Below are 72,089 nucleotides of genomic sequence, written 5' to 3' on the forward strand. Positions count from 1 at the left end.
TTCATGATACAGAGACTGAAATGTTTAAAGGGATTGTTCAGTTACCAGAAAACATTAACTCTATGGGTCCAGCTGTTCTAAAATAACATAAAGTGCAGTACTTACCTGATCCAGCACTGCAACCATAGCTGGACCGATAGAGCAAATGTTATCTCTAACCAACAACCCCTTAAATGAATGTCTTCCATGCTATAGGATTGTACAACAGGCTACAATATGTAGTTGAGTAGCTCAAACTCTTCACATGCACTTGTGGGCTTATTCACACATCCGTATATCGGCCGGGTTTTCACGCCAGCTGATATACTGTGTCCCTTTCTGCAAGAGGGAGCAGGCGGGCCAGGCCGGAAGCAGTGCACTGAGCTCCCACCCCCTCTCTGCCCCTTCTCCACTATTTGCAATGGGAGGGTGAGGCGGGGCTAAGTTTTGCCCTGTCCCGCCCCCACCTATTGCAAATAGTGGTGAGGGGCGGAGAGAGGGCAGAGAGGGGGCGGGAGCTCAGTGCACTGCTCCTGGCCCGCCTCCTCCCCTACAGAAAGGGACACCGTATATCGGCCAAGCGTGAAAACCAGGCCGATATACGGACGTGTGAATAAGCCCTGTAATTGGGGGCAAAGTGTGATGAAAGTGAAGTCTGAAAATGACACATTTAAATATTAGCGCTGCATTGTGCTGGAAATGTTGAATAGTGAAGATTATAGGGCTGCTATTCCTTAAAACCAAATTCCATATATTATCAGATATACAATGATGAGCCATAGCAGTAAAATAACTGAAAGGGGCAGTGATTAACATTATCTTGTTTATAATAGTACCTGTCAGCATGTGGGATATATTAGGTAGCAAACGAACAGTCAGCAATTTAAGGCCCTTTTACATGGACCGACAGTCTTTTGGACAACTTAGGTCTTTAGTGCTCATGCAGAGCATTTAGGGCTCCTGCACACTGGCAAGAGCGATATCAGGAGGTGAATGATTCCCGATATCGCTCTCGCAATCCTTCTTGAAGCCCTGGATGCGAGGCGTTTCCACAGGGAAACAGCCTCCCATCCCAGCAGGGCTGATGGAATCTCCTTCCGTCAAAGCCACGGCAGGAGATAGTGATCTTCTCCCATTGATCTCAATAGGGCCAGCGACAGCAGCACCGGTCCCATTGAAATCAATGGGTGATGTTCGCGATCCTCTGCCAGGGCACTCTCTGTGACAAGGATTTTCGGGGGGAAGGGTGCTTGAAATATAAGCCCCCCCTGAAAATAATCAATAACTGTAGAAAAAAAAAAATTACAAAGAAGACTACATCATCTTAGTAGCACTGTCATCTCGTGCCCGTCTTCTTGCAGGTCTCAGCACTCTTCTTCTGTTGCTCTTCTGGCTGGGGATTGAAAAATCTCCGCCTCCTGAAGCACTGCTTCTGATTGGCTGAGCGCTGTCATTCAATGCTGGGTGCTGCCTCTAATTGGTCACAGCGCTCAGCAAATCAGAGGCAGTGCTTTTAGGAGGCGGGGATTTTCAATCCCTGGCCAGAAGAGCAGCAGAAGAAGAGTGTTGGGACCTGCAAGAAGATGCGCCGGATATGACTGCGTTACTAAGGTGATGTATTCTTCTTTTTTAGATATTTTTTTCTACAGTTATTGATTATTTTTGGAGAGGAATTATATTTCAAATATTGAAAGTACCCTTTCCTGGTTATTTCCTTTTTCACATTTTATTATGTTTTTGTTTTGGTTTTTTGCCTAATTTGAAACAAATAGATTTATACGAAGATAATGGAAGGAATGAAAGTAACGGGTAAACCATAATAAGAAAATAGTACAAGAGATCAATATGTTTAATATTATATTTTACTTCCCAAAGGGACAATGCAAGTTATGTCTGCAAATGAGAAGCTCTTGAAGAATATCATTGTAGCTTTCCAAGATGTAGTTTATTTCTATATTATTTTATTATTTTTTTTGAATTGTAATGAAAATATTTGCAAAAGTTTAAAATAAAAAAGATGTTTGAAAAAAAAAAAGGCCCATTACCAATTGCGTTAAAAAAATGCAGCGATATCGCAGCATTAAAAAAACGCAAGTGGGTAAGAGCCCTTAAACAGAAAAACTTGCCGCCGGCTCATGGGCTTCTGATTTGCTTCTCACTCAATGCTTCATCTCCTAAGGGCTCCTACCCGCTTGCGTTTTTTTAACGGGAATGTCAATGGGACATTCTAATGTTAAAAATGCGTCGCAAGTTTGTGCTTTGTGATTTTTGTGTGATGCATTTTTAACATTAGAAAGTCCCATTGACAGTTGCGTAAAAAAAAGCAGCGATATTGCAGCATTAAAAAGTTACGCCTCTGACTGGGACACAACACAGTAAGAACTTCTATCTGTGATTAGATTCAGATCAGCAGGCCATGTAGTGAAGGAAGCAGCACTCACAGACTTATAATGCCTGGGTATGTAATAGATATGCCAACATCAGGGATTTATCTGGTGACATATGCCTTTAACCCCTTAATACCACAGAACGTACGTTTACATCTTAGCAGGGTGGTAGCTAACGCAACAGGATGAAAAAAGGCTCTCAGAGTCTACTTGTATGCAGTGGACCTCTTTTTCCGCTTGTGCAGAGCTTGTTGATCGCTGACATGCTTCTACGTTGCAATTGAAGAGATTTTGCTCAGTTAACCGAGTTGGAGAGGGGCGCATTATTGTAATGTGAGAAGCTGGTGAATTACCCGCCACCTGGGCTGTTCTCACTAGACTGTTAGGAGGTGTTGGAACTAGTGGATGTGAGAGGGCGCACACAAGGTGACTGGGCTCAGGATGCCCTCGACTGACCACCAGTAGAGAGGATCGTATGATCGTCCAACAAGACAAGTACAAGCAGCTCCAACTGCTTCGTTGTCCGCCATCCAGAGACAGGTGGCACCAATGTTACAAGCCCATTTGTCTGTTGGAACCATTTCCAGGTGCTTGGGTGAAGGACATTTGGTCTCATGATGCCAATTACATGTATTGTCTTTGACACCCACCCACCATCGCCTGTGTTTGCAGTGGTGTCATGAATGATGAAACTGGACTGCTGCAGGGTGGAACTGGGTTGTCTTCAGGAATGAATCCACATTTAGTTTGGGAACTGACGACGACTATGTTCATGTCTGGAGACCTGGGGGTGAGCGTCTCAATCCTGCCTTTGCTGTGGAGCCTAAGGCTCCATTTACACAGCATTTCTGTGTACACTGAGTTTTTATTTCAGGGTTCCAACTGAATTCCCAAAACACAGATTTGGACAGAACCCTGAACAGAGCCTTAGACTTTTATTTGTCAAACAGAAACCAATTAGATGTGGATGTTTACTCACTTTTTTCAATAAAAGAGGTACACGTCTTCCATCTAGCTTCCAATTCTCAAAAAACGTACACATTTCAGGGTAAATTTATAGCTATTTTTTGTGCCGACTTCTACTGCTCAGTTTGAAATCTGTATTTTCACTCAGTTATTTTCAGTTGGGTCAGTATAAAACAAGGACAACGATGCTTTACAAAAAATATTGAAAACATACCACTTTGCAATGATATTATCCTTGCAGCAATTAGTGCAATGCCATTATGTTTGAACAATTTCAGATATAAAAGCAGACAAGTATTCTTGAAACAAATTAATTTTAAGTATCACACATAATGGAATAATTTTCAGTCTTAAAAGAGCATGGGGTCAATGCCTAATTAAAGCTCACTCTGGCTAATAGACCTATATATCAATTTTCAAGTGAGTAATTGAATGGGACCATATCTATCTGCATTTGCAACATTAAAGTGAAACATTTCTTTCCACTAATTTTAATTTGAAGGAAACTTTTATTACTACTGATTGCAGGGTCTTATTTCTAACACTAAAAAAAAGTTTTTTTGTTTTTTTTTTAAACTAAATTATTCTATTATAAATTTACATGAAACTTACTCATTTTGGCATATACCCGGGCCACTGCACAATGTATGGAGCTGTCTTCTTCCTGCATCAAAATAGCTAGATGTGGGACCTTTCCTTTGGAACAGAATATTCCGCAACATCATGGCAGAATATGCACTCCTGTGGAATATTCAGCATAAAAATCCAGTTAGTGGTGTGGATCCTAGTGCGAATTCAGGGACGGAATATTCCGCAACTCTGTTGCAGCATATTCCGTCCCATGTGAAGGGTCTCTAACAGGGCCCAATAAGCCCATTTCGATAGGCCAAGGCAAAAGAAAAAAATAGTTTTTTGGCTGACTAGATCTTTCATGTGAGCATAACATTCTCTCTCAGTGGCAGCACATCTTCATGTGTAAACAGTGGGATGTGCTGTTGACGAATGTTATCTGCATAAGGCTTCTTTCACACGAGTGTTTTATCGCGACTATTTTGCTGCGATAAAATGCAGGCCGTCAATCGCGACCATCTGAAGCATTGGATTCCGCTTTTACGTAACGCCAGAAAAGATAGGACTTGTTCTATCTTTTGCAGTAATACACCGGCTGTTCCCATAGCCTATGAGAGTCGACAGAAAAAGGGAAGGTAGAGGGAGTTTAACATGACAAGCGCTGCTAAAGTCCCTCCCCCTCCCTTTACCAGCAGCTCCCATAGGCTTCTACGGGAGAATTTATTGTGGCTATCAGCCAGTAAGGGGAGGGGGAGAGACCTTAGCAGTGCTAAGGTTTCTCCCCCAAGCCCAAGAAATTCCAGGCTACAGTGTATATACGTCGCAGCTGGCTGTATGAATGGGCAAGAAAACGGGAGATTTAGCCGTGACTTGGTTGCGGTTTTCTCCCATTCATGCGATTTTTGCCTGCGATGCAGGCGGCCCGAAAATCGCAATGCCTATGTTAAAGAGGCCTAAGGATGAACAATCATATTAATGACTAGCTGATATACCCAGCTTCGCCCAAGTTAATTTGGTACAGGTGTTTACCTGTTGGTCGCACAGAAAATTTAATGAAGTCAAGGTTATTTTAGGGGAACTGAGGAATAAAATATGTATACCTATAGAGGAGCATTAGATTCTCCTCAGATTGCATGCACCGATGTCCCTCTGCAGAATGTGCCACCCCTCCTATTCTTACTTTTTACCTTTAAAGGTAACGCCCCTTTTATTCAAATTAAACCTCAGACTGGAGGTTGCAGCCATTTCTTAGCCTTAAAGGCATGGCCGCTTCCTTAATGTACTTTATATCCTTTCAGTATATGCATACAGAGGTCAGTCAGATTATTGTGCCAATATTTACGCATGTACTACACCGGGAAGTTACATTACATAGTGGTGCACTTACTTTTGCACTTAGCATTGAATAATCATGTAGTGACCCCTTTATTTATCCTATTTAGGACCTAAAGAATGCTCCTGCCAAATTTCAAGTTTGTACAGCAATAGGAAGTTAGTGAATTAGATTAGATACATTACATAGGGGTGCCAATACTTTTGCACTTAGCATTGAATAATCAAGTTGTGACCCTTTTACTTTTCCTATTTAGGACCTAAAGAATGGTCTTGCCAAATTTCACATTTGTACGACACTGGGAAGTTAGAGAATTAGATTTGGTACATTACACAGGGGTGCCAGTACTTTTGCACTTAGCATTAAATAATCAAGTTGTGACCCCTTTACTTTTCCCACTTAGGACCTAAAGAATTGTTGAGCCAAATTTCACAGTAAGAAAATTAGTGCCGAGTCAGTCAGTCAGTGAGTGAGGGCTTTCCCCTTTATATATATAGATTGTTTGTCACTCTACCAGCAATTAACAATTTAAATGAGCGCTGATCAATATGCAATTTATAGATTGACACATAATGAAATGGGCAAAAAATCAACCCGCTCAAAAGTGTTCTTATTCATGCTATCACTAGCATGTGTAGTATCTGCATCGAGTGCTGCAAAAATCAAGACCCCCATATCCCTGTATTAATGCAAAAATTGTAAAAAAGTTATTTCTAAAGTGTAAAAACAGCTTGCTCTGGGTATGTCATTTTTTTCTGTTGCTTTTCTCTACAGGATTCTTTATAGAACTTCTAAAACATCTAACAAATGCTTGTACAAAATGGCACAAATAAAAAAAAACACTTACATAGCCATAAAAAAGAAACATTTAAACTGTAGCCATATTTTACATGTGTTTATAAATGCTACAAAAAACACAATGGGAAGAAGGCCTAAGGCCTCCTTCCCACGAACGGATTTACGCCGCGTAAATTCGCGGCAAAAATCCGCTGCGTTGCCCCCTACTATTAGGTTCTATTGAACCTAATAGCACAATGCTCACGATGCGGAATTCCACCGCTGAATTTCGCACCGTGAAATCTCCCGTCCTCACCCGCAGCATGCTCTATTTGCCGCGGGTGTACGCGCTGACGGCTTCCATTGCAGTCAATGGAAGCCGTCCGTTCATGCTATCTCCCGCTGTAACACAGCGGAAGATAGCGTGAAAACGCTTCCCCGCCTACCGCCGCGTCATATGACGCGTCCGGCACGTCACGTGACACGGCCGGCCGCGTCATGTGACGCGGTGGGCGTGTCAAATGACGCGACGGCGGTGGGCGGGGAAGCGTCTTCACGCTATCTTCCGCTGGTAAGTATGGGGTCTCTGGGGGGCGCCGTGACGGGCTTCACTGCGGAATATTCCGCAGCGGAGCCCGTCACGCTCGTGTGAAGCCGGCCTAAGGCTGGGCTCAAATGGACAGAGTCCAATTGCAGAATCCACGATCAGCGTCCACGGCAAAATGCGGGTATTGAAAAGCATGTACTTAAAGGGGTTGTCCCGCGGCAGCAAGTGGGTCTATACACTTCTGTATGGCCATAATAATGCACTTTGTAATATACATTGTGCATTAATTATGAGCCATACAGAAGTTATAAAAAGTTTTATACTTACCTGCTCCGTTGCTGGCGTCCTCGTCTCCATGGTGCCGACTAATTTTCGCCCTCCGATGGCCAAATTAGCCGCGCTTGCGCAGTCCGGGTCTTCTCCTGTTCTCTATGGGGCTCCGTGTAGCTCCGCCCCGTCACGTGCCGATTCCAGCCAATCAGGAGGCTGGAATCGGCAATGGACCGCACAGAAGAGCTGCGGTCCACGGAGGAACAGGATCCCGGCGGCCATCTTCACCGGTAAGTATAGAAGTCACCGGAGCACGGGGATTAAGGTAAGCGCTCCGGTAAGCTTTCTTTAGGTCCCTGCATCGGGGTTGTCTCGCGCCGAACGGGGGGGGGGGGTTGAAAAAAAAAAACCCGTTTCGGCGCGGGACAACCCCTTTAAGCTTTTTTGCTCACACTTGAGGATATGAACTGCATATTTTGTGAGAGGAAGAAAAATCGCAGCATGCTCTATTTTGCCGCAGATTCCACAGAGGCCATCTGACCGGCAGCCCATGCGTACTTAACATTGTGTATGGGCCATGGGTACCCATGTCATCGCTAAGCAACAGCATGGGAAATACAAACATTTTTAAAAAACTGTACTGCGTATGACCGATGGTGAGCCACCGCGGTCATCTGCAATACAGCAAAATAAGGTATGCAGGGTTGCCGGTTGGGCTCACAGCCAGAATGCGCTACGGGCCACCCGCATGTGGAATCTGGTCTGCCCATGTGAGCCCAGCCTAATTACTGCACTAGACTGACTTAAATTTGACATACTTGGCAACTTTCGAAAATCAGCTTCAGAGGGCTTTAATAACACTGCACTTGCAGCGCAGTTCTTGGATTTTTTTTAGAAAAACACACCCCTGTGCACACATGTTAAAATGAAGAAAATATATGTTTATCAAATGGAAAGAGGGGGGAATATCTAAAGAAGAATATAATGCGGTCTGCAAAAACTGAGAGGGAAAGTGTCAGAAAAGCTAAAGCTAATAATGAATTCAGGCTTGCAACAGGGGACAAAAGCAATAAAAAAAGGATTTCGGGGGTATGTCAAAAGCAAAAGAAAAGTCAAAGATGCTATTGGATGCTTACAAGATGAAAATGGTGAATTGGTTAAGAATGATGTTGAGAAGGCCAAACTTTTAAATTCCTATTTTGTAGCTGTTTTCTCTCAGAAAGTAGATGGAACATCAACTGATCTTCCCTGTGTTATTGGGGGAATAAAAGAATGCAGGCTATTTATAAGCAGAGAGATGGTAAGCGAAGGGTTAGCTAACTTAAATGAATTCAAGTCTCAAGGTCCAGATGAATTACATCCTATGATACTAAAGGAAGCAGTGGAGGTAATTGCTGAACCACTCACTATAATCTTTGAAAATTCCTGGAGGACAGGAGAAGTCCCAGAATATTGGAAAAGGGCAAATGTTGTCCCTATCTTCAAAAAAGGGAAGAAGGTGGATCCAGGAAACTACAGGCCTGTGAGCCTGACTTCTATATTGGAAAAGATCTTTGAACAAATTATTAAACAGCATGTATGCAAGCACTTGGATAAAAATGGAGCAATTACCCAGAGCCAGCATAGGTTTGTAACAAACAAGTCATGCCAGACGAATCTAATTTCCTTCTATGACAGAATCAACAACTTGGTTGATCAGGGAAATCCAGTGAATATAGTATATCTTGACTTTAGTAAAGCACTTGTCATGCCATACTTATTGAAAAAATGACCAAATATGGAATTGACAAGGCAACTGTTAGGTGGATTCATAACTGGCTGAGTAATCGTACTCAAAGAGTGATCATAAATGGCTGCACATCCAATGGAAGAATGTATCAAGATGGGTACCACAAGGCTCTGTTCTGGGCCCAGTGTTGTTCAACATTTTTATAAATGATCTGGAGGAGGGAATTGATGGAAAACTGATCAAATTTGCTGTCAACACAAAGCTAGGAGGATTAGCTAACACTAGGGAAGAGAGAGAGAGTATTCAAAAAGATCTAGAAAAGCTTGCACAGCGGGCAGCAACTAACAGAATGGTATTTAACAAGGAGAAATGCAAAGTTCTACATCTGGGCAAGAAAAATGAAAAAAGCACATACAGAATGGGAGGAATTGAGCTAAGCAGCAACACATGTGAAAAAGACTTGGGTATACTAATAGATCACAGAATGAACATGAGTCAACAATTTGATGCAGCAGCCAAAAAGGCAAAATCAACTCTGGGATGTATTAAAAGAAGCATAGAGTCTAGATCACGTGAGGTCATTATTCCCCTCTACTCTTCCTTAGTTAGACCTCATCTGGATTACTGTGTCCAATTCTGGGTACCCCACTTTAAAAAAGACATAGACAAACTGGAGCAAGTTCAGAGAAGAGTTACCAAGATGGTAAGCGGTCTGCAAATCATGTCCTATGGTTAAAGGATCTGGGAATGTTTAGCTTGCAAAAAAGAAGGCTGAGAAGAGACTTAATAGCTGCCTACAAATATCTGAAGCGTTGTCACACAGCAGAGGGATCAGCCCTATTCTCATTTGCACAAGGAAAGACTAGAAGCAATGGGATGAAACTGAAAGGGAGGAGACACAGATTAGATATTAGAAAAAACTTTCTGACTGTGAGGGTGGTCAATGAGTAAAACAGGTTACCAGGGGAGTTTGTGAGTTCTCCTTCAATGGAAGTGTTACGATTAGAGATGAGCGAACGTACTCGCAATGAGTACTTACGCACCCGAGTACCGCCATTTTCGAGTACTTCAGTACTCGCGCGTAAAGATTTGGGGGCGCCGGGGGGCGGGGAGAGGCGCGGCGGTGCGGGGGGTAGCAGCAGGGAACAGGGGGGAGCCCTCTCTCTCTCCCTCTCCCCCCCCCCACTCCCCGCTGCAACCCCCCGCGCCGCCACGGCGCCCCCCGAATTTTTTCGCCCGAGTACGGAAGTACTCGAAAATCGCGGTACTCGGGCGAAAAAGGGGCGGGGCCGAGCACGTTCGCTCATCTCTAGTTACGATCATGTGGGCAAACTACTAGGAGCCGCCCACCAGAACAGGACGCATTCACATGCCACATGACAGGGACTGAACCACAGGACACACAGAGCCAGAATACACAGCATACAGCAGCCACAATGCAAACACTAGTAACAGATGATAAGCTGAATATAAATACCAGGTATTAGTTGACATTTTGTACAAAACATGGAAGCTAGCGGGCCAACTTCATGGCTCCTGGTTATACCGCTAGTCCCTACACTAACCAGGAGTCCAGCAGAACCGGACACAGTTCACACAGCATGCTGCGACAGGACAGGGCACAGATCACACAGCCAGCTGCAACAGGAACAGGACAGAGCACAGGATACCTGCTTACAGGCACAGGCTAACAGCAGACTACAACATATAATGCAACCACACAGACTCCACCCAGAACTCACATGCACACAGATAAAAATTTACAGCAACTCCATGTGTCCTCATACAGGGGGATAGACAATCAGCCACACAAGCTGACATAGGGAACTGTGTCAGGGATCCACCAACTGACACACAGAGTAAGACATTAGACGTTTGGAGGCTGCACCTGTAAAGGGTGAAGGAAAGGGGAGCTGCATGTGCTACAGACCAGGACTACAGGTGTCCAAACCATCTAGAGGAAGCAGAGAAACAAAACCAGACCTACTTGCAAACACAGATCTGAGTGAAAACATAACAGATACGTCCAAACAGTACAAGATGAACTTCAGACTGACAAGAGCTGGGTTTATATGTGAGCACAGACCCAGGAGATTGGCTAGCAGGAAGTACCACACCCAGCCAGCTCAATCAATTAACCCTGTGAGGGCTGTGCTGCTAGGAAGCTTAGAACTACAGATCCCAGCAGCACACGTAACAGGAAGTGTTCAAACAAAGGCTGGACAAATATCTGTCTAGGATGATTTAGTAAATCCTGCACTGAGCAGGGGGTTTGACCAGATGACCCTGGAGGTCCCTTCCAACTCTACCATTTTATGATTCTATGAAACACATTATGGATTCTCATTGAACTAGGAATCTCTAAACGAAAAGACACAAAACCAATTTTTTCCATGATTTAGAATTGACCGACGAATCGTAGACCCAACCTGAATGACCGCTGTTTGATTTTTATGTTCCTGGTAGGCAACCAAACCAAGTCCCCCACCAAGAAACCTCTCTGAACGTCTGTTATTCGTCACCAGCTTAAAATTTTTAGCTGATGTCCCCGTAAAATCCAGCGGTCTATTGTTTATCGCAAATTCAGGCAAAGGCCTCAATCTTGCAGCAGGAGAATTCCAAGGTGACTTGGCACAAACCTCACAGGAAGTGACAAAACTGAAAACATTATATCGCAAAGATGGCCACCAAAACCTTCTTGTAAGTAGCTCCTGGGTATTATTGATTCCCAGGTGCCAAGCCAACCCAGGATTGTGCACTTCAGACAGTACCTGCAGCCTCAAATGGACAGGAACAAACAGCTATTCCGCTGGCAACCCTGCCGGTGACAAGTCCTGCTCATTACGTACCTGCTTCTCCAACCCCTCCGAAAGAATGGGCGTATGATCTTCATCTGAAATTACAGGAACGAAATTCCCTGAAACAGCATCAGCCTTAATGTTTTTCCTGCCTGGTCGACATGTAACAAGAAAGTCAAAAAGCGAAAGAAACAATAACAACCGCGCCCGTCTCGGGTTAAGTTTCTTGGCTGACTAAATTTTTGTGATCGATAAAAACTGTCACCTTATGCTGAGCTCTTTCAAACCAGTGTTGCCACTCCTCCAACACCCACATAATCGCCAACAGTTCTCTGTCACCAACGTCATAATTGTGCTCGGTCAGTGAAAACTTGCGTGAAAAAAAAGCACAAAGCCAAAGATCTTGTAATGTATTAGTACTCTGGGATAGCACCACACCTACCCCCACCTCTGAGGCATCCACTTCCACTACAAAAGGTCTGGATGAGTCCGGTTGTACTAAAATCGGAGCCACGGCCAAACATCCCTTCAATGCCTGAAAGGATTGTAATGCCTCTTCTTGTGAAAACACTTCAACCAAGACAGACCAATCACCAAGTAACTCGGCTTGCACAAGAGACACTTCGACCAAAATACAACAATCCTTACAGTAGGGGCTCCACTTAACAATGTCTCCCTTTTCCCAGTCTACCACGGGATTATGCAACCGCAACCAGGGCAAACCCAAGACGATTTGCGCTGGAAGAGATTCCATTACATACAAACTGATGACTTCGGTGTAAAATAATCCAATTTTTAAACAAAGGTTTGGTTCACAAATCCTCAGACACTTCTGGGACAATGGAGAGGCATCAATAGCAGAGACGGGGATGGGGGAATCCAGAGGTTTTACCTCTAACCCACACTGCTCGATTGTCTCTTTATGGATAAGATGGACACCTGATCCACAATCTAAGAAGATCGTGATTGGATCAATATCACCCTCTGCGAGCATCTCAGTGGGAAGCACCAGCCTAAAGGACGACATCCAAGCAATCATTGGACCTAGAGAGGTCTCCCCTCTAACCTTCAGACTACCTAGTCTTCCTAGCTGAGAGTTATGGCAAGGATAATTTTGCCGGAACTGTCCTGTCTGGTTGCAGTGGAAACACCCCTCTTTGTTTTGACCCCTCTCCCACCTACGGGCATTGCTAACCAATAAACCAAGTTGCATGGGTTCCTCCCCATCCATAGGCAGGGAAGCAGGAATTTGAAAAAGCTCTTCATGTCTTCCCCTAATCCGTCTTGCTACCTTAATGGCTAAAGATATGGCTGCATCAAGGCTTTGAGGCGAGGTATACCCCACCAAAAGGTCCTTAATCTTATCCACTATGCCGCAATAAAAGTGACTCCGCAATGCAGGGTTGTTCCAATTAGTCTCAGTCGAACAGCGCCGAAATTCAGCGCAGAACTCCACAGATGTGAGCACATTGCGTCACACCTACTAAGCTAGAAGGTGCAGAAGCGTGTCTAAAACCCACACCGGACTCTGCCAACCTGACAGCGATCCCAGCACTGCTGCAACAGGTATACTAATAGATCATAGACTGAACATGAGTCAACAATGTGATGCAGCAGCCAAAAAGGCAAATACAATTTCTGGGATGTATTAAGAGAAGTATAGAGTCTAGATCACGTGAGGTAATTATTCCCCTCTACTCTTCCTTAGTCAGACCTTATCTGGAATACTGTGTCCAGTTCTGGGCACTCCAATTTAAAAAAGACATAGACAAACTGGAGCAAGTTCAGGAGAAGAGTTACCAAGATAGTGAGCATCTGCAAATCATGTCCTATGAGGAACGGTTAAGGGATCTGGGAATGTTTAGCTTGCAAAAAAGAAGGCTGAGAGGAGACTTAATAGCTGTCTACAAATATCTGAAGAGCTGTCACAGTGCAGAGGGATCAGCCCTATTCTCATTTGCACAAGGAAAGACTAGAAGCAATGGGATGAAACTGAAATGGAGGAGACACAGATTAGATATTAGAAAAAGCCTTCTGACAGTGAGGGCGATCAATGAGTGAAACAGGTTACTATAGGAGGTGGTGAGTTCTCCTTCAATAAAAGTGTTCAAACAAAGGCTTGACAAATATCTGTCTGGGATGATTTAGTGAATCCTGCACTGAGCAGGGGGTTGGACCCGATGACCCTGGAGATCCCTTCCAACTCTACTATTCTATGATTGCATTTTGCATACGACACTCCCTTATTTAATAACATTTTGAAACTGTTTTCTGTGGAGCTAGGAACCAGGGTTTTCAGTAAGAAGCAGTTCTGTGAACACACACTGCACTAGCACATGTCACTTGTAGACATCGCCAATAATACAGAACCCAGCTCAACCCTTCATACAGATCACAGACCAGTCCTCCTTGTACACAAACACCAGACCAATGCCACAGAATTAGCCCCACTCCCTTTATATGCACCCCAAAACTGCAGTATATCCATGACATAGATATCACATGTTTATGTATGTGCTTTATTCCTTTGTAAAACAATAGCAGATATAGTGCTTATTCGCAGTGCATTCAGGAAGATTGAAGAGTCTCTGTGAGTGAGAGAATTGCTGGGTTTAGCTGCTCGGAGGACATCGCCAAACCAGAGATCAGAGCTCCAGGAAGATAATTTTCTTATTTCCAATGCATTCTGGGAACAGGGAAGAGTCGCTGTGAGTGGGATGAGTTCTGGGCTTAGCCGGGTCTAGCTGCTCAGAGGACATCATCAGACTTCGCGTCTAACGGCTTCGCCAACTTGCTTGGACGGCAGTTAGGGCAAGAAGCGCAGAAAGGCAATTTGCCCTGCCTCTGACTAGACATCCAGCTACAGTACTAGTGCAGGAACGGGAAGGGGAGTTAGGCAACCGGGGGACTTAATGGCTTTTCTAGACGTCTGAGAGATTTCCCCCACTTTGTCAGGGATTATGCAATAGGTATAGAATAGAATGGATGGGACAGGTTGGTTGGTAAGATGGATGAAAGAAGAGAAAATAATGATTGGATACATATCTAAAAATGTAACTAAAATACGCAGATGCAGAATAACAATTCAGCAGACCCTGCAAAAGCCATAAAATGAGCAATAAAGATGCAATAATAGGAAGTGCTATTTATATTGTTATAATGGTGTCATCATCCTTGTTGGATTTGAAGCTGAAAGGGTGCAGGTGACCAATTATATTTTAGTGTGACAATGACTTAAGTGCCGTTTCCTGATAACATTATCACATTAACTTCATCCTTAACACATTTATATAAAATCTGTGTACAAGAGCAGGAGATAGCACCGAGCAGCAGTTGCTAGGAGACATTGCTTTTCGACAAGAACACATGCTCTGGCTCTCTTATATAATGTTAATGTCAGACATGACAATGTAATTATGACACCAGCATTGAAACAGATGTTGTGGGAATCTGTTTGCTGTTCACACTTTCTACTTCATGGGTATCACACAAAAAGAAGTGATGGCCGGAGGCCCCAGACATTATAAGACAGTGATCTACTGAATCCCGGCTATTCATGGCATTGAGTGGTGTAAACAGCTGCCATCAAAAACTACATTTTTAGTTTTGATACCAGGCAGTTTATTGCTGCTTGAGATGCTCCGCAATGCATCTGATCCTCAATAAGTAAAAGCTGGAATGTTATTTTCATTCTTTAATTCATTTTTTGTTTTCTAAAAATTAGTAATATATGACAGTTTTTTTTTATAAAACATGAACGTTTCTATAGTTCAGTGTTATGATTATTTCTTTATTGAATTTCAATGGTAACTTTTCCATCCATTTAAATGTGATATAATTATAATTGTTTCAGTCTTATGCTACATTGAAAGTTGCTGGTGAAAGAGCCACTCTGGTGTAAACAAATTTTTCCATTCCTGCCCCCATCACCCGATTGTCACATTCTGGAGGTCTTCTCTGTATATTCCAGTCCCTTCCATGAAGTGTAGCAGCTCCTGTCTGATGCTTATCAGGCATCATCTTGATACTATGATTTTTTATTTCACATCCATTCCAGCATTACATGAGCAGCTAGAGACTGTACTATCTTTGCTGCATGGAAAACACTGCCATTACATTCTATATTAACCTAAATAAGCTACAGACCATAAATATACTGTCAGGTGGATGCGCTGTGATTTCCACCATTATACCTGTATGACAGGAACCTCTAATCAGCAGCCATAATTGTGAAACTCTAAAGAGCTTCTGTGGTAGTGTCCATGTAATATCAACACATAGGAATTTTACTGCAAAACTGACTAATTTGAGAACACATAAACACAACTTAATCTTGGATAGTCAGAATTGAGATGACATGACCGACCTAAGGAAAGGACACCAGGAGTTTCAGACAGAAAGGTACTAAGGAAAACTGCAAAGAAACTCCATCATACCCTACGCAAGGATGACTGTCTGAAAATTATATTTTTGGACCCTCCATTCCATGTTACAGGCAACCTCCAAATTTGAGGAACCGTATAATCAGGAGTGCATTGCCCTCTAACACACAAAAAGGAACTTATCCCTGCAATGTAAGGAGCTGCAAGACCTGCTCACGTGTACTGACAAGGGACAGGATACGGATCCCCAACACACAGCAGGACTATAAGATCCCGGGGACATTCACATGTTACACGTCCAATGTTGTGTACCTGATCCTTTGCAGTAAATGTCCTGTTGGGGGCCTTTAGGTTGGGGAAACAGGACAAAAACTGAAAGTGGGGATAAGATCGCATCGCCACATGATGAAAGAGAGAAAAACAGAATTACTGAAATTTTTGCCAGTTCTTACAATCCCAGTGTTAGAGCTTGTCTGTAGTTAGACAACCAAAGCATCTTCTGAGCAGCAGATGCCTATGCACAGTTTAGATTAGAATGTGACAGCCTTGCCTAACCCCTGCCATAGTAACCTCCATAAAAAGGAGTGCATTGGTGGTCACTTAGGGATCACATTTTCAAATCTCAAATTTCATTGGTGTTTCATTTCCTAAACAAAGATCCATACAAGAAAATGAAGAAGGACTATACTGTCTAAAAGAGGAGAACAGACTGCCTTCCCTGCAAACATGTTACTAGCATTACTAGCATATTTGTTGTATATTGGCTATTATGCCAGCACCCTGGCTGGTAACTAAGTGTTGGGTCTACTCTATAAATCGTGTGGTCACTGAATGGACTTGGTTTAAAATGCTATAAAGGGGTTTTCTGAGTTATGGAACATTGGTGGCAGTGGGGAAAGAAAAACAGCAATGCTCTCCTCTTTGCTGCCATACTGTTCCCCCGATGCCGCTTCTGTTCTTGGTGCCTAGTTTACTTGGTCCGCAGTGGTCACATGGGTTGTTTACCCACGTGACTGCTGCAATCAATAGGAGGTCTGACAGGGACATAATCAGTGATGTCCCGTAAGTCTGACGGGAGCTTCTACATTAGAAGACCACATGATAGGTTTATAGGATATCACTAGACCAAAAATACCTGCTGATGTCACCTCTCAGATGTCGTAGCACTGAAGCAGCACCACGGCACCACGGTGAGTATTTTGATATTATATAGTTTTGGGCATGACGGGCCCAAACCTATATAAAAATTAACTCAAATACCCTCTTTGATAGACAGTAAACTAGTCAGAAAACAAATGAAAACTATATGATGGGCAGAGCTGAGATTTTGAAAGATGTTATAACTGAAACAAACAAGGACAAGAAGTTTTTGAGAGAAAATGGTGATAACAGAATTGATTTTAACAAAGCAAAACTTGTCTATAAATCCTACACCAAGTAATCACACCGTCAGAATTTCTAAATACAAAACTCTAGCCTTTTTGCCATGTGCTTTCCATGGTATGCTGTTAAATACAAGCACTAAAGATAAAAAAAGAAAAAGTAATGTTCCCCTTTAAAGACATGGCACAGTAAGATTAATTTACTTTTATCACAGCAGCTCGGTGTAAGGCAAATGTGTCAAAAAATAATTAGCATTAACCATGGGACAAATTTCCTAACACCCCATAAAAGTCTTGTCAAGTATACACTTGTTTGCGGCCGCTTGTGTTCCAAGCACATAATAACTCTATCCTGAAAGGGCTAATGGGCCGCATTACACTCAGAACACATGGCAGAGCTCATGACTGCATTGATTTAATTTGGCTTAATGACTAAAGTCCCTGTTAAATTTAGATTATCAAAACAAAAGTTAGAACTTCAATCGGGAACAGACATGCCCTGGAGTGCAGAAGGATTTTTTTCTTCAAAGCAATTTATGGACCTGAAACCTGCTTGTAATTAAGTAAAACATGCTACCAGGGACTGTTTAATTGAATCTGCCATTGTCCATTAACCATGTGTTTTCAAGTGAACAAAAAAACCTACAAACCAAAATGTGGCAGTGGTTCTTTCATGATATATTTAAATAAGAACCTTCCAATATGGGTTCATGTGTTTTGGCCCATCCCAATGACTTAACTTAGAATTATCTATCCATCCATAAATACTACCATGTTAAACACTAAATTAAAAATATGTGAAAAAGTAAAGAGATGAAAGTAGGAGCCATAGTCATTCTGTGAATGGAGGTGCAGTGGGCCGGAGATCGTTCTGGCATGCCTACCTCCATTCACAATGAACAGAAAGTCGTTCATAGTTGAACCAATACCTGTGTACACAAGCCGATAGGTGCTTGGTTTTGAGTCCTGCAACTCCAAATCATCGATTTCTCGCTCAGTGCTCTGTGGGTGGCTGCATGTATACAGGTAGACAATTGCCCAAATTCGCTATTTCCAGCGATAATTTGGGCAATAATCGCCCCATGTAAAGAAACCTTAATACATATTCTGTGTAAATGTCACATCTTTCCAATACCAAAACAGCCTTTTATCATAGATTAAATATTCTTTCAGCATCCTTCATTTACGCTGCACTTTAGACTAGTTCACATTAACATTGTGTTTTCCATTCTTCTGCTCGTAGAAACAAAAACAATCAGGAAGCCAGATCCCTCGTATGATGGAACTGAATCGTGCTAAATGGATCCCATCGACTATAATGTGTTCCATCCAACTTCTGTTTTCCTCCATGTTTTCCTAATTCTTCAATCTTAAAGGTAATATATCACCAACATATTTTTGTATCAATTAAAACCAGATAGAGTAACATTTTTTAAATCGTTTTTTTATTTTCTGATTGTAGAATTTTTTATTCTGTTTTCTGTACATGACTATGGGGGTGGCCATCTTTCCTAAGCTGCATTTAACAACATTTACAGATGTGCTTTACGACTGATCATGGGCCATTCACACAATGAACAGCAGTTGACCCATTGACTTGTATGGGGGACTGTTCTAGACATGTTCTGTGACCGATGCAGAGGTCAGTTTGTAGGAAGCGAGAGTAGATAGATAGTCACAGCTTATCACCTTTTGTGAATGGTGAATCCTGTGTTATCTATATATAGGTGTTAGCTTTCAGTGTAATCCTGTCTGTGATGTCAGTGAGATGACTGCTGCAAAGCTCTATCTATAGAAAAAAAGGGACAACCTACATTAGGCTCTGTGGTCAGTGACTGAAACTTGAAAAAAAATCACCAAAAATTCGTAAAAAATATGATAAAACAAAAAAGTATGATTTATATAACTTATTTTCTGATGACACATTCACTTTAATGCTCATGCGCATGGCCTTCTTAAAAGTCAATATAACTTGCTATTGGTGAAAACAATAGAGTGAGATCACATGTAGCAATTTTATGGCTCCGTGATGAAAATAAATTTTTACAAAAAAATGACTTCTGAATAATGGATATCTGTTGAAGCACTTACTTGGACATAAAAGAGTCAGTCAGAGCCACCAAAGATGTAGATGTAGTAAAAAGGGAAGTGGGCACCAACAATGACAAAACAGTGCAAACAAAAGAGAAGAAAATCAAGGACAACAAGAAACAGAAAGGAGAAGGGAAAAAACAGCTGGAAGGGACTTATTGAGACTGTTGAAAAGAATTGAAACAATAAAAAAGTGTAAGAGAGGAAAAGTTTGTAAAAAGTGACAATGTTTGACATTTAAATGGATCTAGTGATAGTAATAAAATGGGATGGGGAGATGTGTGCTGATGAAATGGAAACCCTAGTGGGTCTCATAAATATTACATAAACATTGTGTACGCTGTCATAATCAAGCAGATACCCCCCGCCCCCCCCCCCCCCCCCCGCGCGATAATTATTAATAATAATAATATTTATTTATATAGCGTCAACATATTCCACAGCTATTACAAAACAGGGAGAACAGTATGGCGAGGCGGAGAGTTAGGGATGCTATTCACATAGACAATGGTCAGGCCATATAGTGGCTGAATCGGTGTGACTGCAGGGGGTGGTTGATGGCGGCTAGCAAGGATTGTAAACAGTAGGACAGGGAGCTTGTTATCAGGGGCAGTACAGAGGGGTTTGGTTTAGGGGATATGGTATGCCTCCCTGAAGAGGTGCGTTTTTAGAGCACGACTGAAGTTTTGCATGTTAGGGATTGCTCAGATAGTTTTGAATAGCGAATCCCAGAGGGCTGGTGTTACTCTGGAGAAATCTTGGAGGATGGAATAAAAGGTTCGAGTTAGAGTGGGTCCTAATCTCATTTTGTTATTAGAAGGGTACGGGCTGGGTGGAGGATTGAGATGAGGGGAGCAATGTAGGGTCATGCAGTGCTGTGGATAGCTTTGTGGATGAGGGTGGTGAGTTTAAATTGAGTTCTGTATTTGACAACCAGCATGTGCAGCGGCTGGCACAGGGCAAAGGCATCCGTGTAGCGGCTGGAATTCATCTTATATCACAGGATTAATGTTTTTTTAAGCAGAAGAATATATGATTCTTATCTTTTATAATTCTGACAATTTGTATTTCTTACAATAAACTAGCAAAACATTGAGAACACCATTGATTGTCCTCTTGTTACAATCCATATACTCTGACATCTTTTAGTTCAATGGGTTTCACTAGTGAACTAAATTTACAATGTAGGTCATGTTTTAAAGTTACATGAGGTTGAGTGTCAGAATGTGTTACATCAGATGGTGTTTGCTATTATATAATTGCAAATCACTACTTGTAGCAAATACAACTTTTCTTCTTTCTTCTTCAGTCCAATGTTCAAACACAATCAATAGTTCCAACTATATATATATATATATATATATATGTATATATATATATATATATATATATATACTAGCTTACCCGTCGCGCGTTGCTGCGAAGACAGACAGACATACATTCGTTTTTATATATCTAGATAACAACCAATCACAGCGCAGTTTTTTTAGGTTACCTCAGTGGTATAATATATAACAACCAATCACAGTGCAGCTTTCATGTTACGTCAGCAGTAAGAGAAATAACAACCAATCACAGCGCAACTTTTATTCTGCCTCAGCAATATAAAAAATAGCAACCAATCACAGCGCAGCATTCATTTTACCTCAGCGGCATAATATATAGCAACCAATCACAGCACAGCTTTCATTTTACCTCAGCATTCTCAATATCCAGGAATTGTCTTGCGAAACGTTCGGCGGATGCATCATTTTGTAGTTGAACACCCATCCCGTTGCTCGTAATGCCTTTTGCTTTTGTGCTTGAGATGGAAATCAAACGATCTTTGTCTGGGGGGCATAACTGTCGACGATGCTCGCATGCGCGCAACCTATCATAGGATAGATGTACTATGCCAGTAATCTTCCCAGGAGTGTACTCAACAACTTCCTATTAACTTTTCCTATTTATGACATAATCAATGCTCGTGCCAAATTTCAAGTTTCTATCACATTGGGAAGCGAGAAAATTAGATTCCGTACGTAAAATTTGGATGCTAATTCTTTTGCGCATAGAATTGAATAATTGAGTTGGGACCCATTAGCTTTTCCTATTTATGACATATTCAATGCCCGTGCCAAATTTCAAGTTTCTATGTGAGAAAATTACATTCCGTACGCAAAATTTGGACGCTAATTGTTTTGCGCATAGAATTGAATAATCGAGTTGGGACCCATTAGCTTTTCCTATTTATGACATAATCAATGCTCGTGCCAAATTTCACGTTTCTATGACATTGGGAAGCGAGAAAATTAGATTCCGTACGTAAAATTTGGACGCTAATTCTTTTGCGCATAGAATTGAATAATCGAGTTGGGACCCATTAACTTTTCCTATTTATGACATAATCAATGCTCCTGCCAAATTTCACATTTCTATTACATTGGGTAGCGAGAGAATTCGATTCCGTACGTAAAATTTGGACGCTAATTCTTTGGCGCATAGAATTGAATAATCGAGTTGGGACCGATTAGCGTTTCCTATTTATGACAAATTCAATGCCCGTGCCAAATTTCACGTTTCTATGACATTGGGAAGCGAGAAAATTAGATTTCGTACGTAAAATTTGGACGCTAATTCTTTGGCCCTTAGAATTGAATAATCGAATTGGGACCCATTAGCTTTTCCTATTTATGACATAATCAATGCTCATGCCAAATTTCATGTTTCTACAACATCGGGAAGCGAGAAAATTAGTGGCAGTGATGGAAATCGAACGATCTACGTGGGGGGGGGGGGGGCGTAACTGTCGACGACGCTCGCATGCGCGCCATTTATCGTAGCATAAATGTACTATGCCTATAATCTTCCCAGGAGTGTACTCAACAACTTCCCAAAGTTTCATGGCGATCGGATGAATGGTGTAGTAGCGCATAAAGGACAAACAGACAGACAGACAGACACGCATGCAGACAGACACACAGACACGCATACATTCAATTTTATATATATATATATATTGCAAGAAAGTCCTCCAGGGGGCGGGGGCGGCAAAGACACTCTGGATCAGCAGGTGAATAAAACTTGCTCAGTTTTATTTTAAAGTAAAGTCCAAACAAAGCCAAAGCAAAATAGAGAAGTCCTTCTCAAAATAACAGGGGCACCACACAGGGTGCTCAGGTCCACACAGTGAGGTGTTGCTCCCTCTCCACCTTGACAGACACTGACTCCCTGGAGCTGCAGTCTTTTATGCTCCAGTAGCGGGGTCAGTGCCTACAGCTGAGTTGAGAGCCAGGGTGAAGCTATGGACTGGATCTCCACCCTATCCAGACTAAGAGCCTGGGAGGGAGATATACCCCATCCACAACCTCACCCTTTACCTACGTACAATATATATATATATATATATGTATATATATATATATATATATATATATATATATACACACTACCGTTCAAAAGTTTGGGGTCACATTGAAATGTCCTTATTTTTGAAGGAAAAGCACTGTACTTTTCAATGAAGATAACTTTAAACTAGTCCTAACTTTAAACAAATGCACTCTATACATTGCTAATGTGGTAAATGACTATTCTAGCTGCAAATGCCTGGTTTTTTGTGCAATATCTACAAAGGTGAATAGAGGCCCATTTCCAGCAACTATCACTCCAGTGTTCTAATGGTACAATGTGTTTGCTCATTGGCTCAGAAGGCTAATTGATGATTAGAAAACCCTTGTGCAATCATGTTCACACATCTGAAAACAGTCTAGCTCGTTACAGAAGCTACAAAATTGACCTTCCTGTGAGCAGATTGAGTTTCTGGAGCATCACATTTGTGGGGTCAATTAAACGCTCAAAATGGCCAGAAAAAGAGAACTTTCATCTGAAACTCGACAGTCTATTCTTGTTCTTAGAAATGAAGGCTATTCCATGCGAGAAATTGCTAAGAAATTGAAGATTTCCTACAACGGTGTGTACTACTCCCTTCAGAGGACAACACAAACAGGCTCTAACCAGAGTAGAAAAAGAAGTGGGAGGCCGCGTTGCACAACTAAGCAAGAAGATAAGCACATTAGAGTCTCTAGTTTGAGAAACAGACGCCTCACAGGTACCCAACTGGCATCTTCATTAAATAGTACCCGCAAAACACCAGTGTCAACATCTACAGTGAAGAGGCGGCTGCGGGATTTTGGGCTTCAGGGCAGAGTGGCAAAGAAAAAGCCATATCTGAGACTGGCCAATAAAAGAAAAAGATTAAGATGGGCAAAAGAACACAGACATTGGACAGAGGAAGACTGGAAAAAAGTGTTGTGGACGGATGAATCCAAGTTTGAGGTGTTTGGATCACAAAGAAGAACGTTTGTGAGACGCAGAACAAATGAAAAGATGCTGGAAGAATGCCTGACGCCATCTGTTAAGCATGGTGGAGGTAATGTGATGGTCTGGGGTTGCTTTGGTGCTGGTAAGGTGGGAGATTTGTACAGGGTAAAAGGGATTCTGAATAAGGAAGGCTATCACTCCATTTTGCAACGCCATGCCATACCCAGTGGACAGCGCTTGATTGGAACCAATTTCATCCTACAACAGGACAATGACCCTAAACACACCTCCAAATTGTGCAAGAACTATTTACAGCAGAAGCAGGCAGCTGGTATTCTATCGGTAATGGAGTGGCCAGCGCAGTCACCAGATCTGAACCCCATTGAGCTGTTGTGGGAGCAGCTTGACCGTATGGTACGCCAGAAGTGCCCATCCAACCAATCCAACTTGTGGGAGATGCTTCTAGAAGCGTGGGGTGCAATTTCACAAGCTTACCTCAACAAATTAACAGCTAGAATGTCAAAGGTGTGCAATGCTGTAATTGCTGCAAAAGGAGGATTCTTTGACGAAAGCAAAGTTTGATGTAAAAACAATGATATAGTTTCAAGATTAAGTAAGTGAACCCTTTGAAATTATAGAGATTCCTGCATTGTTTACTAATAAGACGTGGTCTGATTGCTATCTAACTCTTCTTTTAAACTACAAGATTCTTAGGCAATTGTAAATAATCACTGATTATGAAAGTAAATTTATCAGCACTTGTTCCAGTTGTTCACACGCAGCAGAAGACTCTGGTATGGCTATGAAACCAAATAGAGGAGAGGTCTCAGCAGCACACCAGAAAACCACAATTGTGGAGGAGGAGGAAGCTATAGTGCAGTGGTGCAAGCTCACCAGTAGATCCAGATCCAAATAGCAAACATCCAAAAAAGCAGGAATGAGCAGCACCTCTTAGGAATCTTCAAGAAGTTGTAACATGAGTTAATCCAAAACTTCAACTTTATTGGTTAAAACTCCATCAGCGTAAATACTTGCGACGTTTCGTCTGGCGTAGCAGACTTTGTATGGCAATGAATGATTGTTACTATGATCTTTCATCTCCATACATGATGCATGTGTTGGCGCCATATTACCCTGCTTTCACAGGAAGAAATGCCATTGCAAAGCAAGTACACTCATTGTCAAAAAAAAAATCAAGCACCGAGAAGGAATTGTGGGAATTGAAAGTCACTTTTTCTGTGTGATTGTAACATTGATATAAGTGATTACAATATCAGAGCAAAAGGATAATATATTGTGGAAAACTGAACACTTGAAGGGAGCCTCTAGTATCCTGTTGAGCCGCCTCTAGCTTGGCTGCAAGATGTGATACGGGTGGGCATGGAGGCCCTAGTACCCTGTTGTACCGCCTCTAGCTCTGATGCAAGATGTGATATGGGTGGGCATGGAGGTGTATAGGTTCCATATGGTATCAGCTACATTTGTCAAAGTTGGCTTCCAAGATGGTTCCATACATGTTCTATTGTAATAAATCTGACCATAGAAGTGTGACAATGTTGTGTAGGCATTCTTGTAAAATTCTTACTGTGTGTGGCCGAGCATTATCCTACTGGAGAATGCCTCTTGGAAGCCCTGCCATGAGAAGCAACACGTGACTGCAGGATGTCCTAAACATATCGCTGAGCAGTCATTGTCCCTCGTACCACTACTAGACCGATTGCCCTATATGATGGCCTCCCCAGACAATCACACCAGCAATGGGGTCAGTGTGGTGCTCCACAGCAAAGGTAGGATTGAGATGTTCACTTCTAGTTCTCCAGATACTAACACAGCTGTCGTCAGTGCACAGACTAAACCTGGATTTGTTGCTGAAGGCAACCCGGTTGCTATCCTTAGCAGTCGAGTTTTGTCATTCACAACACCACTGCAAATGGTGTCGGTGGGTGTCAAAGGTAGTACATGTAATTGGCACCATGGTACCCAGAGTCCTTCAGAAAATGGTTCCAACAGACACAGGGGTGTAATGATGGTGCCACCTGTCTCTGGATGGCGGACAACAAAACAGTTGGAGCTGCTTGTCCTTGTCAGACAATGAGATGATCCTCTCCACTGGCAGTCTGTCAAGGGTATCCTGAGCCTGGTCGCCTTATGTATGTGCCCTCACACATCCATTGGTCTCAACACCTCATAACAGTCTGGTCAGAACGCTCCAGGTGATGGTTAGTTCGTCAATACAACCATGCAGCTTCTCGCAGTCCAATAATGCTTCCTCTCTCAAACTCGCATTTTACAACTTGACAAATCTGTGCTTCCTTTTCGAGATACAGTAGAAAGTGTATGATAAGGCACAAACATCTGTTCTTTTTAGCGCAAATCATTAACTTGTCCAAAAATATTTGCGCCAAAGTTCATGGGTAACTAATTCCGTAATTCTGGCGCAGCAGTAATGAAAAATCTAAAGTACTACACCCACGTGAATGCAAGATTATGTCCATTTAAAACTGCAAACACTCACAGCATTTGCATTGACAAATTACACCTCTCCAGGCAATGATGGAAGGACATCTGTCCCTTAGTAATCAGGAAAAGTGGGGAACCCCTGCCTAAAAGCGGGGTGATTGTCCTGATAAGGACAGTCCCACTGTCTTCATCTGGGACCTGGCTATCCCTGATCAGTAACCTGGAGAAATGCACAAACACAGGACACAACACTGTTCACACATACTTAACACAGTTCACACCTCATGTCAGGCCGCTTGCACAGACATACAAACACAAGTCACTGTTCACACCAATACACAAGGTAATACATACCACATAGAACAGGAACCCTGCCCTGAAGTCACATGCATACTGATGATAAACCAAAGCTAGTCCAAGTGTCCTTACACCAAGGGGAAAGAGAGTCAGCTACAGTACTGACTGACACATAAGAGATCAGATATCTGGAGGCCGCACCGGCAAAGGGATAGGGAGAAACCTGCAGGTGTATGCACCTGCATGGTCACCGTACCACACACTACTCAATGCAAGCACCCCAGAACGCAAAGAGGGGAAGGACAGCAGGTGTCCAGACTGTCCTCAGGGAAGATGAGAGAGACACTTCAGACAAGCTTGCATAACACCAGCTCTGAGTGGAATTAACAAAGAGATAAAGATAAAATTACTAGCAATCTCTCACAAGAGATGCTGGTATTTAAGTGGAGCAGACCAGTGGAGATTAGCTGGAGAATAACACACCCAGCCAGCTCAATTAACCCCTACCTGTGAAGCTGTGCTCATGGAAACCTGTAGAACCACAGGTCCCAGACGTACAAACTAACAATTTGATGCAGCTTCATGATTCACACAAAAAGAGTCATGGAGTCCTAGTGCAATCAAATATTCAGCCTAGATGCTCACCCAGTTCCAGAATACAATTTTTACCATTATTACAGTGTCCAATTATACATTTTACTAATGACAGCGTGTGGACAAATGCAGATTAGGGCAGCAAGGAAATAATAAAAATAACAGTGGCAAACGTGCCAACGGTCAACTATTCACAGTTGAAGCATACAAATACTAGGCCGTTGGGCATAGAGGCAGTACACCAGTTTCTAAACCTCTTATAAGCAACCATATGTGAGTGCTCAGCTTTTTCAGACGTTCAAAAAATAACTTTTAGAGGGCATGGCTGCACAAAGCCCCCCACATTTACTACACTGTATGCCAGAAACTGGTATAGCTTATAGTCGGAATGTATGGCAGCTCATAACTCACGTAGGTTTCACTCTGGAGCACAGAGGTGCCACCAAACACCACAAATGTATTAAGAGGCTTCCACTTCTTAATTATTTGTCTCAGTGATGCAAGCTCATAGTTTACTCACACCAGCCTATGACATCAGTAATTGTGCCACAATGGGTTCCTGAAGAGGCAAATTAAATTTGGACTCTGGAGTTTTCCTTCTATATTGTTAAATCGTCCTGTCTTGAAAGGCCAAATACACACAGTATTTGAATGCAATTTTTATGCTTTTTTTCCCTGTATTTTTTTGTGCTAAAACACAGCTGTCACATGTTAGATCAAAGTGAATATTAAAATATGAGATTGCCCACATTCACAGCATTTTAATTTTGGCAAGAAACCTTTCAATAGCACTTCAAAAAGATCTAGAAAAATATGTGCGCAAAATAACTGATTAATGGCCAACTTTACAAATTCCACTACAAATACATGTAAAAACACACTTCAAAATGCATTTAAAATTACTACAGTGTTTCCCCGAAAATAAGTCACTGTCTTATGTTAATTTTTGCCCCAAAAGAGGCACAGTGTCTTATTTTTGGCGGGTGTCTTAATACTCACCTAGCAGGCGGCATCCGGATCCCTCGCGCTGGTCTCCAGCAGGCTTCCATGTAGTCCTCAGCAGTGACAGAGCAGTCTCTTCCTGGTAACGGGGCTTGAATACCACACCTTCAGCAAGTGATTGCTCTGATTGGATCACGAGCGCCATGGCTCAACCAATCAGAGCCGGCGATCAATGAGCCAATCACAGGCATTCAATGATGACAGAGAACCGGCTCTGATTATCTGAGCCACGGTGCTTGATGAATCAATCAGAGCAATCACTTGCTGGAGGCGGGCTATTCAAGCCCTGCTACCTGGAAGAAATGCTTTATTGGCGTTCAGGACTACACAGAAGCCTGCAGCAGCACTGGAGATCACCGCAGGTGACCCGGACACCGCCTACTAGGCGAGTATTGCTTTTTTTTCATGTAATGTAGCTAGGGCTTATTTTCGGGAGAGGACTTATATTTCAGCCCATCCCCGAAAATTAGGGTAGGGCTTATTTTCAGGGTATGTTTTATTTTCAGGGGAAAGCGGTATAACAAAAGTGAATGAAGGAAGCTTAAGGTCAGTTTCTGATGAGCATATTGTCACATGTCAATGGGTGCCCTTGGGCTAGATTTATACTGAGTTTTGCAGTGTTTTGTTGCTGCATTCTTTAACTGACATTTTACCTTTTTAAGGTTAAAAACGCAATTTAGAAGTTATTTAAAAGTTAGTAGTAAATTCTTCTCTGTGTGTGTATACGTTGTAGCAGGGCAGTACACCAAAAGGGCCTGTAGAGGGCCAGAGACAGGACTTCTGGTGCGAGAGTTAACCAAGGGGTGGAGCAGGAACCAGATAAAAGCCGGTTCCTGACAAAGACAAGAGGGAGAGAGACAGCTCAGTGGAGCTGGGAGGGCTGCTAGCACAGGGGGTTGGGCAGTGCAGAAGATTTCTCTCCTCTCGCTCCCCCGTCTCTCTCCATTCACATAACACACCATCCGTTCACTACTGAACGGCTGCTGTTTAAACTGAACGATGAGCGATGATGCTCATCGTTCATTGTTTATGCTGCATAAAAGATCAGCAATCAGCTGATCGCTCATCGTTCAGTTTAAACAGCCGCCGTTCAGTGGTGAACGACCGCTGTGTTATCTCAATGGAACGAGAGGAAAGAAATCTCCTGCACTGCCCCGCCCCCTGCTGACCGCTCCGTGAACCAGCCAGCTCTGCTAGCTCCCGTGTGACAGCATGGAAGCGCGGACACACAGGAACAAGCGTTGGGCATCGCTTGCCCGACATTCGTCCTGTGTAAATGGACCTTTACTTGTAGACCAAGGGCTGCTGGAATAAAAGCAAGGTGTGTACTTGCGGCGTCCCTGTATATTTGTTGTATATGATCAGTATACAGTACACCCTCAAATACAAGCTAACATGATGTTCACAAGGTTGAACATTTTAACAGTTCATTGCTAAAACGTTATTTTCTACAAGAATAGCTATGCCACAATAATAGGACATTCCAGAAGAGATGAGAAAAAAGTTGTTTCATTATATCAGTCTTGAAAAGGTTACAAAACAATCCATAAAACTCTGCAGCTACACTACACTATAAGGAGTTCCATTATTTCCAAGTAAAGTAGACTTAGAACTTTTGAGAATCCCTATGAGTGGCTGGTATTGAAAACTCATCCAGGTCATAAGAAGTCATAAAAAGTATCAGAGAACATTCAAGCTTCAGCTAAGATGATTTTTTGATTACTGTAGAGCAAGACATAAACTAGGCTACAATAAGATGTAGTGGTATAGTAGCAAGGAAAAAACATTGCGTTCCAAAGAAAAGTAAGTTGAAGTTCTTTAACAGGGAAAACTAAATTAAAATGATAGAAAAATCTTGTAATTGTTACTATATGGGTTATACAAAGAGTCATTATCAGGCATCCTATGTTAATGTGTGTAAGAGCAGGTTAGGATACAGGGGGAGCAATTTTGTCTTTTGATCCTATTCTGTCTCATATTGCAATCAAATTTATGAGAAATATATAGAGAATAGAGATGAGCGAACGTACTCGTCCGAGCTTGATACTCGTTCGAGTATTAGCGTGTTCGAGATGCTCGTTACTCGAGACGAGTACCACGCGATGTTCGAGTTACTTTCACTTTCATCTCTGAGACGTTAGCGCGCTTTTCTGGCCAATAGAAAGACAGGGAAGGCATTACAACTTCCCCCTGCGACGTTCAAGCCCTATGCCACCCCCCTGCAGTGAGTGGCTGGTGAGATCAGGTGTCACCCGAGTATATAAATCGGCCCCTCCCGCGGCTCGCCACAGATGCATTCTGACAGAGATCAGGGACAGTGCTGCTGGTGCCAGAGCTGCTATAGGGAGAGCGTTAGGAGTTATTTTAGGCTTCAAGAACCCCAACGGTCCTTCTTAGGGCCACATCTAACCGTGTGCAGTAGTGTGGAGGCTGCTTTTTGCAGTGTTGCACTTTTTTTTTTTTTTTTTTTGTATATCGGCCGTGCAGAGCATTGCCTCCTGCAGTAATTTTACATTGTCCAGGGCCAGTAGTGGTGAGGCAGGGACGGAAGAAATATTTAGTGTATATAGGCAGTGGGCCTTTCCCAAAACATTTGGGAAAAAAATCTATTTGGGCTGCCTATGACCGTCCTCAGTGTACTGGGTCTCTGCTGGGGGTAGTTGTCCTAATTCATACGCAGCCAGCTAAGTGTTACAGCAGGCTTGCGCAAAATTCTTTCCTGCCTCTGCTGTGCGTTCCGTAAGCGAAGTCAGCCTCCAACCACAGGCCAATAAGCGGCACATTTAATTACAGCGTTCTGTTTCTGCACTACTGGTAATACAGCATGCTGAGGGGTAGGGGTAGGCCTAGAGGACGTGGATGCGGGCGAGGACGCGGAGGCCCAAGTTAGGGTGTGGGCACAGGCCGAGCCAGTGCGGTGGCCAGGGGTAGAGGCAGGGCCAGACCGAATAATCCACCAACTGTTTCCCAAAGGGCCCCCTCGCGCCATGCCACCCTGCAGAGGCCAAGGTGCTCTAAGGTGTGGCAGTTTTTCACAGAGACGCCTGACGACCGACGAACAGTGGTGTGCAACCTTTGTCACGCCAAGATCAGCTGGGGAGCCACCACCACCAGCATGCGCAGGCATATGATGGCCAAGCACCCCACAAGGTGGGACGAAGGCCGTTCACCGCCTCCGGTTTGCACCACTGCCTCTCCCCCTGTGCCCCAACCTGCCACTGAGATCCAACCCCCCTCTGAGGACACAGGCACGAGTGCCTACCGGCCTGCACCCACACCCTCACCTCCGCTGTCCTCGGCCCCATCCAGCAATGTCTCTCAGTGCAGCGTCCAGACGTCGCTAGCGCAACTGTTTGAGCGCAAGCGCAAGTACGCAGCCACGCACCCGCACGCTCAAGCGTTAAACGTGCACATAGCCAAATTGATCAGCCTGGAGATGCTGCCGTATAGGCTTGTGGAAACGGAGGCTTTCAAAAGCATGATGGCGGCGGCGGCGGCCCCACGCTACTCGGTTCCCAGTCGCCACTACTTTTCCCGATGTGCCGTCCCAGCCCTGCACGACCACGTCTCCCGCAACATTGTACGCGCCCTCACCAACGCGGTTACTACCAAGGTCCACTTAACAACGGACACGTGGACAAGCACAGGCGGGCAGGGCCACTATATCTCCCTGACGGCACATTGGGTGAATTTAGTGGAGGCTGGGACAGAGTCAGAGCCTGGGACCGCTCACGTCCTACCCACCCCCAGAATTGCGGGCCCCAGCTCGGTGCTGGTATCTGCGGCGGTGCATGCTTCCTCCACTAAACCACCCTCCTCCTCCTCCTCCAACGCAACCTCTGTCTCGCAATCAAGGTGGGTCAGCAGCAGCAGCACGTCGCCAGCAGTCGGTGTCGCGCGGCGTGGCAGCACAGCGTTGGGCAAGCATCAGCAGGCCGTGCTGAAACTACTCAGCTTAGGAGAGAAGAGGCACATGGCCCACGAACTGCTGCAGGGTCTGACAGAGCAGACCGACCGCTGGCTTTCACCGCTGAGCCTCCAACCGGGCATGGTCGTGTGTGACAACGGCCGTAACCTGGTGGCGGCTCTGCAGCTCGGCAGCCTCACGCACGTGCCATGCCTGGCCCATGTCTTTAATTTGGTGGTTCAGCGCTTTCTGAAAAGCTACCCACACTTGTCATACCTGCTCGGAAAGGTGCGCCGGGTCAGCGCACATTTCCGCAAGTCCAAGACGGACGCTGCCACCCTGCGGACCCTGCAACATCGGTTTAATCTGCTAGTGCACCGACTGTTGTGCGACGTGCCCACACGGTGGAACTCTACGCTCCACATGTTGGCCAGACTCTATGAGCAGCGTAGAGCTATAGTGGAATACCAACTCCAACATGGGCGGCGTAGTGGGAGTCAGCCTCCTCAATTCTTTACAGAAGAGTGGGCCTGGTTGGCAGACATCTGCCAGGTCCTTGGAAACTTTGAGGAGTCTACCCAGATGGTGAGCGGGGATGCTGCAATCATTAGCGTCACCATTCCTCTGCTATGCCTCTTGAGAAGTTCCCTGCAAAGCATAAAGGCAGATGCTTTGCGCTTGGAAACGGAGGCGGGGGAAGACAGTATGTCGCTGGATAGTCAGAGCACCCTCATGTCTATATCTCAGCGCGTTGAGGAGGGGGAGGAGCATGAGGAGGAGGGGGAAGAGACAGCTTGGCCCACTGCTGAGGGTACCCATGCTGCTTGCCTGTCATCCTTTCAGCGTGTATGGCCGGAGGAGGAGGAGGATCCTGAAAGTGATCTTCCTAGTGAGGACAGCCATGTGTTGCGTACAGGTACCCTGGCACACATGGCTGACTTCATGTTAGGATGCCTTTCTCAAGACCCTCGCGTTACACGCATTCTGGCCACTACGGATTACTGGGTGTACACACTGCTCTACCCACGGTATAAGGAGAACCTTTCCACTCTCATACCCGAAGAGGAAAGGGGTTCGAGAGTGATGCTATACCACAGGACCCTGGCGGACAAACTGATGGTAACATTCCCATCCGACAGCGCTAGTGGCAGAAGGTGCAGTTCTGAGGGCCAGGTAGCAGGGGGGCACAGAGATCAGGCAGCATGTACAGCGCAGGCAGGGGAACATTCTCCAAGGCCTTTGCCAGCTTTATGGCTCCCCAGCAAGACTGTGTCACCGCTCCCCAGTCAAGGCTGAGTTGGCGGGAGCACTGTAAAAGGATGGTGAGGGAGTACGTAGCCGATCGCACGACCGTCCTCGGAGACGCCTCTGCCCCCTACAACTACTGGGTGTCGAAGCTGGACACGTGGCCTGAACTCGCGCTGTATGCCCTGGAGGTGCTTGCTTGTCCTGCGGCTAGCGTCTTGTCAGAGAGGGTGTTTAGTGTGGCTGGGGGAATCATCACGGATAAGCGTACCCGCCTGTCAACCGACAGTGCCGACAGGCTTACACTCATCAAGATGAACAAAGCCTGGATTTCCCCAGACTTCTCTTCTCCACCAGCGGACAGCGGCGATACCTAAGCAATACGTAGGCTGCACCCGCGGATGGAAGCATCGTTCTCTATCACCATCAAAAACGGGGACCTTTTTGCTTCATCAATCTGTGTATTCTATTCATCCTCCTCCTCCTGCTCCTCCTCCTGAAACCTCACGTAATCACGCCGAACGGGCAATTTTTCTTAGGCCCACAAGGCTCAGTCATATAATTTTTGTAAACAATTTTTTTACATTTCAATGCTCATTAAAGCGCTGAAACTTTCACCTGAACCAATTTTTATTTTAACTGGGCTGCCTCCAGGCCTAGTTACCAATTAAGCCACATTAACCAAAGCGATTAATGGGTTTCACCTGCCCTCTTGGTTGGGCATGGGCAATTTTTCTGAGGTACATTAGTACTGTTGGTACACTAATTTTTTGGGGCCCTCGCCTACAGTGTAATCCAATTAATTTTTTGCCCACCTGCATTAAAGCTGACGTTACATCAGCTGTGATGGGCAATGCAATGCGATATATTTATGTACCTCCGGTGGCTTCCTGGCACCCACCCATGCTGTCGGTCCACAGGGAGTTGTAACTGCATGTGTCCACTTCTAAAGAACCCCAGTCTGACTGGGGCATGCAGTGTGGGCCGAAGCCCACCTGCATTTAATCGGACGTTACCTCAGCTGTGATGGGCACTGCAATGGGATACATTTATGTACAGCCGGTGGGTTCCAGGGAGCCACCCATGCTGTGGGTGCACACGGAATTCCCATTGCGGAGTTGTACCTGCCTGTGACTATTTATAAAAAAACGCTGTCTGACTGGGGCATGCAGACACCTTGACAGAATGAATAGTGTGTGGCACATAGGTTCCCCATTGCTATGCCCACGTGTGCAGCTCCTGATGGAGGTGGCACAGGATTATATTTCTCATGGCTTCTGTACAGCATTGTGGGCTATCGCCCTGCCCCTTTTAAAGAGAGCCGCTGCCTAGCCGTGCCAACCCTCTGCAGTGTGTGCCTGCGGTTCCTCCTCATGGCAGACGCACTTATAAATAGACATGAGGGTGTTGTGGCTTGAGTGCAGCTGAAGGCTGCGCAGGGACACTTTGGTGTGCGCTGTGGACACTGGGTCGTGCGGGGGGGGGTTGGGCAGCATGTAACCCAGAAGAAGTGGCAGCGGAGTGTCATGCAGGCAGTGATTGTGCTTTGTTGGAGATAGTGTGGTGCTTAGCTAAGGTATGCATTGTTAATGAGGGCTTTTCAGAAGTAAAAGTTGTTGGGAGGGGGGGGGGGCACTCTTGTCGCTATTGTGGCTTAATAGTGGGACCTAGGAACTTGAGATAAAGCCCAACATGTAGCCCCTCGCCTGCCCTATCCGTTGCTGTGTCGTCCCCATCACTTTCTTGAATTGCCCAGATTTTCACAAATGAAAACCTTAGCGAGCATCGGCGATATACAAAAATGCTCGGGTCGCCCATTGACTTCAATGGGGTTCGTTACTCGAAACGAACCCTCGAGCATCGCGATAATTTCGTCCCGAGTAACGAGCACCCGAGCATTTTGGTGCTCGCTCATCTCTAATAGAGAATAATTTTTCATATGTTCTAAGCAATGGCAGATTATATTTTGGTTGGTTGAGCGACCGCCCAGGCACAAAGCTCCTGGGAAGGCATCAGGGGGCCTATAGTCGTCTAAACTATCTACTATTGAAATATACTGCGCATCACATTTTGGCATCATTTTATTCACACAGGGTAGTGTATTTAGTAACACAGTATGTTCATCTAGTTAAGCCTGTTTTCACACCCATTTGTAGATCCAGAGGAGGGCAAAAAAAACTCAATGAGGCAGAAGCCAATTTAGCTCATTTGGAGGGAAAAAATCCTTCCCGACTCCATAATGACGGTCAGAATAATCTCTGGATCAAAGTTTTGAAAGTTCCTACTTGACTCCAAGACCCCGATGAACAACCCTGCTGGTTATTTAATGTCTGTATCCTGTAATATCATAGCACTCTAGAGAAGTATCTAGTCCCCTCTTAAACCCCTCTATCGATTTTGCCATCACGACGTCCTCAGGCAGAGAGTTCCACCCTATTCTGTGTTGGTGATGGAACCTTCTTTCCTCCAACTGTAGAGGATGCCCTCTTGTTACTGTCGCAGACATGCCCCCTTTTTACAAAGACAGAAGAAGCTTAAAAAGTGTCCAAAAGTTTCTAAAAACACATGATAATCATGGCAGAGAACATGTAAGACGGTTTTCAGGCACAATTTATGTCCAAAAACAGTCGAACTTTCAAAAGTATTTGTAAATGTACCTTCCTTATATTGAGGGGGTGGCTGCTTAGTACTTACTATTCCTGCAAACAGAAGCATATACAGGATGTCAGGCCACATGGTACGTGTCATGCATCATGCAGGCTTACAACCTATTAATGATTCCATATTTCAATCCAACAAGTTGTCCTGCACCCCATAGGTGAACCACACTGGCACCCTGTATGTGAGTGGCTGTTCATCAGTACCTTCACCTGTATGAACTGCTCCTCTCTATTCAGCAGTCTGGCTGTCTGCATGTTGAGGAATGTGGGTTCATGCCTGCTCTCTTGTATCAGTAAGTATATGGATAATTTCTGTGATTTTTGTGTGAAATCACAGGAGTGATTATCGCTTGGACAACCATTGGGTGCTTTTGCGTCTGACAATCGTTTTGTGCAAAAGGGCCATTGGCACATTTTCTGATTCATTTGTTTAATAATAGGCAATCGAATTAATGTCAGCAAATGTTGAAACGCCTGTGATTACTTGATATCTGTATGTGATGATACAAAAATGTATGCCCTGTTATTTAAATCAGGTACAATATACATTTCCTATGTAGAAATGGTTACTTTTTAGTTTGACTCTTAACGACGTGTTATCAGGGTGGCTTATTTACACTGTGCAGCACTTTACAAAGGGTTTTGTTGTGTTCCGATAAGAAAAAAACAGTTTTTTAATAGATTAAGATAATGTCATGTGTCATGCTATCACAATCAGGCAAAATATGTGCCATCTTTATGTTGTTTGTTACTTAGATGTAAAATGCAATAGTTACGGTTACCTCCATATGATGCAGATTAGTCTTAAAGGGCTCTTTCTCAACAATCACTGGCTGCAGCGTTGATCTCAGTACAACACGTTAACTCTGTTACCGACGATTCCCTGAAGTGCTCACACGCCAGTGCTGCGGGTCACAGCTCCAGACAATGTGGACCGTACAGCAAGCACTGCTGATGCAATAGAGAATTAGAAGGTCAGTATGAGCCTTTTACACTACAGTACACCAACTGGAGGTCAAAGTAAATCTTTTAATAAAGCTTGAAAAATCCCTTCCATAAATCTCTCCATAATCTTTCAATTACGCAGCACTTTCAAGATTTTTGCTGTCATTGAATGAAAGCATTGTTAACATTCGGAAAACTCTTACGGGCCTAATGCTACTCACAGAGGAGAACTTGCTGCTGCTATAAGCAGTCCCGGTGATAATGAGAGAATACCTTTTTCCTCATGTCTGTATGTGGAGTTTGCTTTCACAGTGTTTCCAATGATGTTGCAATTGATCACCTGATGTGATAAATTTACACATTGGTTAGGATTTAATAATCAACCGTGTGCCAAATTTATTGTGAACTTTAGACACTCTTTGCACCTTGCATGACCGTTTTGGAAACATCTAAAAAGGGAGTGGTAAGGTGTGTCAAAATTACTAATGCTGTGTACCAGTCTTAATACTGTATGTATATCATTCATGAGTTGGTATAAGGAAAATTATCTAACAAGTCTAGTGAGTTGCTCCTAATTGATAATTCTATGTGGCCTTATTGATAAATTTGGCACAGTTTGTGCCTTTTTTATCATTTCATAAAATTATATCTCATAATCATAAAATCCATTGTATTAAAATACAGTATTTACTCAATAGTCAAACTACTAACGACCACTTGTCTGTGAGGATGAATGTGTGTGAGTGCTTCTCATGCTCTGCCCCTGGTGACATCATAGCTCTGCCCCTGGTGACATCATCACAGGTCCTGCAGTATATATAAAACACAGAGTCTGACTGACAGAAGAAGAACAAAGTTAGGGCTCTTGGAAGGGGAGGACAAAAATAACAAAATGAGAATACAACTAAGCCGTTATTATATCAGATACAACTCAGCAGTCTTGACAGGAGACACTGACCTACCACCACCACAAAGATCCGGCGGGCTAAAGGACCTGAAGTGATGTCACTACTGTGGGAGGAGCCATTCTGCAGTTTGGTAGAAAGTACTGTATACTGGATAAGCCGACAGCAGCTATCAGGCCTTGTGATTATGTCACGGTCATGTGATCACCGGTGAGGGTGGAGTCAGGGATCACATGACCAGGGGCTGATCACTGTATCCAGGAGCAGTGTGTGTGATGTCTGTGAATCATAATGGATGTACCATGTAGCACAGCTGTGTGGCCACCAGAAACACAGGTACTATTTACTACTTAATTACTATTAATACTAATGACCACCTGTGCATGAGTGCTTTACATGCTCCGTCCCTGATAACATGATGGTGGCATCATCATAGGTCCTTCATCCTTATTAGTCATACATAATGAGGGTGTCAGGACATGTAGTCACTGCCGGGGGCTCCACATACTGCAGCCATACTGAGGACTAGAGACATTGTCCACAGCAAGAATTAGGAGACTTACAAGGAAATTGTGCTGCTTAAACAGCGAGCAGTAGGAGGAGCCATCTGCGGCGGCCACTCTCTCACTCATGCTACCATCAGCAATCACACATGCTACACCACAAGGTCCTTCCATAACATCATCACCATGTGACCAGTCACCTGAGTGGAAGGAGTCCGTGACAGCAGCTCTTCTCACTCATCCTGCCGCCAGTGTCCACAACGACCTTACGTGACATCATTGCCATGTGACCAGTCATGTGAGTGGGAGGAGTCAGCTCTGCTGGTGGGGTGTTCTGTACTGCAGTCAAATCAAATGTAGCAGAGCTGTGTGGCGCATTCCACACCAGCAACACTGGTACTATAATTACTAGTTGGGGTTTTTTTTGTTTTTTTTTTAAAAAGCCTTTGGACTCTAAGGTTCAAAATTTCCTTTTTCCTATATATTTCTGTATCACACTTGATTGTTTGTTCTGTGGTTTACAATATAATAAGATCTGCCGATGGTGATGTTGTTGTTATTATAAGAAGAAGTCTACAATGTTTCAGATATAGTGAAAATTTGCATTTCTACTTAAAGAGTGTTTCACTTTAAATTCTAAGTTTTAAAGCAAAAATTGCAAAATAATAAGGGGCTTCTTTTAGCAAAAATAAAATCGTTGCTAGGTCACACTAAACTGTGTGGTATATACACTTCATGCAATCAGTCGTCGCTTTAAATAAACCTTGTGTTATTTTAGTTTTAGTGATTCTTTATCGACATGTTGCTCGGGCCAACAATCCCTGCTGACAAATGCTTTGGGCAAAACTAAGAAATCTCACCAGCTTAACACTCCATTGGCCAATCATGAGAAAGTTACAATGAATGCTTCATGAGTGCCTTCTGAGGCTTACTGCCTCCTTATATCCTTACATGGATACATTCAGCTTGAAAAAATGTATGAATGCAATGAAGCATTTGACTATAAAACGTTTTTCACATCTATTGAGCTTCTCAGGAAATCGCTTGTAATTTAACACTTTATGTTAGCATTCTGGATTCAGAAAATAAAGCCCATTGTATTGTTCAAAAGGTATGCCATTTTCAAGCAAAATCTGTCTTACAATTCATTTCACAGATTTTAAGATCTCTACTTGTAGGCATTCAGAGGGAACTTTCATTGTTTAATTGAAGGATGAATCTCCCACTCCAGTGTAAATGACTGAAAATATTTTGTATTCATCCAAATGTTGTTTCTGAGCACAGACATTTCTACAACAAATCTGCCATTTGTGAATATACCATTATTGTAATGAGCCAAGCACTTGTGACCAGAACATATTTCCATCCTCTGTAAGTAAACAATGTTAGTTCCAATTCAATGACTATAAGCAGTGATTTTGCAAACCATAAGGAATTCATGCAGAAGGCATATTGGAAATTGGCTGCCCAATCCTGACGCCTTTTCACCAACAGATACATAATATAGTCCAATTCAAGTTCCCAGTAGTTAAATAAATACCACGTCAAGGGAGCGGAGTTAATCACCTAAAGACTGGAAGTATGGAAGGCATTCTGGATGCATAGCGTCACATCTGGGATGACTCGTTTGTACAACCTGAGGTGGCAAGTATAGGATACCAATACAGTAGAGAACCAATGACTGGTGATATGGCTTCTCTACGACTAGCTAAAAATAATGGAACTGAATGTAACTAGGTACAGACGATCTCACTGACAAGATTACCAGAAGCTCTCAAAGCAGACCAGTCCCTCAAGCAGGGCACACGCCCCAAAAAAGGCAACCCTACTACAGGAGAGAGGCTGGAATAGAATCCAAGAGGAACTGACTACTATTATGCTAAACTCTAACAGACGAATTCTAAGTGAACTCCAAGAACTAAATAGACTAATAGTAACTTTAAAAGAGCCCTAACTTCACTTAACTATACTAGGCATATCTTCTGGCATAACATGGCCAGTATATAAACAGTATAACCGATGCTGTTAACACTAACACTATAAGGGGCCTATTTATATACATTTGAACTGATAAACTGACTGGGTTAAAAAGCCAGTTTATCAGCACTGGCACCAGAGGGAGATGTCCGGCCTTAAATGACAGTGTGCATGTGCCACCCAGTATATTACATGGTCCAGGATGATGTGCTGACATCACCCCGAATCCATCCAAAAAGCAAAAAGTCCCAGTACTACTGGCGCCATGACTAGGTACTACTGGCGCCATGACTAAGTGGAATAATCGGTTTGTGTCAGTATTGGGTGGATTTCAGGAAGATGATCATGAACTGGGACGGCTGATTTCGACTCAAAATCAATGGGAGTAAAAATCGGTTTTACCATTTTACCATAGACATATAAATGTGAAGCAGCTTATTTCTCTGCTCCCTCCAATATAACCCCGATATACAAGCTTTAACACCAGTGGCAATATATCCTCTGTAGAATATTTGGGCCTAAATGACCATGTGCCGCAGGAATTATGGGTAATTTAATTTTAACCAAGATTTTCACCAAAAATTGGTTCGGACTTACCTGATTCTATTTTACTAAAATATGTTATCTCGGGGTCAATCAAGATGAGCAACACTAGCTGAGACACATCGGATGCAGTAGCTAGAACAAAGTGATATAAATTGCGAATACCAAGTGTATATGTGCATATTTTTCGTGATTGCATATTGTCTCTATATTCTTCCAGTTCCAACTGTCTTTAGTGTTCGCTTTATTATGAGAGTTTAGTTTTTTTCCAAGACTCGTTAAAAATACTCTACCCTAAAGACTTGCCCAATTGCTGTGGTCTTTCTCTAAGGCAGTGCTGGCAAAACCTTTAGAAACTGAGTGCCCAAATTGGCACCCAAAACCCACTTATTTATAGCAAAGTGCCAACATATCAGGGGGCGGGGCTTATCGCAATGTATGGTTTTTACCTCCGTCATTATAAAAAGGAAAGGGCTGTTTCAAAATAGACAGTGAGGAATGCCCTGTGTTTTTCCCCTAGCTGAAGTATTGGAGTACCATTAGTGCGGATTTTAACTGGAAATCAATTGTATTCCCGCAGCTGATTTCATACTATGTGTCACTCCCCCTCACTTCCTCCATAGGCTTCTTGCTGTCAGTGCTCCCCGGCTTCTGTTTCTCAGTGGCCTGTTGTGGCCTCACCTGACCAGCAGCACAACACCTGACCAGGCCGCTGGTAACTGCAGGAAGCCTTCGGAGGAGGTGAGGGGCAGCACTGCATAGTATGAAATCAGCTGTGGATATGCAACTGATTGTTCATCAAAATCCATAGCAATAGTGCAGATTTTGACTGTTTTTTTAAAGCGGAAATGCTTCAAAATTTGCCACAGAAATTTCCGCTTCGGACATTATGAAGCATTTCCACCATGTGTAAATGTACCCTAAGTCAGCTTGAGGTATGCTGCTATGTGCAGAGGGGCCTCAGTAGTAATAGTGTCCCCCACAGTTGCCTCAGTAGTAATAGTGTCCCCCACAGTGGCCTTAGTAGTAATAGTGTCCTCTATATCAATCCCAGTAATAACAGTGACCCCCACAGTGGTCTTAGTAGTAGAAGTATCCCATATAGTGGCCTCAGTAGTAATAGTGACCCTCACAGTGGCCGCAGTATTAATTGTCCCCTATATTGGCCCTCAGTAGTAATAGTGACCCCCACAGTGGCCTCAGTAGTAATAGTGTCCCCTATATCGGCCTCAGTAGTAATAGTGACCCCCACAATGCCCTCAGTAGTAATAGTGACCCCTACAGAGACCTAATTAACAATAGTGACTCCCACAGTGGCCCTCGGTAGTAATATTAACCCCACAGTAGCCCTAATAATAATAACCCCCTCAGTAGCAATATTAACTCCACAGCGGCCCCAGTAGTAATATTAACCCCACAGTAGCCCCAATAATAATAATAATAACTCCACAGTGGCCCTAGTAATAATAATAATAATCCCACATTAGCCCCAGTAATAAAAATAACCCCACAGTAGTAATGTTAACTCCCTCAGTAGCCCTAGTAATAATAATAACTCCCACAGTAGCAATGTTGACCCCACAGTAGCCACAGTAATAATAATAACCTCCCCAGTAATAATAATGTATCCCCAGTAATAATAATAACCCCCCTCAGTAGCAATATTAACCCCACAGTAGCTGCACTAATAATAATAACCCCCATGAGTAGTAATACTGTCCCAGTTTCCCGCAAGCACATTCCTTGGTGATATTATTTGTACCATTGTAAATAAGAGCATATTTAATTTTTGCATATTATTCCTCTGTTGGTAGATTATATACAGTATTGTGTTATTATAGGTAATTGCCTCTCTGTGTTTCCATTTAAGGTATACAAAAGATGAAATAGCACTCTGTGATATCTAAGAAATCTACAAACACTGAACATATGGCTTTTGAACCGCATTACTGCTATATTTACTTTGTATATTAATGTGAGATTCATAGCGCACATTTGGTCAAATTGTGAGAGCACACCTGCCCGAAAGATAACCTCTTCAAATGGGAACCTACTTGAAACTGACTCACCTTTCTTTTTAACACTCACAGAATGGTATTGCTTCTTTAGTTTTGCATTGCAGTCACAGCAGAGTGTACCTGCACTTATACCTTGTCTTGTTTTGCTGATTGTTTTTTTTATTTACGGTATAGACTTCTTTCATGTCTCTCATGTAACCTACGTGGTTATGCCAATAACTCACACCCTAAGAAACCTACCTAACGCACTTGGTCCTGTCAGGTGTCCCCACTCTACTCATTCTGCTGATATGACCGGAGTGATGATGCTGGCCGTCTTCATTTTCTACCCATCTGATGATATTTTGCACATTGAATATGATTCTGGGTTTGCCCGGGGCTATTGTTACTGTCATTTAATTTTTTTTTCTATGTAAAGAGCAGGGAATTTTAAGACTTTTTTCAATTTGTTTAATTAAATGGTGTGGCATTGCATTCTCATCACTGCTTGTCACTCTATTTTTCTGCTCCTACCACTTCATAAGTCCTCTAGTAAGCATTCACGATGGGGGTATATAGTAACAGTTTTTAACACTGTTTCTCAAATATATCCATATGTTCTGCTAAGTGTAGCTAAGTTATTCCATATTAGTAGTTTTCTATCACGTGTTGATTGATGTTAAAGGGGTTGTCCCACGCTGAAACAGGTTTTTTTTTTTTTCAATAGCCCCCCGTTCGGCGCGAGACAAACCCGATGCAGGGGTTTAAAAAAAAAACGGATAGTACTTACCCGAATCCCCGCGCTCCGGTGACTTCTTACTTACCTTGCGAAGATGGCCGCCGGGATCTTCACCCTCGGTGGACCGCAGGTCTTCTGTGCGGTCCATTGCCGATTCCAGCCTCCTGATTGGCTGGAATCGGCACACGTGACGGGGCGGAGCTACGAGGAGCAGCTCTCTGGCATGAGCGGCCCCATTCAGAAGGGAGAAGACCGGACTGCGCAAGCGCGTCTAATCGGGCGATTAGACGCTGAAAATTAGACGGCACCATGGAGACGAGGACGCTAGCAACGGAACAGGTAGGTGAATAACTTCTGTATGGCTCATAATTAATGCACAATGTACATTACAAAGTGCATTAATATGGCCATACAGAAGTGTATACCCCAACTTTGTTTCGCGGGACAACCCCTTTAAGACGTCATGTTCCTAAAAGTGCTCTATAAATGATTCTAGTGAAACCATCACTCATTCTGGCAATAGCTATGCCTGTTAATAGCTATGTTACAACTTGAGATTCTGCCTATAAGTAGCTGGGCTAGCAATGGGTTTATTAGTGAAGTGATTGTACTGTGTAGCCTTGTACTTACGAGGGACGCTCATTAAAGATTTCCCAATCCACTTCCTGTGGACTGAGAGCAAAAAAACTTGGCACAGTTATTGGTCTTTCTCTACATAGGTGCCACCTAGAAACACACTTCTCCCACCTCTTTATGCAAGTGTAAATACCTCACTTGTAGAAGTCAACAGGTCGCTCCAAAAGCCACACTGTGACTTCAAAAATCAGAGTTGCATCATCTGGAAAATGCTTTGTTGGAAAGAGGTGGTAGAATTTCATACCTGCAGCAGCGTCCTTCCATCTCAGCAACTTGTGAATTGTAAACTGGGGCATTGTTTTGCAGAAGGCGGACACCTTTGGTGAGCATGCCACGTCTCTTGGTTTTGATGGCCTCACACAATTTCCACAGCACTGAAGCATAGTATGGCCCAGTAATTGGGGTACCCTTTGCTGAGAAATCCATCAAGACTACTCCGTGCTGGTCCCAAAAGACTGTGTGCATGGCCTTGCCTGCTGAGGGTTGGGCATGTGCCTTCTTTGGAGGCGGTGAGTCCGGATGCTTCCATTGCATCGCCTGGACCTTACTCTCCAGATCATAGTGATGGGCCCAGCTTTCATCCTGTGTGATCAGTCTGTTGAAAAAGTCCTCCTGGTTTCCATGGCACATTGTCAAAAAGTCTAGAAGCATTTGACTCATTCTTGCCTCTGCAAAGGTGTGAGCACCCTGAGAACCCAGCGAGCAGTTACCTTATGCATATGCAGATGGTTGTGGATGATTTTTTCCACAAACCCCACAGCAATCTTGACATTTTGGGCTAGATTGCAAATGGTTAATTTCCATTTGCTAGATGGTGTGCTCATCAATAGCGGAGTGGGGTCACCCTGGAATTAGAGCCGTTTCCACTGAAGTCCGACCACATTTGAATTGACAATGCCAGTTCTTGCCAGCATTTAAGGTTCTCGTGTCCCCCAATTTTTGCCATAATGGAATGTGGGCTGCTACTATACACATTAGATTAACATGATCTGCCAACATTTATATTATGTGTATGGTTTATTATTACCATACTGTAATGTTGGCGAGAAAGATAAAAAGCCTTCTTAAAATGGTAGACTACGTTTCAGCCCATAATGAGTAGAGATGAGCGAGCACCAAAATGCTCGGGTGCTCGTTACTCGGGACGAAATTATCGCGATGCTCGAGGGTTCGTTTCGAGTAACGAACCCCATTGAAGTCAATGGGCGACCTGAGCATTTTTGTATTTCGCCGATGCTCGCTAAGGTTTTCATGTGTGAAAATCTGGGCAATTCAAGAAAGTGATGGGAACGACACAGCAACGGATAGGGCAGGCGAGGGGCTACATGTTGGGCTGCATCTCAAGTTCACAGGTCCCACTATTAAGCCACAATACCGGCAAGAGTGCCCCCCCCCCCTCCCAACAACTTTTACTTCTGAAAAGCCCTCATTAGCAACGGATACCTTAGCTAAGCACCACACTACCTCCAACAAAGCACAATCACTGCCTGCATGACACTCCGCTGCCACTTCTCCTGGGTTACATGCTGCCCAACCCCCCCCCCCCACAGCGCACACCAAAGTGTCCCTGCACAGCCTTCAGCTGCCCTCATGCCACACCACCCTCATGTCTATTTATAAGTGCGTCTGCCATGACGAGGAACCGCAGGCACACACTGCAGAGGGTTGGCACGGCTAGGCAGCGACCCTCTTGTGAAGTCCCTGTGGACCGACAGCATGGGTGGCTCCCTGGAACCCACCGGCGGTACATAAAAATATCCCATTGCATTGCCCAACACAGCTGAGGTAGTAATGTCGTGCTTAATGCAGGTGGGCTTCGGCCCACACTGCATGCCACAGTCTGACTGGGGTTCTTTAGATGTGGAAACAGATGCATTTATAATTCTCTGTGGACCCACAGCATGGGTGGGTGCCAGGAAGCCACCGGCGGTACATAAATATATCCCATTGCAGTGCCCATCACAGCTGAGGTAGTAATGTCATGTTTAATGCAGGTGGGCTTCGGCCCACACTGCATGCCCCAGTCTGACTGGGGTTCTTTAGATGTGGAAACAGATGCATTTATAATTCTCTGTGGACCCACAGCATGGGTGGGTGCCAGGAAGCCACCGGCGGTACATAAATATATCCCATTGCATTGCCCAACACAGCGGATGTAACGTCAGTTGTAATGCAGGTGGGCTAAAAATTCATTTGATTACACTGTAGGCGAGGGCCCACAAAAATTGCTGTATCAACAGTACTAATGTACATCCAAAAAATTGGCCATGGCCAACCAAGAGGGCAGGTGAAACCCATTAATCGCTTTGGTTAATGTGGCTTAAGTGGTAACTAGGCCTGGAGGCAGCCCAGTTTAACGAAAAATTGGTTCAAGTTAAAGTTTCAACGCTTTTAAGAGCATTGAAACGTATAAAAATTGTTTAGAAAAATTATATGAGTGAGCCTTGTGGCCCTAAGAAAAATTGCCCGTTCGGCGTGATTACGTGAGGTTTCAGGAGGAGGAGCAGGAGGAGGAGGAGGAATATTATACACAGATTGATGAAGCAGAAATGTCCCCGTTTTGGATGGTGAGAGAGAACGATGCTTCCATCCGCGGGTGCAGCCTACGTATTGCTTAGGTATCGCTGCTGTCCGCTGGTGGAGAAGAGAAGTCTGGGGAAATCCAGGCTTTGTTCATCTTGATGAGTGTAAGCCTGTCGGCACTGTCGGTTGACAGGTGGGTACGCTTATCCGTGATGATTCCCCCAGCCACACTAAACACACTCTCTGACAAGACGCTAGCCGCAGGACAAGCAAGCACCTCCAGGGCATACAGCGCGAGTTCAGGCCACGTGTCCAGCTTCGACACCCAGTAGTTGTAGGTGGCAGAGGCGTCACGGAGGACGGTCGTGCGATCGGCTACGTACTCCCTCACCATCCTTTTACAGTGCTCCCGCCGACTCAGCCTTGACTGGGGAGCGGTGACACAGTCTTGCTGGGGAGCCATAAAGCTGGCAAAGGCCTTGGAGAATGTTCCCCTGCCTGCGCTGTACATGCTGCCTGATCTCTGCGCCTCCCCTGCTACCTGGCCCTCGGAACTGCGCCTTCTGCCACTAGCGCTGTCGGATGGGAAGTGTACCATCAGTTTGTCCACCAGCGCCCTGTGGTATAGCATCATTCTCGAACCCCTTTCCTCTTCGGGAATGAGAGTGCAAAGGCTCTCCTTATACCGTGGATTGAGCAGTGTGTACACCCAGTAATCCGTAGTGGCCAGAATGCGTGTAACGCGAGGGTCACGAGAAAGGCATCCTAACATGAAGTCAGCCATGTGTGCCAGGGTACCTGTACGCAACACATGGCTGTCTTCACTAGGAAGATCACTTTCAGGATCCTCCTCCTCCTCCTCTTCCTCCTCCTCAGGCCATACACGCTGAAAGGATGACAGGCAAGCAGCATGGGTACCGTCAGCAGTGGGCCAAGCTGTCTCTTCCCCCTCCTCCTCATGCTCCTCCTCCTCCTCCTGAACGCGCTGAGATATAGACAGGAGGGTGCTCTGACTATCCAGCGACATACTGTCTTCCCCCGGCTCTGTTTCTGAGCGCAAAGCGTCTGCCTTTATGCTTTGCAGGGAACTTCTCAAGATGCATAGCAGAGGAATGGTGACGCTAATGATTGCAGCATCGCCGCTCACCACCTGGGTAGACTCCTCAAATTTTCCAAGGACCTGGCAGATGGCTGCCAACCAGGCCCACTCTTCTGTAAATAATTGAGGAGGCTGACTCCCACTGCGCCGCACAAGTTGGAGTTGGTATTTCACTATAGCTCTACGCTGCTCATAGAGTCTGGCCAACATGTGGAGCATAGAGTTCCACTGTGTGGGCACGTCGCACAGCAGTCGGTGCACTGGCAGATTAAAGCGATGTTGCAGGGTCCGCAGGGTGGCAGCGTGCGTGTGTGATTTGCGGAAATGTGCGCAGATCCGGTGCACCTTTCCGAGCAGGTATGACAAGTGGGGGTAGCTTTTCAGAAAGCGCTGAACCACCAAATTAAACACATGGGCCAGGCATGGCACGTGCGTGAGGCTGCCGAGCTGCAGAGCTGCCACCAGCTTACGGCCGTTGTCACACACGACCATGCCCGGTTGGAGGCTCAGCGGCGCAAGCCAGCGGTCGGTCTGCTCTGTCAGACACTGCAGCAGTTCATGGGTCGTGTGCCTCTTCTCTCCTAAGCTGAGTAGTTTCAGCACGGCCTGCTGACGCTTGCCCACCGCTGTGCTGCCACGCCGCGTGACACCGACTGCTGGCGACGTGCTGCTGCTGACACATCTTGATTGCGAGACAGAGGTTGCGTAGGAGGAGGAGGAGGGTGGTTTAGTGGAGGAAGCATACACCCCCGCAGATAGCACCACCGAGCTGGGGCACGCAATTCGGGGGGTGGGTAGGACGTGAGCGGTCCCAGGCTCTGACTCTGTCCCAGCCTCCACTAAATTCACCCAATGTGCCGTCAGGGAGATATAGTGGCCCTGCCCGCCTGTGCTTGTCCACGTGTCTGTTGTTAAGTGGACCTTGGCAGTAACCGCGTTGGTGAGGGCGCGTACAATGTTGCGGGAGACGTGGTCGTGCAGGCCTGGGACGGCACATCGGGAAAAATAGTGGCGACTGGGAACCGAGTAGCGCGGGGCCGCCGCCGCCATCATGCTTTTGAAAGCCTCCGTTTCCACAAGCCTATACGGCAGCATCTCTAGGCTGATCAATTTTGCAATGTGCACGTTTAACGCTTGAGCGTGCGGGTGTGTGGCGGCGTACTTGCGCTTGCGCTCAAACTGTGGCGCTAGCGACGTCTGGACGCTACGCTGAGAGACATTGCTGGATGGGGCCGAGGACAGCGGAGGTGAGGGTGTGGGTGCAGGCCAGGAGACGGTAGTGCCTGTGTCCTCAGAGGGGGGTTGGGTCTCAGTGGCAGGTTGGGGCACAGGGGGAGAGGCAGTGGTGCAAACCGGAGGCGGTGAACGGGCATCGTCCCACCTTGTGGGGTGCTTGGCCATCATATGCCTGCGCATGCTGTTGGTGGTGCCTCCCCAGCTGATCTTGGCGCGACAAAGGTTGCACACCACTGTTCGTCGGTCGTCAGGCGTCTCTGTGAAAAACTGCCACACCGTAGAGCACCTTGACCTGTGCAGGGTGGCATGGTGCGAGGGGGCACTTTGGGAAACAGTTGGTGGATGATTCTGTCTGGCCCTGCCTCTACCCCTGGCCACCACACTGGCTCGGCCTGTGCCCACACCCTGACTTGGGCCTCCGCGTCCTCGCCCGCGTCCACGTCCTATATGCCTACCCCTACCCCTCAGCATGGTGTATTACCAGTGATTTGATTTCCCAGGCAGGAAATAAATTGGCGCAAGCCTGCTGTTAAACGTAGCTGGCTGCGTATGATTTGTTTACTATCTCCACCCACCACACACGTACACAGAACGCTGAGGACTGACAGAGGCAGGGCACATAGAATGTTTCCCTTTTTTTAAAAAGAAAAGGCCCACTGACTATATTCAATCAGATAAGATGTGTTGCACAGAAATGCAGTTATATGAAGTGCAGCACAGCGGTTACTTTTCCCATGCAGGAAAAAAATTGGCGCAAGCCTGCAGCCAAAATAGAATTTTTTCCCTTGTTTTTCAAAGGACAAGCCACACTGCGTGTATTCAATGAATACTACTAAGTTTAATAACTGTGTTGTGGCCCTGCAAATGTGTCACAGAACTGCAGTGATGCAAAGTTATTCGCTCCAGCAGATCAGGGATTTCCCATGCAGGAAAAAAATTGGCGCAAGCCTGCAGCCAAAATAGAATTTTTTCCCTTGTTTTTCAAAGGACAAGCCACACTGCGTGTATTCAATGAATACTACTAAGTTTAATAACTGTGTTGTGGCCCTGCAAATGTGTCACAGAACTGCAGTGATGCAAAGTTATTCGCTACAGCAGATCAGGGCTTTCCCATGCAGGAAAAAAATTGGCGCAAGCCTGCAGCCAAAATAGAATTTTTTCCCTTGTTTTTCAAAGGACAAGCCACACTGCGTGTATTCAATGAATACTACTAAGTTTAATAACTGTGTTGTGGCCCTGCAAATGTGTCACAGAACTGCAGTGATGCAAAGTTATTCGCTACAGCAGATCAGGGATTTCCCATGCAGGAAAAAAATTGGCGCAAGCCTGCAGTAAAACGTAGCTGGCTGCGTCTGATTTTTTTTAACGTTCTGCATGCAGCACACACGTACCCAGAGCCCTGAGGACTGTCAGAGGCAGGCGAAATAGAATTTTTTCCCTTGTTTTTCAAAGGAAAAGCCACACTGCGTCTATTCAATGAATAATGTATGTCTTCTGGCCCTGCCTACACAATTCTATCCCTGTAGTATTAATGCCGGGTGCAATGGTCTGCACAGCCAGTTTTGAGAAAAAAAAAAAAATATGCAACACTGCTAACAGCAGCCTGGACAGTACTGCACACGGATAGATGTGGCCCTAGAAAGGACCGTTGGGGTTCTTGAAGCCTACACTCACTGCTAACACTCTCCCTGCCTAACCCCCACTTCTGTCCCTATTGCAGGGCGCAATGCTCTGCAGATCCAATTTTGAAAAAAAAAAAAAAAAATACAGTGCTAACACAGTACTGCACACTATTAGATGTGGCCCTGAGAAGGACCGTTGGGGTTCTTGAAGCCTACACTAACTCCTAACGCTCTCCCTACAGCAGCTCCAGCACGATAGCACTTTCCCTCAGCTAACTCACAAGGCATCTGTGGCGAGCCGCGGGAGGGGCCGATTTTTATACTCGGGTGACATCAGATCTCTCCAGCCACTCACAGCAGGGGGGTGGTATAGGGCTTGAACGTCACAGGGGGAAGTTGTAATGCCTTCCCTGTCTTTCAATTGGCCAGAAAAGCGCGCTAACGTCTCAGAGAGGAAACTGAAAGTAACCAGACCATCGCGTGGTACTACTTACGAGTACCGAGCATCCCGAACACGCTAATATTCGCCCGAGTATCAAGCTCGGACGAGTACGTTCGCTCATCTCTAATAATGAGCCTTTATCAAGCTTGAGCTTTATGAGCTTGATAAAGGCTCATTATGGGGTGAAACGTAGCCTACCATTTAGAAAAGACTATGGAGAAATAAAAGGTTGCTTTTTTAATACCTACTCCTGTTTGTGCTGCCACTACTTCTAATTTCTTCTGGACTGCATTGGCTCTTTTGGCTCTGACCTATTATAGTAGCGTGCATTTGCTTTCCACCTCACCTCAAGGAGGTATATTTTTGAGTGCTGCTGTACATTCTTTTCTCTGCATCTGTCAAGGGATATGAGAGATCTTGTCCAGGAATAGTCAGGGCAACAGTTCTCTGAACTAACATCAACTTATGGACCATAAAACTTTCACACCCTTCTCTGACGACTAATTAAGGATTTACACATCTTCTCATCCTGTTAGGTTTTTGTTTTAAATACAAATTAATCACACAATAGGAGACATTCATGAACATCAGTATCTGGTGTAAAAAAAAGTTACAAATGTTTGTGCAAGCGGGCATTTGTGCAAAGATTTGCATCTTTCTTTCCTCATGCTCTGGCCCCTCCACTTTTTCAAAAAGCAGGCATGGCTTATTGAGAGGCCACTGTAGACCAACAGATTTATGTATAATTTACCCCAGAAACTAACAGAAATTATGCCAAAAATGTAATCCAGGTCTACATTTCTAAGAAGGCGCATGGAGCTGTCAGAGATTTGCCGAATACATTAACAGGCCTGCGCCTCACATGCATCATGGGAATTCGTACTGGACCATGATGTCTCTGCCCTTTTGTGTGTGGATATTTGCTTATTAAGATAATCCTGTCATAAGCCTGATGAAAAGGTCTAAGTAACTTTGAAAGCTTCCTGTTGCAGCGGTGTGCCATAGCTGGAACAGGGGTCGTTGGTGGTGGCTCAGCGGGCGATGCGAGCCATAGTTTCAGGGCCAGATGCCCATTCACAGTGACTACCGTCCGTACTTTCCCCCAAAACAACGGTGACTGACAGTTGGCGCTAACTTACCACTACTTGTAGTCAAGTTGGGGTGATGGTATTAATTGTCGTGATGCCAGTCCATAGCCAGACCTGAGCCCCCTACGAACAAAGCTTTTAATGAAAAATGGAGTTGTTGGGGTGTAGTCCCTTCCCCTGGAGAGCGGTGTAGTACTTGATGCCATGCAGGTGCTCTTGGGTTAGAAGGAAGCTTCAGGAGTCAGGATAACAGGTAAAGCAGCATAACTCACTTTTATTCTCAATTTTCTGTATGCAGTTGACATGCAGTATATCCCTTTAGGAGTTTGAGGATTGGAGAAATTGGTCTTTCTTTAATAAATAGTTTTATTCAATATGGACAACTCTTTATCTTTATTCTTTAGTCTTTGTTCTCTTTCCTTCTTATAGATATATATATTCCCTTTTCTTATGTTTTTCCTTTCTTAATAAAATCTTCTTTCTATATCTTTCTTGCCTTTATAACATTTCTTGATTTAAAGTACACCTTTTCCTTCTCACAGCACTATCTTCTTCTCTATCTCCTCCTCTTACTTGCTTCTTCCTCTTCAACTGCTAAGAGCCCTACATGGACGTTATTTTGGTGCGATGTGGGCACATTAAAAATTGCATCTATTGGAACCTATGGTTTCCTACGAGTGCCTTCAGACTAATGATTTTTTGGTCTGCGTCACAAGATAAGACATAGGCGCATTATTTTAATGCCGATATTTCTATTGTGCAAAAGATATGTCTTGTCTACCTTTTGACGTCTAAAGACGACTCCTGTGTGACCCACCTAGCAAAGAGGGGGAGAGGGAGTTTAGCAGTAGGGAGTGCTGCTACAGAATGACAGGTGCTCCCAGATGCTAAACTCCCTCCCCGTCTGCAAAGGAAAGGGGAGGGAGTTTAGCAGCGGGGAACGCCTGTAAACAATGACATGTAGCTCTAGTGAGGCACTTCATGTCAATTTATATTGTCCTGGCGGTCGAGGGGGTTCAGGGCTGCGGTGTCAGTGCACTGCAAGATGCCCATCCAGCCATGTAAAATTGCAAAAACTTCGTTCACACGATTTTAAGCCTCAATTTTTTGCGCGGTTATTGGAGTGATAAAATCACGTTCGTGTGAAGGAGGTCTAACTCCCAACTGACCCTCCAACTGCCAACTCGTATGGGACTTTCCTTCTTTTTACCCAATTATGGGCCTCCTCTCAGAATCACCCCATTATCTGCCAACCAATGGGGAAACAAGGCAGTCATCACACAGGTAAACATTAACCTCCACTTCTCCAATTGCAAAAATCCTTTTCATCGTAATACAAAAATGTAAAGATACATACACACACACATAAAAACATAACCACATTACACATTATATAGTGCCCACTTCGGGCCTCTACATAGTGGCATCATTTCTTTTTGTTAGCCATTAAAAGATATCATATCTACAAGATGATTCAGGATATGCCATAAGAATGTGCCTGGCAGGTCCATATTAAATATTCATTATAAAGTAATATAAAACTAGCATGTCTTTATTTGAAATGTAGGAGTACCTTGGATGTGGCCTAGTGTGGGCACTGTATGGCCAGACACTAAGGGGACTTACATTTTGTGCAGTGTTCTGCGGAGGAATCTCAGACTGTAGAAAAGCTGCAATTAAAAGCTCAATTTACAGTATCTCCTTTGTTCTGCGTTACTGTTTGCATATTATTATAATTATGAATGCTTCGCACAGAAAGGATTTTAGTGGGAAAGGGAAGCAGAATAAAGGTTTTAAGAGGTTAATACTAATGACTCATAATACTAAAAAACACAGACGGTCTCAGGAAATTTATGTTAGCATTCTACTTGCTCAGGCTGATTCATACCTTCCTACATCCAGTCAAATTGAGAGAACTGCCACAGAATACGTGGGTGTAGTTTTTATTCAGAGGATAATGGCCCTATACAGAATATTTTTAGAACAAGTGTCCTAGAAAAAAAAGAAGAAGAAATGTTCTCTGGTTATTCAACAACATAAAGAAAAAAAGCCAACTCTGACTAATCTAACAACTTCTCCACATCTGTAAACTAAATAAAATACTTGTAAATCTTTGTGAATAGGTGACAGTTTCACTAAGGCCTCATTTGCAAGCGCATTTGAGTTTTTTCGCATGCCTGAGTGCTGCTTATTTGCAGAATGATCAATGCTTTTGTGCGTATGCATCAGCAAAGTCAGACCCCATGCACAGACAGCTGTCTCTGGGTTTTTTGCCCTTCATCAGTGTGCAGTAGGATTCTGGCGTTGCTAGAGAGAAGCCTAAGACGTGGGTCAGAATTACTGCACACTGATGAAGGACAAAAACTCTGAAATAGCTGTATGTGCATGGGCTCTGACTTTGCTTTCAATTCCTGGTCATTGTTACAAGGCTCGTATAAAAAAAATCTAACATTGACTTTAGGTATTGCTGCGTTTCAATAGGTGGCACTGTGGAGATATTGTCTCATCTCCCTTATTTGCATATTAGCCAGAGGAGTATAAATGGCCTTTTAAGTCTCCTAAGGCCTCCCTCACACAGGGTGTTTGCAAAATGCTGCCTTTTCAGCTGCCTTTTCAGCCCAGCCGAAAACGCTGCCCATTCATTTCAATGGGAGACTCAGCTGAAAATGCCCAAAGATAGAACATGCAGAGCTTTCAAAACGCAGCGCCTTTCAAAGCAGCGTTTTCAGCCCTGTGTGAGCAGCCCCATTGAAATGAATGGAAGCCTTGTACAGTGTTTAGAACAGGGCTGAAAACGCTGCTGAAAGCGCCCTGTGTGAGGGAGGCCTAAGGCCTCCCTCACACGGGGCGTTTGCAGAAATTCAGCGTTTTTCAACGCTGCGCTTACTGCAGATTCTGCCCTGTTTCAGCAGCGCTGGATGTTTCAGCAGCCAAAGATGCTGAAAAGGAAAAAAAAAAGTAATACTCACCTAGCCGCTGCAGTCCAGGTCGTGGCCGCTGGTCTCTGCTGCTAATCCGGGCTTCCTCTGCACTCACAAGTCTATTGCTGTAGGCCAGGTTTGAGAACCCCGCCTCCGGCAATAGAGTGCTGTGATTGGTTGTCGGCGCTTGCTCGATGCCCAATTACAGCCCTTCATTGACTGTCTCAGCCAATCAGAGCTTGCTGGCGCTGATTGGCTGAGACAGTCAATGAAGGGCTGTGATTTGACATCGAGCGAGCGCCGACAACCAATCACAGCACTCTATTGCCGGAGGCGGGGTTCTCAAACCTGGCCTACAGCAATAGACTTGTGAGTGCAGAGGAAGCCCGGATCAGCGGCAGAGACCAGCGGCCGCAACCTGGACTGCAGCGGCAAGGTGAGTATTGCTTTTTTTTTTCTATCTAGCTGGGACTGATTTTGGGGGTAGGGCTTCTATTGCAAGCCCTCACCCTGAAAATCGGCGAGCGGTTAACGTTGCCAAAAACGCTGCACCAAGTGTTGCCGCGTTTTCAGCAGTGCTAAAACCGCTGCCCATTCATTTTAATGGGCGACGCAGGGCTGAAAACGCCCCAAAATAGAACTTGCATCGCTGTCATCGTTTTCAGCCCTGTGTGAGCAGCCCCATTGAAATGAATGGGAGTGTTGTACAGCGTTTAGCGCAGGGCTGAAAAGGCAGCGCTAAACGCTGTACAACACGCCCTGTGTGAGGGAGGCCTAACTCACCGTCTAGGTGCTCCTTCTATGGAGAAAAGAACAGTATCTTTAATACAGTAGTCCCACAAGTTACGATGGTCTCAGGATACAATATTTTCAACATACAGTGATCTTTCCAGGACCACTGTAACCTGAGAACAATGCCAGAGACAGTTCAGATTTGCGGCACATGCAGCCTATCCAATCAGCATGGGCATTTCACTGGTGAAACTTCTGTATTACTGAAGTGCAGGCACTGATTAGCTGTATAGCAGCGCCTACCTACAGTGCATTGCGGTACTATATGTTGTTTACCTCCCTTTACACGCACCAAGATCAGATAATCATTTGGACACCAGGTTAAGGCCCATTTACACTGGACGAGTGTTTGGCAAACGATGCCCGACAGTCATCCCTGTGTCTCTGCGCTCTCATGCTCCTGTGAATGGCCACTGTGTATCTCAATGGAAAGGGGCAGGGGAGCGAGAGGAGAGAAATCTCCTGCACTGCCCCATCCCCCTGCTGGCCGCTTCGTGTGCGAGCCAGCTCTGTTAGTTTCCGTGCAAGAGCACGGGAGCGCGGAGACACAGGGACGAGTGTCGGGCATCATTTGCCCAACACTCGTCCAGTGTAAATGAGCCTTTAGGGAAGTTCAATTTTTCTGGTACACTGTGTGCAATGTATAGACCCCTGAAGAAGCTTCCCACTATTTTGATATCATACTAAACCCACAATTTTGCCTCCTGGTTCAATATCTATTTAGTGCATTTTAAAAGAGGGCTGTGAAGCTGCAGGTGACAGCGGAAAGAAGTATCACGGCCCACTACTGTCATCTCTGCTGTGCCCTCATAGGGGAAAGTGCAGGAATGTTTTTCAGGTTATTACCCCTCTAAACAATCAGAGAGAATGTAAGCCCTCTGACTGTCACATTTAGGGGATCTAACTGAGGCCAATTTTGAGCTCTGCAACTCAGATGTTTACTGGCATCCGGATCTTTGAGATTTTTGGTTTTGATGATTATCTGAAGATATGTGTATATAGACATATATAAGGCATTGATGACGTGTGAATATCCTGGTGGCAAAAGTTTTTTAAAAGTGCAGTTACTTCTTAAGCTTTGATGCAATATTACATCAAGGCATATATCAGTGTAAAGTGCTGGGTGCCGTTTTTGCAGTGTTCCAGGTGTGGCTTACAGAAAATAGAAAGATGGAGTATAATATTATTATTTTTTCTTATATTTCAAAAGTATGAAAATGAATATAAAAAACAGTGTACGGGCAGCAAATAATACACAAATGATCACATATCATAGAGATACCGCATGTGGATTTTGGTGCAGATTTGCAATGAATAAATTCCGCTGTGAAAATCCCCTGCATTTTCATAACTAAGGGTGACAACCCACTAGAGTTTTTTTTCTGCTGCGAATTTGCTGCTATTTTTTCTTCCAATTGTTAATGGGACTTCCTAATGTTAAACCGCAACGCGACGCAACGCAACTTTGCGTTTTTAACATTAAAAAGTCCCATTGACAATTGGAAGAAAAAATAGCAGCAAATTCGCAGCAGAAAAAAAACGCTAATGGGTAGTCACTAGAGATGAGCGAGCACCAAAATGCTCGGGTGCTCGTTATTCGGGACGAACTTTTCGCGATGCTCGAGGGTTCGTTTCGAGTAACGAACCCCATTGAAGTCAATGGGCGACCCGAGCATTTTTGTATTTCGCCAATGCTCGCTAAGGTTTCCTTGTGTGAAAATCTGGGCAATTCAAGAAAGTGATCGGAACGACACAGCAACGGATAGGGCAGGCGAGGGGCTACATGTTGGGCTGCATCTCAAGTTCACAGGTCCCACTATTAAGCCACAATACCGGCAAGAGTGGGCCCCCCCCCCCCCCTCCCAAAAACTTTTACTTCTGAAAAGCCCTCATTAGCATGGCATACCTTAGCTAAGCACCACACTACCTCCAACAAAGCACAATCACTGCCTGCATGACACTCCACTGCCACTTCTCCTGGGTTACATGCTGCCCAACCGCCCCCCCCCCCTCCCCCCACAGCGCACACCAAAGTGTCCCTGCGCAGCCTTCAGCTGCCCTCATGCCTCACCACCCTCATGTCTATTTAGAAGTGCGTCTGCCATGAGGAGGAACCGCAGGCACACACTGCAGAGGTTGGCACGGCTAGGCAGCGACCCTCTTTAAAAGTGGCGGGGCGATAGCCCACAATGCTGTACAGAAGCAATGAGAAATAGAATCCTGTGCCACCGCCATCAGGAGCTGCACACGTAGGCATAGCAATGGGGAACCTATGTGCCACACACTATTCATTCTGTCAAGGTGTCTGCATGCCCCAGTCAGACCGCGGTTTTTAATTCATAGACACAGGCAGGTACAACTCCCTATTGTGAAGTCCCTGTGGACCCACAGCATAGGTGGGTGCCAGGAAGCCACCGGCGGTACATAAAAATATCCCATTGCATTGCCCAACACAGCTGAGGTAGTAATGTCGTGCTTAATGCAGGTGGGCTTCGGCCCACACTGCATGCCCCAGTCAGACTGGGGTTCTTTACAAGTGGAAACAGATGCATTTATAATTCGCTGTGGACCCACAGCAGGGGTGGGTGCCAGGAAGCCACCGGCGGTACATAGAAATATCCCATTGCATTGCCCAACACAGCTGAGGTAGTAATGTCGTGCTTAATGCAGGTGGGCTTCGGCCCACACTGCATGCCCCAGTCAGACTGGGGTTCTTTACAAGTGGAAACAGATGCATTTATAATTCCCTGTGGACCCACAGCATGGGTGGGTGCCAGGAAGCCACCGGCGGTACATAGAAATATCCCATTGCATTGCCCAACACAGCTGAGGTAGTAATGTCATGCTTAATACAGGTGGGCTTCGGCCCACACTGCATGCCCCAGTCAGACTGGGGTTCTTTACAAGTGGACAGATGTAGGTTAAACTCCGTGTGCACCTACAGCATGGGTGGCTCCCTGGAACCCACCGGCGATACACAAAAATATCCCATTGCATTGCCCAACACAGCGGATGTAACGTCAGCTGTAATGCAGGTGGGCTAAAAATTCATTTGATTACACTGTAGGCGAGGGCCCACAAAAATTGCTGTATCAACAGTAGTAATGTACATCCAAAAAATTGGCCATGCCCAACCAAGATGGCAGGTGAAACCCATTAATCGCTTTGGTTAATGTGGCTTAAGTGGTAACTAGGCCTGGAGGCAGCCCAGTTTAAGGAAAAATTGGTTCAAGTTAAAGTTTCAACGCTTTTAAGAGCATTGAAACATATAAAAATTGTTTAGAAAAATTATGAGTGAGCCTTGTGGCCCTAAGAAAAATTGCCCGTTCAGCGTGATTACGTGAGGTTTCAGGAGGAGGAGCAGGAGGAGGAGGAGGAATATTAGACACAGATTGATGAAGCAGAAATGTCCCCGTTTTGGATGGTGAGAGAGAACGTAGCTTCCATCTGCGGGTGCAGCCTACGTATTGCTTACGTATCGCTGCTGTCCGCTGGTGGAGAAGAGAAGTCTGGGGAAATCCAGGCTTTGTTCATCTTGATGAGTGTAAGCCTGTCGGCACTGTCGTTTGACAGGTGGGTACGCTTATCCGTGATGATTCCCCCAGCCACACTAAACACACTCTCTGACAAGACGCTAGCCGCAGGACAAGCAAGCACCTCCAGGGCATACAGCGCGAGTTCAGGCCACGTGTCCAGCTTCGACACCCAGTAGTTGTAGGGGGCAGAGGCATCACGGAGGACGGTCGTGCGATCGGCTACGTACTCCCTCACCATCCTTTTACAGTGCTCCCGCCGACTCAGCCTTGACTGGGGAGCGGTGACACAGTCTTGCTGGGGAACCATAAAGCTGGCAAAGGCCTTGGAGAATGTTCCCCTGCCTGCGCTGTACATGCTGCCTGATCTCTGCACCTCCCCTGCTACCTGGCCCTCGGAACTGCGCCTTCTGCCACTAGCGCTGTCGGATGGGAAGTTTACCATCAGTTTGTCCACCAGCGCCCTGCGGTATAGCAACACTCTCGAACCCCTTTCCTCTTCGGGAATGAGAGTGGGAAGGTTCTCCTTATAGCGTGGGTCGAGCAGTGTGTACACCCAGTAATCCGTAGTGGCCAGAATGCGTGTAACGCGAGGGTCACGAGAAAGGCATCCTAACATGAAGTCAGCCATGTGTGCCAGGGTACCTGTACGCAACACATGGCTGTCTTCACTAGGAAGATCACTTTCAGGATCCTCCTCCTCCTCCTCTTCCTCCTCCTCAGGCCATACACGCTGAAAGGATGACAGCCCAGCAGCATGTGTACCCTCACCAGTGGGCCAAGCTGTCTCTTCCCCCTCCTCCTCATCCTCCTCATGCTCCTCCTCCTCAACGCGCTGAGATATAGACAGGCGGGTGCTCTGACTATCCAGCGACATACTGTCTTCCCCCGGCTCTGTTTCCGAGCGCAAAGCGTCTGCCTTTATGCTTTGCAGGGAACTTCTCAAGATGCATAGCAGAGGAATGGTGACGCTAATGATTGCAGCATCGCCGCTCACCACCTGGGTAGACTCCTCAAATTTTCCAAGGACCTGGCAGATGGCTTCCAACCAGGGCCACTCTTCTGTAAATAATTGAGGAGGCTGACTCCCACTGCGCCGCGCAAGTTGGAGTTGGTATTCCACTATAGCTCTACGCTGCTCATAGAGTCTGGCCAACATGTGGAGCGTAGAGTTCCACTGTGTGGGCACGTCGCACAGCAGTCGGTGCACTGGCAGATTAAACCTATGTTGCAGTGTCCGCAGGGTGGCAGCGTGCGTGTGGGATTTGCGGAAATGTGCGCAGAGCTGGCGCACCTTTCCGAGCAGGTATGACAAGTGGGGGTAGCTTTTCAGAAAGCGCTGAACCACCAAATTAAAGACGTGGGCCAGGCATGGCACGTGCGTGAGGCTGCCGAGCTGCAGAGCTGCCACCAGGTTACGGCCGTTGTCACACACGACCATGCCCGGTTGGAGGCTCAGCGGCGCAAGCCAGTGGTCGGTCTGCTCTGTCAGACCCTGCAGCAGTTCGTGGGCCGTGTGCCTCTTCTCTCCTAAGCTGAGTAGTTTCAGCACGGCCTGCTGACGCTTGCCCACCGCTGTGCTGCCACGCTGCGTGACACCGACTGCTGGCGACGTGCTGCTGACACATCTTGATTGCGAGACAGAGGTTGCGTTGGAGGAGGAGGAGGAGGAAGGTGCTTTAGTGGAGGAAGCATACACCGCCGCAGATACCACCACCGAGCTGTGGCCCGCAATTCTGGGGGTGGGTAGGACGTGAGCGGTCCCAGGCTCTGACTCTGTCCCAGCCTCCACTAAATTCACCCAATGTGCCGTCAGGGAGATATAGTGGCCCTGCCCGCCTGTGCTTGTCCACGTGTCCGTTGTTAAGTGGACCTTGGCAGTAACCACGTTGGTGAGGGCGCGTACAATGTTGCGGGAGACGTGGTCGTGCAGGGCTGGGACGGCACATCGGGAAAAGTAGTGGCGACTGGGAACCAAGTAGCGCGGGGCAGCCGCCGCCATCATGCTTTTGAAAGCCTCCGTTTCCACAAGCCTATACGGCAGCATCTCTAAGCTGATCAATTTTGCAATGTGCACGTTTAACGCTTGAGCGTGCGGGTGCGTGGCGTCGTAGTTGCGCTTGCGCTCAAACTGTGGCACTAGCGACGTCTGGACGCTGCGCTGAGAGACATTGCTGGATGGGGCCGAGGACAGCGGAGGTGAGGGTGTGGGTGCAGGCCAGGAGACGGTAGTGCCTGTGTCCTCAGAGGGGGGTTGGATCTCAGTGGCAGGTTGGGGCACAGGGGGAGAGGCAGTGGTGCAAACCGGAGGCGGTGAACGGGCATCGTCCCACCTTGTGGGGTGCTTGGCCATCATATGCCTGCGCATGCTGTTGGTGGTGCCTCCCCAGCTGATCTTGGCGCGACAAAGGTTGCACACCACTGTTCGTCGGTCGTCAGGCGTCTCTGTGAAAAACTGCCACACCGTAGAGCACCTTGACCTCTGCAGGGTGGCATGGCGCGAGGGGGCGCTTTGGGAAACAGTTGGTGGATTATTCGGTCTGGCCCTGCCTCTACCCCTGGCCACCGCACTGGCTCGGCCTGTGCCCACACCCTCATTTGGCCCTCCGCGTCCTCGGCCGCGTCCACATCCTCTAGGCCTACCCCTACCCCTCAGCATGCTGTATTACCAGTGATTTGATTTCCCAGGCAGGAAAGAAATTGGCGCAAGGCTGCACTCAACCATAGCTGGTTGCGTCTGATTTTTGTACGTTGTCCACGCAGCACACACGTACACGGAGACCTTAGGACTGACACAGGCAGGCCAAATATAATTTCTTTTCCTTTTTTGCAAAGGGAAGCACCCACTGGGTATATTCAATGAACAAGAAGTTTAATATCTGTGGTGTGGCCCTCAAAAAGTGTCACACAACTATAGTGTAGCAGAGTTATTAACTCTAGCAGAGCAGGTATTTGCCAGTCAGGAAAGACAATGGCGCAAGCCTGCAGTAAACCGTAGCTGGTTGCGTTTGATTTTTGTACGTTGTCCACGCAGCACACACGTACACGGAGACCTTAGGACTGACACAGGCAGGCCAAATATAATTTATTTTCCTTTTTTGCAAAGGGAAGCACCCACTGCGTATATTCAATGAACAAGAAGTTTAATATCTGTGGTGTGGCCCTCAAAAAGTGTCACACAACTATAGTGTAGCAGAGTTATTAACTCTAGCAGAGCAGGTATTTGCCAGTCAGGAAAGACAATGGCGCAAGCCTGCAGTAAACCGTAGCTGGTTGCGTTTGATTTTTGTACGTTGTCCACGCAGCACACACGTACACGGAGACCTTAGGACTGACACAGGCAGGCCAAATATAATTTATTTTCCTTTTTTGCAAAGGGAAGCACCCACTGCGTATATTCAATGAACAAGAAGTTTAATATCTGTGGTGTGGCCCTCAAAAAGTGTCACACAACTATAGTGTAGCAGAGTTATTAACTCTAGCAGAGCAGGTATTTGCCAGTCAGGAAAGACAATGGCGCAAGCCTGCAGTAAACCGTAGCTGGTTGCGTCTGATTTTTGTACGTTGTCCATGCAGCACACACGTACACGGAGACCTTAGGACTGACACAGGCAGGCCAAATATAATTTTTTGTCCTTTTTAGCAAAGGGAAGGACCCACTGCGTATATTCAATGAACAATAACTGTGTTGTGGCCCTGCCTACACAATTCTGTCCCTGTAGTATCAATGGAGGGTGCAATGCTCTGCACAGACAATTTTTAGAAAAAAAAAAATATGCAACACTGCTAACAGCAGCCAGCACAGTACTGCACACGCTTCAATTTGGCCCTAGAAAGGACCGTTGAGGTTCTTGAAGGCTACACTCACTCCTAACACTCTCCCTGCCTATACACCACTTCTGTCCCTAATGCCGGGTGCAATGCTCTGCACTGCCGATTTTGAGAAAAAAAAAAAAAAAAACACTGCTAGCAGCAGCCTGCACACAGGTAGATGTGGCCCTGAGAAGGACCGTTGGGGTTCTTGAAGCCTACACTGACTCCTAACGCTCTCCCTACAGCAGCACCAGCAGGATAGTACTTTCCCTCAGCTAACTCACAAGGCATGTGTGGCGAGCCGCGGGAGGGGCCGACTTTTATACTCGGGTGACATCTGATCGCCCCAGCCACTCACAGCAGGGGGGTGGTATAGGGCTTGAACGTCACAGGGGGAAGTTGTAATGCCTTCCCTGTCTTTCAATTGGCCAGAAAAGCATGCTAACGTCTCAGAGAGGAAACTGAAAGTAACCAGAACACCGCGTGGTGCTCGTTACGAGTAACGAGCATCCCGAACACCCTAATATTCGCACGAATATCAAGCTCGGACGAGTACGTTCGCTCATCTCTAGTAGTCACCCTAATAGAGTATGCCGTATATTTAAACATTTGCAGTATACCTATCTTCTATTGTGGATTGTTTACGCAAAAAGTGAATGGATTTTCTTAGCACTCCAATCATTTACATTATACTGTACATTTCAGCTTAAAATTCGCAGCCAAAATACTGCAGCGAATCCGGATTGTATGAACGCACCAATAGGTGGGTTCACACGAGCGTGTTTTTGTGCATACTTAGGTGTGTACATACGTGCGCACGTAGGTACGAGCAAAAACACGCGTGAACACAGCTGCGTGCTTGTTGTCAACGGAGCCGCGGCTGCTGCCGGCGGCTCCATTAAAAACAATGCTCTACCGGCACTCCTGCATTCTTTTTCAGGGAAGAGCTTTACAAATAAGCCCTTTCCTGAAAAAGAAACATTTTATTGTAAAAAAAAAAACGTACCTCTCCGCCGCTGTCATGACCCCCATGGGCATGAAGAACACATCTGCCGCATTTGGCAGATGTTTCCTTCACCCCCGCTAGTTAAAAGAATTCCCTGCTGCTACATCTGCCACATCTGTGAGAGATGCAACACAGGAATTCTTCAATTTTCTACCGCAGCTGTCACACATATCAGCGGCGGTAGAGAATCCTACTGGCAGCATCCCCGTCATTGGCTTTTCGGGGAAGGGCTTCATAAGCCCTTCCCTGAAAAGCCATTTAAAATAGTGTAAAAAATAAATACTCACCTCCCTTCGGCTGCGGGGCTCAGCCGCGCCTTCTCCTGGTTGTCCCCGGCTCTATAGATCTCAGCTATCAGCAGGCGGGGATTCTGAATGCCCGCCTGCTGATAGCTGAGAACTACAGAGCCGGGGACAGCGCCAGAAGCCACGGCTGAGCCCCGGCAGATGAGTATTTCATCTTTTTCTGTACACTACTTTTAAATGGCTTTTCAGGGAAGGGCATATGAAGCCCTTCCCTGAAAAGCCATTGACGGCTGCCGGGGCTCAGCGGCGACTTCTGCCGCTGTCCCCAACTCTGCACTGCTGTTCTAAACTATCAGCAGGTGGATATTTAAAATCCCCGCCTGCTGGTAGCTCTGATTGTGATTGGCTGAAGTGTTTAAGTCAATCACAATCATAGCTACCAGCAGGCGGGGATTTTAAATCCCCGGCTGCTGACAGCTCAGAACTACAGAGCCAGCGACAGCAGCAGTAGTCGCGGCTGAGCCCCATAAGGTGAGTATTCCATTTTTTTTGTACACTAATTTTAAATAGCTTTCAGGGGCTTATGAAGCACTTCCCTGAAAAGCCATTGACAGCTGCCGGGGCTCAGAGGTGACTTCTGCCGCTGCCCCCGACTCTGCCCTGCTGTTTTGAGCTATCAGCAGGCGGGTATTTAAAATCCCCGCCTGCTGGTAGCTCTGATTGGGATTGGCTGAAGCGCTTAGCCAATCCCAATCAGAGCTACCAGCAGGCATGGATTTTAAATCCCCACCTGCTGATAGCTCAGAACTACAGAGCCGGGGACAGCCAGGAAAAGACGCGGCAGAGCCCGGCAGCCGAAGGGAGGTGAGTATTTATTTTTTTTATTTTTTTACACTATTGACGGGGATGCCGGCAGCAGGATTCTCTACCGCAGCTGACATGTGTGACAGCTCCGGTAGAGAATTGAAGAATTCCTCTGCTGCATCTGCGGGGGTGAAGGAGACATCTGCCGCATGCGGTAGATGTGTTCTTCATGCCCGCAGGGGTCACGGCAGCGGCGGAGAGGTAAGTTTTTTTTTTAACACTAAAATGTTTCTTTTTCAGGAAAGGGCTTATATGTAAAGCCCTTCCCTGAAAAAGAATGCAGGGGGCTGACAGAGCATTGTTTTCAATGGAGCCGCCGGCAGCAGCCGTGGCTCCATTGAAAACAATGCGTGCATTCCCAATGGTGCACGCATGTCGTATCTTTGCAGGCACACACCTGCAAAGTACAGACATGTGCACACGCCATAGGGCATACATTGTTGTAAATACAAGCGTGTTTTTGTGCGTGCATATGCACGCACAAAAACACGCTCGTGTGAACTCACCCATAGTCATAATAGTTTCCTCTTTACAGTCACATGATATTTCTTTATAAAGTTCTCTCACTGTTTTTTCAAATTCATAAAACAGATTATAATGTTATATTCAATCATTTTAATGAGGTCAGAGTAACAGATCAAGTTATACCGCACAGTCAAATTGTGAAAGGTTTACAGGATGTCTCCAATGTGCCCCCTTCAACCTTGCATAACATTCTCTGCTATCAACCTTCCTTCTTAACTTATCATAATTACTCATGATGAATTTAATTGGTGAAAAAGATCTTAAAGCATCAGATATTTCAACCATCAGACGCAACTGCACAGAAAAATTAACCCATTAAGGTCCAGGCTGTTTTGTACCTAAAGGACCAGACACTTTTTAGGGATTTTACCCATGTGGTGTTTTATCTGCCCTATTTTTTTTCTTCAGCTACCAAAATAATTTTTGTTGTGTTTATTTTCCATGACATATAGGGCTGTTTTTTTAACATCTTTTTCTCTGACTTTTTTTTCCATTTTATTGGGGGGTAAAAAGCTAAAAAATTGATTTTTTAAATATTTATAGTTATTTTTTTTAATTAGTATGTTTACACTAAAAAAAAGTACAGGAATGGGTTCCTCATTTTTTTTCGGACATTTTGATATATAGTATGTATGGTTTTGGATTGCAGGGCGCATACAATGACGGTTGGTGTCGGCTTTGGGTTATTTTCTTTCTTATGTATATATTTTTATTTTATTCTGTAATTTTGTTTTACTTATGTATGTAATTATTTTTTTTACTATCTATGTCCCCCCTGATGTCCTATAAGACCTCTGGGGGACATTCACATGTTTGTTGTTTTTTTTATTTCACTCTTTTCCACTGTAGCTGTGGCACCCATAGGAGCTTCAGTTACAGGAAAAACATCCGCTGTGGTGACAATAGCCACTAACAGAGCTGATCAGGGTCTGTTAGGACCCTGCAGCTCTGCTGCAACAGGGGATCCCAGCAGCCCAGCAGAAGCCAGCAGAGGGTCCCGACACCGGCCGGAGGACATGGAGGAAGGGGGGGTGAGTATTTTCACCTTTCCTCATGGATCCAATCCATGAGGGGAGGTGAAGCTTTTCTTTTTTTTTACTTTTTTCTTCACTTTTCCGTGATTGCCGTTATCCATTGGATAACGGCGATCGCGGTATCGGGGACCGCTGACATCTGCTGCCTCCCAGCTACCTACAGGAGCTGGGAGCCATGAGATTATAGATTTCCCGGGCCGCCAGGCCTTCTGCGCATGCGGCTGACGTAATGCAGCCTGGCGCGCATGCGCAGAACGCTGGCTTCAGAGCCCGGAGGACCAGGAGAGCGGGGAGCAGGGCGGCGGACGGGGGTGAGTAATTTCAGCTGCCCTGATGGATCCGATCCATCAGGGCAGCTGAATCTTTAACTTTTTTTGCACTTTTTGTAACTTTTATGCGATCGGCGCTATCGATTGGATAACGCCGATCGCATTGCCGGGGAGGGGGGGTCCCTGCAGCCCGGGATGACAGCTCCATGCTGTCGGCTACCTGCGGGCACTGACAGCATGGAGCTGTCATGTCCAGAGTCTGAGGGGCTTTATTCTCTGCAGGACACATGTTTTTACGTCCTCAGAGAATAAAGCCCACTTTGGGAGGACGTAAAAACACTATGGGCTGGTTGTTAAGGGGTTAATGCTACTCAGCCCATTGCTATTATCCCACATCCTACAGCACTAGCTACATTTACTCAGGAGGTGGGCTGGCAGGAGGTCTGGAGAGCTAAACATCCAGCAAATTGGGAGTTCTCATCCTACCCAGCCGGTAGCAACTCTTTGTCATGTATCGATTACATTTTTGGTAATGCCCATACTTGTACAACAGTAGCCAAAGTACAATATCTCCGTAGAGGAGTGTCGGACCATTCTCTCCTCCGGGCTGAATTTGGTATGGCAAATGGCAAAACTAATAGACATGGCTGGAGAATACCATAGGCATATAAAAACAGATGCAGCGCTCATGGGATCTGGGATATAAAGTTTAATAGTTGACGAAAAGGTGGTATATCAATACCGTCTTTAATGCTACGCGTTTCAGCATAAGTCTTTGTCAAGTAATGCAGAATTTTAAAATGTGCACATATATATATAATATAATCAATCTACAATAATAGCTCCTACCTTGCCGGACGCCAACACCATGTGGGATCCAGTGGGAGGAGTTTAATGAGTGACATCACTACGTTCATCACATGATACCATGGAACGCACCATGCATTCCAATATTAAATAATATGGAGCCCTATACCTGCGTTCCATTATTACCATCACTGAAGCAACCGTACCCATTCATAAAGGTGACCCACGAATGATACTAAAAACACATTATAAATGCATGATAATCTTATATACGATGTTTGGTATTTCTTAAAAGCAACCAGTTACAATAAAAATATTTTTATACAATGATCATAAATTATATTATTAACAAAACAGCAAAAGAAATAAATTAAATAATGTATATATATGTGCACATTTTTAAATTCTGTATTGCTTGAAAAAGGCTTATGCCGAAACGTGTAGCGTTAAAGACGGTATTGATGTACCACCTTTTCGTCAACTATTGAACTTTATATCCCGGATCCCATGGGCGCTGTATCTGTTTTTATATGCCTATGGTCTTTGGTTAAGTGAAGATTCCTTGTTGGGAGGAATCTTATTGGATATCAGCTGGCTCTCCGATTACCTGCTGGATTGCGGATGGGGATTATGACTACATGCATCCTTGGATATTAGGTGCCAATGGGTCCCCTTATTATAAGGTGTGCCCCACTTGACACCAGGTGAGTTCCCTTTTCACCTTTCAATTGTGAAATACCTAAACAACGGAGCACTGTTTTAATTCTTGATTTATTATGGTTGGCGAATACATCCCTTCTGGCTAAGTCTATTTGACCCACATGATTGTATAACCTGACCAACTCACCACCTTCCTGGAAATAAATAGCTCTGATACTGATCCGGCACTGCTCTGGGAGACGCTTAAGGCCTTCCTCAGAGGTTGCCTACGCTCCTCTATATCTTTTATTAAACAAAACACTTCTCGACATGAGCAGGAGATGGCATCTGAATACTCCAAATTGTGTCGCAGACCCCTCAGATGATATTATAACAAGGTGGTTGAGCCAAGGAAGGCAATACCTCCTATGTCTGCAGGAGAAGGCTCGTAGGTCCACTTTCTTTGCTAAGCAAAAATATTATGAACAAAGTAATCAATCTAGCAGCTTGCTGGCTCTTTTAATTCATGAGAATTCAGTGTCCCACTCTATATTACGTATGAAATCTGATTCAGGTGAAGTTCTTATTGACAAGGACCAGATCGGGATACGGTTTCAACAATTCTACACTGAGTTATATAACACCAAATTCCACCATTCTCAAGACACCCTGAACGATTTTCTAAATAAACCTACATTCCCGACACACGGGACCAGCAAGAATTTATAGATGTGCCCTTTATTCTGACCAAATTAACGGAAGCACTTTCGGGCATGTCCAGTGGTAGATCACCAGGCCCTGATGGCCTTCCAATCGAGTTATTTGCCAAATGCCAAGACATACTACTCCCCTCATTACTTGCCGATTTCCCTACTTAATACTGATTACAAACTTCTGACTTTAATGCTGGCTAACCGTCTCAATACCATAATACTGGACTTAATTCACCTGGATCAAACGGGGTTTATGCCCGGGATAATTTACGGAGGGCACAAGTGGTGACACAGGTGGGGGCGGTCGGCGGAGAGAACTGGGTCTTGGCCTCCTTAGATGCGGCAAAGGCATTCGATTTAATTGAATGGCCCTTTCTTTTTCAGGTTTTACAGAGATTCAGTTTCGGTGAGGCCTTCATTCATTGGATAACTTTCCTGTACAAATCCCCCCTAGCAGCTATTTCCATTAATGGGTCCTGCTCTCTCTATTTACGACTACATAGAGGAACTATCCCCCATACTATTTGCTCTGGCCATTGAACCGCTAGCTATGATAAATTGTGTTGTGGAGAGGTAAAATTGCTCCTTACAGTGACTTGCGCCCTATTTAACTATTGTTATAATCTACATTATGGCAAGAACCACTCAAGTAAGTAAAGAAAAACAACAGTCCATCATTACTTTAAGATATGAAGGTTAGTAAATCTGGAAAAATTCAATAACTTTAAAGATATCTTCAAATGCAGTCATGAAAACCAGCAAAAGCAGACAAATATTTAGAATAATTATACCACCAGTAGTAGATTTTAGAACAGTGTCCATGGTCGTTAGAATGTACTTTCTTTAGTAAAATTCATACACATTAGGCTGGTTTTAGAAAGAACTACATCTCCGTTGCAGAGTCTTGTCAGTGTTCTAACATTTAGTGATAACAGGCTATTTTCAACAATTACTACTATCCTGTTCAGACTGTCTGATACAATGCTCTTTCATGAATTTAAAAAATCTGTCTAGTACTTTTTTACAATATATTTTATTAGAAACTTTCTTATTAAGTGTAACTGACTTTTCAGAATACGCTATAATGTAAAAGCATGGTACAACTATGGGGAAGGCACCTTAGGTGCACACATTGAGGCCACCACCACAAAGGAGGAAGTTGGGCCAAATGTCCACGGGCGGATTTTAATTATAAAATCTGTGCGTATCTCCTCTGCGGGACATCCACACCTCTTGCCACCTATAGGGATGCATTAGCATCTGCACGGCAAGTAAAATCATGCGGATGTGATTTTTTTCCCCCAGCGTGCGGATCGCACGCGTGGGAAGAAATTGCAGAATACTCCATTTTCCTGTAGATCCTGCAGGGACGGCTTCCATTGAAGTCAATGCAATCAATCCGGTCTGCGGCACACCTACAGCTGTCACTGTAGGCGTGCCGCAGGTATGTGGGAAAGCAGGAGATTCAAAAAAAAAGAGCTGCACATGTGCCAAGCACGTCGGACGACGCCCCTGGACGCATCCGCCGTGCTGAAGAAAGAAGATCCGGCCAGCTTAAAGGAGACCCGCACTGGATCTGGAGAGGTAAGAAACTGTCTTTTCCTCTCCATATCCATGGGCACGCAGAGCTACCACTGCGGGATTCAGCAGTGGTATCTGTGCATGGAAGTGGACATGAGGTCTAAGGTTTTCCACCAAAACCAGCCCATCTCTGCTATTAGCTCAGCCTCAGTGGACTGATCGAGAGGCTGCCTAGCTGCACTGCCTAACATCTACAAAGATGGTATCTGCCCTACATTATCAGTCCATGGTTAGAAGCGGTGAAGGACCCATTTTGACTCATGGTCACATAACCATGGATGCACAGAACTGTCACCCAGTCTTCTCCTACAGCAGGAGTTTGCATACCCGAAAGACACCAATTTGGAGGTGAGAGAAAAGCCTATCAAACAGATAAACCTTTTTAAAAATGGTATATCATGTACCAGATCCTATAAGGGCTGGTCTGGTGAATTATTTTGATTACATGGAACTCAGTACATCTACCAATTGATGAACAACAAATACATTTCTACACAAAGCAATGTCTATAAAAGAAGTGTTTTAAATACGTTTCCCTTTAAAACTTATGGGTGCCCACACTAGATTATTTGTCCAGGGGCCTCCACCACCGTTAATCCAGACTTATGAATGTAGAAAACACTATTTCTAACCGTTGTATGACTTGCAACCTTAATATTTTCTACGTGTATTTTTTTTCCTGCATTTTTGAGGTCCTATAGAGAGGCCAATGGTAAAAATGCCAGGAAGAGCCATCATATCTAGAGTATGCTGTGTTTAGAAAAAACAACCCCGACCCCAAAAATGCAAGGTGATATATATGTAGACTTTAGACTATTTTCCTATAGACTTTAAAGCATCTGGTCATAATGTTTTGGGGAAAAAAATGCCAATGAACCCGCCAATAAAATGGGTTAAAACACTGAAGCCAGCCTAATGGAAGAGAATGGCTCAGGAACCATTCCAGATATGTATATGGATGTATTTTACAAATATGTGCTCTTAGCTCTGTTACTTTGTCTATTTTCTTTCATCACTACAGACAGTACATGTACTTACACTTTTTTATTCATATAATTACCCTCTCTCTGAGAATCAATCTCTTATATATACTTCAATAGCAAGTAATATTTCTAAGCTGGTGTATGAATTAGATTTCTTCTCCCCAGAATTTCATTTTCCTGAACTTCATAGTGATGTCTTTATTTCTAAGAAAACATTTGGAAACAGAATGCAATCCCTGGAGCAGAATATGTTGGAAAACAGAAAGTGGCAATACAAAGTAGCAATTGAGGATATTGTAGAGGAAGAGTTAATGATGCTACATTTATCAGGAAACCTTCATGATGTTGCTAAGCAACAAAGAAGGAGTTTAAACCGGTAGAGTATAGTCATTTTATCAAGAAGCGGACATGAAAAGTATGCGCCAGATTACCAG

The sequence above is a fragment of the Eleutherodactylus coqui genome, chromosome 2 (genome assembly GCF_035609145.1).
Source record: "Eleutherodactylus coqui strain aEleCoq1 chromosome 2, aEleCoq1.hap1, whole genome shotgun sequence".
In the NCBI taxonomy this organism is placed as follows: Eukaryota; Metazoa; Chordata; class Amphibia; order Anura; family Eleutherodactylidae; genus Eleutherodactylus; species Eleutherodactylus coqui.